Here is a 59,299-nt window from a genome sequence, read left to right on the forward strand (position 1 = left end):
AAGTACCGGAAGCAAACCCTGCTTCAGAAGTACTTAGACCATCACGGCTGTCTAGAAAGAAGACATGACTTTACGAAGGATCCGAGTAGATCCCAGAAGCACTGTTTTCTGTAAGTGCTGCAGGTTGTGATGACCTGGAATAATGTCCAGCCACCGTGCAATACCTGCGTGCACTGTGCCCAAAGCTCCCAAGACCACCGGAACCACCAGTGTTCGACAATGCCACATGCGGCTTATCTCCACTCGCAAGTCGCTGTACTTCGCCAACTTCTCAGCATGTTTCTTGCCAATGTTGCCATCAGCAGGACAGCTGATATCAATAAGAAGACAAGTGTTTGTCTTCCTATTTCTGAGACAGATGTCTGGACGATTGGCTTTGATCTTCCTGGCAGTGGGGATGGTGGTATCCCACATCATAGTAATGTCATCCGTCTCCACAAGCCTATCAGGATGATGCCGGTACCATCTGCTCTCCACTGGAACCCCAAAATGGCGACAAACGTCCCAGTGAATGATGGATGCCACCTGATTGTGTCGATCAGTGTAGTCCGTCGGTGCCAAAGCACTACAGCCTGCCACAATGTGGTCGACTGTCTCCAGGCCTACACTGCACATGCGGCAAGTAGGACTGACATCACGATGTAGAATCTTGCGCTCATAGTACCGAGTCCGAAGAGCTTGGTCTTGAGCAGCAACAACCAGTCCCTCAGTTGCAGCAGGAAGATTCGCTGCCTTTAGCCATCCGTAGGTCTCTTTCATGTCCACAGGCGGTTGCTCAGTGAGACGACGATACTGCCCGTGCATAGGCTTCCCGCTCCAGGATCGCACACGAAGAGAACTGCAACACGTGCGGTAATGTCTCGCATCTGTTTTAGGCGCTTGCTCGAAGCCACCTTCTACCGAGATGGATGCATTCCTGTGTAAGTTCTGCGACTTGTCGTCCAAAGCAAGACTCCTCCGCAGCTGTGCAGTAAACCGACAAGCCATGCGCTTGATCGAGTGTAAAGATTTTCCAGAGTCACACTCCCGTATCATCTGCATGAAAGGATCAGAACTGTCAGCAAGGTAACAGTTCAGCCTCACAATACAAGATTGATATGTCGACTCAATCTGTTGTAACCCCCTACCCCCATCACTGCAAGGAGCGTACAGTCGGTCAACGTCTGCAGCAGGATGGTGGACACCGTGCATAGAGAGAAGCTTTCTGGTCCGTCGATCGAGCTGCTGCAGGTCCGTGCACCCCCAATGAATGACGCCAAAACCGTAAGTGAGAACCGGTAGTGCAAACCCATTGATGGCTAGAATCTTGTTCCGACCATACAACTCAGTCTGGAGAACCACCTTCACTCTGCGCAAGTACTCGCGACGGAGTCTCTCCCGCATCATGCTGTGCTGAATACCGTTACTCTCATCCACACCCAAGTACTTGTAGACTTGACCCGGTTCCAGACAGTTGATGGTGTCCGTTTTTCCTACCGTCACCCCAGAGTTGTGTCCAGATAGTCTGCCGTTGACAAAGTGTGCAACAGCACATTTGTCCAGACCAAACTTCATCTGGATGTCATCAGAGAAGGTACGAACCGTGTGCAACAACCCGTCCAACTGATCAGAGTTTCTGCCATACAGCTTCAGATCATCCATGTAAAGTAGATGACTGATAAGCTGACGTTTGGCAGTCTCACCATGCCCAGTGGTCATCCGGTAGCCGTAACCGGTTCTGTTCAGCTCCTTGCTCAGAGGATTGAGAGCCATACAGAAGAGAAGTGGAGAAAGTGAGTCACCTTGGAAAATACCCCTCCTGATCTGCATAAGCCTTGTCTTGATAGTACTATTCCCGCAAGAAAGCACCATCGATGTCCTCCAACTCTTCATCACACGTGACAGGAACCCGCACAAGACTGGACTGATCTTATGCAGCTGAAGGCATTGGAGCAACCAACTGTGTGGCACGCTGTCATAGGCTTTCTGGTAGTCCACCCAAGCCATGCTCAAGCTCTTGTGCCTGGTCCTACAGTCTTCGGTAAGCAGCTTGTTGATCAACAGCTGATCCTTTGCACCAAAAGATCCCTGTCGACAACCTTTCTGCTCCGGAGCCATGAGGTTTCTCTGATCCAAATGCCCTGCAATCCTCTGCCTGATGACTGAGGTGAGGGTCTTATAGAAGACAGACAGACACGTGATAGGCCGGTAATTTTTGGCCTGGTCAGTCTTGTCATTCTTAGGAATCAGAGTAGTTATTCCTTGAGACAACCAGTCGGGTACAGAGTCTGGATTCTGAACCAGCAGGTTGTAGTTACGAGTCAGATCAGTGTGAAGACACGTGATACGCTTGACCCAGAAACCATAAACCTTGTCTGGACCAGGAGACTTCCAGTTCCCCATCCTTTTGAGACACGATGTGATCTCATTGTCTGAGATAGGTAACCACTGCTGCTCATCTTTCCGGTGCGTCTCGTCATCGGTTTGACGTCTCAGCCAGAAGGCAGACTCATTGTGATGTACCTCAGTTTCTAGGATACCACCCCAATACTGTTCGATCTCAGACTCGGATGGCGGGGAAGTGACCCGGATAGTCTGCTTATCCAGCTCTCTGTAAAACCGTCCAGCATCTCGTTGAAACAAACCATTCTGGCGAAGTCTCTTACGATTCTTCTCCAGCCTCCTGGTCCGCTCGACCTTGGACTTAAGTTCCATTTTCAATCGATTGATGGAGACCTCACAACTCTCCGAACAGGAAATGCCCAACCGATGCCGAAGACGTCGGAGTTCATGTAACATACGAATGCCCGATGAACCCTTTCTAACCTCCAGCAACAGTGAGATCGCACGTCGAAGTGTGAGAATCTCCATATCCAGCCTTCGTCTCCATGTCGGTGTTTGAGAATTGGTTGACTTTGTCGTCTTTAAGCCCCGCCTTTTGGACACTAGCGAAGCAGCAGAGTATACCAGGTAACTGATTTCACTCATATCTGGTTCATCCTTTAACGAACTGATGATTGTGTTAAGATCACCAATAAGCTTCAGGGTTCCACTGTTCACAAAGATCCTTGGAAGGCATTGTCTCTCACAGATAGGAATTTGCCTGACTTTCTGCAACTCCTCAAGAAACTCTCGACGAAGTACAGGGTCCACAGCAGCATCACAATCAAGCGAAAGACCATCCTCCGTTTGGCAGCAGTCTGGACTGAGTTGAGATGAAGAAGTTTCCATCCTTTCTAGCCGAGAAGCTATACTAGGATGTGTAGTCATCAGATCAGAGCTCACAGAGTCACAAGGGGATGGTGATTCCCCAACAGCACTACACTGAACTGAATCCAAAGTGTCATCTACGGATAGGATATCACCACTATCTCTTGCAGATGAGCAGTCCTTAGAGAGAACAGTGACTGACTGAACAAGGGAGCCATCTTCCAAGTGATTAGCAAACTCATGATCCTCTTGCATCATTGACACGACAGATTTCCCACCACGTGCAGCAGGCGCCATCCTGACTGAAGCCATGCAAGGTGACACATTGTCAAGCAAAGGCGTGACAACTGAGCTATCAGCTGATAGAGCAGAAACCACATCCAACGCCGACATCTGCACACCACGACAAACATCAGTCGTAACAGATAACAAACCTGAGACGGGCTTTCCATCCTGTGCGGCCTCGCGTTTAATCTCCTCCAACTCTGATTCAGTCAGACTTCCAGAAGTTAAGAGATATCGCTTCTGGTCTGCTAAACGCTGCTCAGAGACGTCAGTCAGAGAAGGATTTCGTTCACACCACAGCTGATGCATGGGTTTTCTGAAAGCAGAGAACTTGCATGACAACAGCACGTAGTAATAATATTATTATTATTATTATTATTATTATTATTATTAGTATACATAACAAACGAAAAGAACACAGAAACTTTATTGATATCATACTACGCATAAGCTAACCATACTATAACCAATTAAAAAATTACTATTATTATATCATCATCATAACATCAAAATATTTATCTCAACTCACTGCAGCAGAGAATCTATCAACTCCACTGCATTATTGCATCAAACAGCTCATGCCATGGCCAGCAGCTGCCCAACATAATCACTCAGTTCCGTAATGTACCTCAGTAACCTGGGTTAGTATGTAGAATTAATAATAATAATTAATAACACGTAAACTATCAAATAATCAACTAACTAGACAATTGTATATCCATTTACTCAAGTGCATTATATTGTCGATTAATTAGACCATGAAGATACATACAATGAATTTTATGCACATGCAGATCTAAACTAGCTGCCACAACAGTAAACCACAAATACCGAACTATTTAATTACTATAGGTCTATACACATTTGATTCTCCAAAAGCGTCAAAAACATGTCTAGATACCCATTTCATACCTTTCACTGTCGCAGCCTGCTGTACGTCTATTCACACTAGATATTTATCTAGTGAAATAATTATTATCTAGTGATCGGAGAGTACAAGCCACGGCTAGATCGCGACAGTTCACAGCTGCAGGTTGCATATACTGCAAGCCTGTACAAGCTATAACATCCAAAGGAACAGAAATAAATGTTTGACATGTAATACGCATGCGTTAAACAGTTTCTAGGTGTCGGCAATTCTACCCCGCCCCGGAACAAATCCATAAAACAGCGTCTGAAAATCCGAGGGACAACATGTGCGCAAGCGTATTGCACACCTTTTGGTTGCCGCGCTTGCGCATTTGATCAACCAGAACAAATCCGCTGGTACACCGGCTCTAGTTAAAGAGGACATATCCCTCTTTAATATGTACATGCCAACATTGAATCGAAATTGATTAGATCATATCTAGACGTGTAGAAGCAGTACACACCTACAAGGTGCAGGTAGCAGTTTCACTGAAGTTCCTTCTACGTTCTTGAAAAACACTCAATCTAAAAATGAAAAGAGAGTTTAATTAACGGTTATTGCTGCACATGGCGGTATCGTTGCAACGCGGTATTAGCTAGCAGCGCATACTATGACAACATAGCGGTACCGCTGCAACACCGGTATCGCTAAATTCTGCGGTATCTTCACACCACGAAAGTGTATCGCTGAAACCTCTAGTAACGGTATCGCTGTCATTCGGAAGTTTCGCTACAAGACGCTCGGTGGCATGCACAACAAGACGGCGTCTGCACCACGACATGTACAGTGACAGTATCAGTACTAACACGTCCGTATATGTGTTTTACAACCTATCTAGATATACGTGTGTGTGTGTGTGTGTGTGTGTGCGTGTGTGTGTGTGTGTGTGTTACATTTATATACACGTATGTGTTTTACGCCCTATATACGTGTTTTACATCCTATATATACGACTAACTAATAAAGTCACGTTCCTCGTGCCATACAAATGTACTAGCGCTACAAAATGATTAAATCATTGGTTTGGTTTTTACGCTCTAATAGCATGAGCTAAGGCCATAAGAATAAAATTACTTGTTTGACAGGAGTTGCGCAGTAAAAATCTGCGCCCCGTTTTATTATATATTTTATCATTAACAGTAACTCTTAATGCACAGAAATGTACAGTACCCATATATACCTCCTTAAATTAAAGTTAATACAACCAGCATTCAACTACCAAAAAGGATTAAAAATTAATTTTTGAAACTTAAAATTTAGTATAATTTGAAACACGCCCACCAGCCAAAAACTGGTGCGCGAGCTTATGTCAAACAACAACTCTATGTAAGTTTATTATTGTGCCCTTTTATGAAACAGCTGTAATAAGCTGTCAATCATTTTCAAAATTGCAGGTGCTGTTTTGTTTTCAATAGAGGGTGGGGTATGGTTCGAAGACTCTAGAGAAAATTTCGTTTGTTTACTACATGATATATAATAATTATGGATGGCCCTTTACAGCATTACTAACGTACAATCAAAAATTGTCAACAAAACGTGGTGGTTGCTACCTACCAGAACAATGCATGCACATAATATTAATGCTATTACATCTGACAGTAACTACAGTCAAGCCAATACATATAAATCTGACATAAGCCAAATTTACAAGATCCGGTTTCTTCACCTAAGTCACTAAATAAACATTGATACGCCAGAGTTGACAATTTCCTCAAAGCAATACTTGTGACTCAGAAACGAGAAACATTCAATCCAATTATTGCATCAATGAAAGCAAACTTGTCTGCATCAACAAAGTCAGATATAGCTATGTTGATATCTACAATAAGAAAGAGACTAGTTACAACCAGAAAGCCAAACTTACAACGTACTGCAAAGCTAAACTTAAAGACTTTTGTTGCATAAGTCACATATTGAAACGTTACACTATGCTTAGAGTGTAAATACTTAGAGTGTAAATATCTGTGAACATGAAGTTCATGGTGTACCCTCTAGGAGGGTTCAGTGAAAGAAGTAACTCCAGCACACAGAAACACAGGTACAGACACAGACGTACAAGTACAAACAGACAGACAGACAGACAGACAGACAGATGAAGAAGAAAGAAACAATCCCTTAGATTTTAAGACACATTGGAGAAGACGTTTGTCAGTACAACTTCAGCGTTGCAATGCCTCGGTGTTGGCTAGAAAGATGATCAGAGTAACATATGGACAGAAAGCTGGCCAAAGTCTAGATCTTGTTCAACTTTCAATTCAGTAAACTAAAGTTTGGTTTGTAGTCTCCGTAGGGGAGCTTTTTAATTAATGCTACTTGTTATTTGTGTATTGTAATTGTAGTTGTAACACTTGTTGTTCATTAGCTGTTACTTTAGTTTCACCTGTATTAGCTTTAAGGTATAAAAATATATGAAAATTTGACAGACAGACAGACAGACAGACAGACACGCACGCACGCACACACAAGCACACACGCACGCACACACACACACACACACACACACACACACTCACACACACAACCACACACGCACGCACACACACACACACACACACACACACACACACACACACACAACCATGCACACACGCGCACACAAACCTTAACCATGATCCATCATTAAACCAACACAGAACAGTACACCGCACACTAAAAATTTGTAAAAATTACAGAAAGCTATCCAAAAAATAAAGAATAAAGGCTACTCAAACATATCTAGCTCACCTTGCCTAGCCGTATCATTTTTACTTAACCATTCAAGAATAGGCTCTCTTGCCTCTTGTGCCATCTCCCGCAGATCTCTTGGTCCATGACAATGTGGGCTACAGCAGCAGCAGACAGATTTTAAAACTGTTGATGCTACTGGCGTTAAAACACATTGCGAGACGTAAAAACTGTTCTTTGGGCGGCCAGCTTTCAAATTGTCACAAAGCGACGTCACAAGTGTGTGTGGGCATGTTGTATCTATCCATGGACTCACAATAGAGTTCTCAGGCCAGAAGTCCTTGTACACATCTGTTACAGACTGTTTGTGGTAAATCAGAATAACTGTCTTTTTCATCTCCCTGATGCTAGTTGGTGTCACATCAGACAGTGGTTTCGATGCATCATATGGATAGAGATAAGGACCAACGGTTTCTTTAATCAAATCAATTAAACTATTGTCACTGTTCTGTTCCCAGTCATAAAATTTCTTAAAATCGAGAAATATAACCTCATATGGATGTTTCTCTACAAACTGGGCAACTGCTTCCAAGGCTGGAGCAAGAGGATCAGCTATTAGTGCATGACACAAGAAAAAGTTCCTGTCTGGTAGTCCATTGCTGGCATTTCCCTGAGCAACACGAAAATCAAAGAATCTAAACAGATCACATCAAACAGAGAAAGACATCCAATATTTGCAACCATCTATGCAGCATCTGCCTGCTTCTCTGCATGTCTGTCATTCAGTTCGTAAAAGTAAATGATACTTATCTCACAGCATCTAGCTCTGAGTACACTAGAAATTGAACCTCCAGTTTGAAGTGTTTCACATAATATTATATGAAACCAATAGATCTATGATGCAAAGTTATTAAACTTTACTCACTATCAATAATGTAAAGTTTCTAGTTGAAATACCATTTGCTGTGTGTCTTGATAAACATACTGTCAACCAGTCTGTCATTATAGTCTTTGTCAGTTAGCGTACGTGTTTGGCTGCTTTCTTGTTACTTGCATGTTTGTCTCTCTTAAATACCCATTATACCTCATTTAGGGGCCGGTCGTTATTAATTGTCCGGGGGGGGGGCTAGCAAGATTGCCGAGGTTCTCATAGTTTGATATGTGACCACTGCAAAATATGCCTGCTAAAGACTTCTGACCCCCACTGTCTGTCGGTTAGCTTAATTCAGATGAACCCCATATATGTGCATAGATGCATGCAGTTTATATAATCATGTAGGTATGTACAATAAAAAGTAGTCTGTTCAGGGCTCTAGGTATGATTTCTAAAGTTGGTCTTTTCTATTCAACCCGCTGACAAACAAATAAAGCAGGAATTGCTGCTTTCAGTAATGCAAGTGTGCAAAGCCCCTAGAAACAAACTGTTCTTGCATACAATTCTATAGTATACTACTTCCCTAGATACCTTACAAGTTATAAAGGACGTGTTTGTGCATTCTAAACACCGCTACAGACCTTACAAGTTACGAAGGAAGTGTTTGTGGATCCTAAACTCTGCACAATGCAAACGTACTAAAAACTAGGGATCTCCAAACTAAGCTTTTCACTATTTACTACTAATAAAGCTTACCTAATGCCGTTTTCCATTTGTTCCGCCACATTTAAGTCTTGTGTCAGCGACCACCTCGCAATGACAGGCTTGACACAACATGAGCCAATCACGGGGATGTTGGCTAGGAAGCGATACGGACTGTCACGCAGCAGTGATGACTGGCTACTTATGCTTGACGTGCCAGAGTCGTGTGATCCAGGAAAAGCAATAGAGGTGAGCGGGCGACTTGAAAACTCAGGGACTTGAGCAGTCAAACGTTCCATCCAATTTTCGCGATAACCTGGACTGGAAGTACTAGTAGGTATCGAGCTGTAAGTCATTGCAACTTGGATGTAGCGCTACAGTAGCCGATATCTAATTTAGTTAATGCAATGTAGGTTGACTCCACCCCGTGAGCCGGCGCGCGCATTGCGTTTTAGGGGAGGTACAAGATTAGTACACATGCGCTTACTATTGGAGCGTTCATTCAGGCTTTCTCGCGTCTTTTACACAAGCTCTCAAATTATTGCTTCCTTATGACCGAGCAATTCTCTTCTAGTTCATCTACTCCGCCGGCGAATCAGCAAGTGGTCATCCCACGGCACGAGCTAAATGCCATAATTAATGAAAATGGCGATTCAAGTGGAATTCGCCGCTCGGAACAGTAACGCTACAGCGTCAGGTACAAATCTGAGACTTCGTTAGCACTGTGCAGGCAGCATGGGCCGGAAAAAATTGGCGCGTACCGTTGAGATCGCTGCGCGCGCTATTGTCGCCGTGCCCGCAAAAAGTAATAATACGGCGGCCGTAACAGACTCGTGACTGGTGGCGGCCACAGATCGCATTCTCGTCCGATGCCGGCTACCCGACTTATCGCCTCCTTGCCAATCGCCATGACCGTTGTCTGCCATAGCTACCGCCTATCTCCTAGGACAGCTGTCGTTATCAGGTTTTGCTAAGATCACAGTGTCCGTTGGCTTTCCGCTAAGACCAGTGTCTTGGACATTATTTTCGCTCAGGTACACCTCTATCTGTCCACGTAATGGCTAAGAGCGCCGCCCTATGCCGCATACTGGGCTATAACCGCTGTCTATTTCGCTTACTGAGAAGACCGCTGTCATCTACAGCTTGTGTTTTTGACCGCGGATGGCCGCGAATTGTGTTTCTACTGCTGAGTTGCCAAATCCGCTGTTTTTCGTGCCCAGGATCGTCTCGGTCTGTGCTCCTTTTTGATCATTCCAATTTTTGCATTTCAATGCTGTTAAAAATTGCAAATGTCTTAAATATTTTAATGTACAATTGATTTTTTTACAAACCATAAACCAAAAATTTGCAATTTTGGTTGAGCAGTGATTCTATTGTTTGATAAGGACGTTGTTCAACTGTTGGAAATGTATCTTATTGTCAATTGTTAGATTTTAATGTTTACACAAATTGAAAATTGCAACAGTAGCAGTGGTACCATTTCATCATTCTAATTTTGTAATCTAGCATCTTGCTAAACATCTCGGCCAACATATAAAGTGCCACCGCCGCCGTGGCCTGAACTGTTTGGATGTACTATAAGTACCGGCTGTAGGTGTTATTTGTATTAGTTAATGAAGTTTGATCACCGATAATTGCACACGTCGTTTCCACGGTACAGTGTAGTCTACACACACCGTTCATGACCATGCAGCTTTATGGTAGGGCAAAGAAAGTAACGTAAGACCAATTTATGAATTTACGAAACAAAAAGTATCCTATCTAAATAAAAGAAGGCTAAACGTACCTGACAACAACGGTCAATGTTCTGTACTTTGATAGCTAAGACTACCCTGAAAACAACGTGTGAAATTATCGGCTATTGCGCATCAAACTTTATTAACGTACAACTAGCTATATTGCCCGGCTTCGTCCGGGTGCATTCAATTGTGAGGAATTATCATGAAAGTATCTTGTCTAAAATTTTAGTTACAGTCAGATGTTCTAGGTAATTAGCAGTGAGTGTTTCATTTACACTTAGATTCCGCATGCCGTCGTTAGTTTTGGATAGTGTCAATTTAATTCTAATTTAGAAAACTTTCAAGAAATGAAACGCTCCTAGAATGAACCAAAATGCCCTTATATATTAAAAAAACGCACGTCATCTCTTGAACTCTACATTAAACCATTAACTAATCCATCGTAGCGTCACATATTGTGATTTTGCATTTAATTGTGACGTCACCTACTGTGGCATCGCCTAGAATGTCCTATTAAACGCTCTATTTTGACTATGCGAAAACGAAACACCGTTTATTCCCTTGCGCGCTATGCTCTTGAATGTCGTGCTTAGCAATCTGATCGATGTCAAACGTGAAGAACGCATTGGTATTCTGCCTGCTGGCAAAGGAAACGCGACAGTTGTCACGAACAGACATGAATACTATAACAAGACAACCACACTCATCACAGATGTATCCACTTTAATACAAACAGCTGTAAAGTAACCCAAATCCCAAAATAGAAACTGCTGACAGACACCCTCAAACTCCTTGAAACAAGAAGCCTCATATCCACACACACAATCAGAAATTTCTGAGTCCCAAACCATCGTAAGTTTCACAGATATATGGTCTCCCTAAGATTCACAAAAGACGATGTACCTCTTTGGACCTATCGATTGTATCATAGGCTCGCCTGTCTACTTGCTAGCCAAAGAACTTGTTAAGATTCTGTCACAGCTCCGTGGTCTCACTCAATCTTACATCAAAAATTTATCAGACTTTGTCCAAAGAATACAATCTGTCTCACTGAATGACTCTTTCTTGTCAGTTTTCACGTTATCAGCCTTTTCACTAAACTTACATCGAACAAGCATCAGAATCATTTCTTCCCTACTGAGACAAGACAAATTAATATTGTCAGCTGAAATAAACTAACTGTACTCCGGATGTCATTTGCAAACTTACAGAAGTTTGTATACGATCATTCTGTTTTCACTATCAAAATCAGTTTTACAAATCACAGGAGCCTCTAGTATGGGTTTTCCTTTGTTCTCTATCATAGTCAACCTCTTCTTGGATCGTTCGAAATAAGAGCTATCGAAACTGCACCATACAAACCAAAGCTCTGCTATCGGTTTGCTGACGAAGTGTTCACCATCTAAGAGTCATGGCAAACAAAAACTGGAATCATTCCAAAGACATCTCAACAGTCTAAACCCTGCCATCCCATTAACATGAAAGTAGAAAATGAAAAACTACCCTCCTTACATGGACTTCCAAAATCAACTCACTCTGACTAGTATCTCACTTTCAATCTCAATCAGTTCAGCACATTCACATGAGTTGTAAAATGCCTAAAAGAGACAGCCCTCAATATCTGCCATAATTTCTACAAACAACAAGAAATGGAACACTTAGAGTTTTCAATCCAAAATTTTCCCAAGCCTCTTGTTTCCAGCATTCTTACTCAAACAAGCAAGCAAAACACTGAACTTGCCTCAACTCTAGATGACTTTCAGCAAACTCTTTATTTACCCTATGTAAAGCGTGTCAGTGAAAAATACAGAAATTTGTCGTAAATTACAAATTATAACTGCTTTTAAGTCTAACAACACTCTCAGACATCTAGTGAATGCAAGGAACAAAACAAAGAACAAAAGAAAGATATAGAGTTCCTTGTTCTGATTGCAAACAGGTCTACATCGGTGAGACAAAAAGATTGCTACACAAAAGAATCCTAGAACACAGAAGAGCCGTCAAAAGATGTAACACAAATAATAGAATAGAAAAATTCATTCTTGGACTCACAACCACCATCCCAACTGGCGAGATGCCAAACCTACAGCAACAGCTACCAACTCTGGAAACAACAAATGCTGGAAACCGTACACATTCAGAATTCAACAACGCATGAACCTAGTCTGTGGACTGAGGCTGAACGACATTTGGAGACAATTTCTAGCTAATTAGGACACATGCCTGTAATCTGGGTCTTTACTCGTTTCAGCAATCAACTGAAAAAGGTCTCCAAACCAACTATTGAACATAACATCTACTTCTGCCGGCGCTGCTCACTATTGTGTACCTTCAAAGTTATACTACACTGCCACGATAGTGTGGCAAACATAAACCCTGCAGTGCAATTCAATACAGTATAAATAATCGTGACTAGTGTAATTAACAACTTCACACAAACAACAACAATAATGACAACACATACTTCTATGAAAAGACATTGAGCTGCACATGCACAAAATTCTCCACAAATGTTTCAATATGCCTCCATAGTATCAATTGCAAAGTGTCTAGCACAAACACAAACTTGTCTCAATAACTAATGCAATGAGCACTTACACAATAACACACATAACTACTCATAAGCATTTCTCTGCTCGTGATTGTTCAATCTGCTTGCTTCTCTAAAGACTTTTGACACACTGTGTTCTCAGTCACTATTGCTTTTAAGTCTTCAATCGAGTTCTGGCAAATAGAAAAATTCTCTCTTCTTTGTAGTTCCAACGACCTAAGAAGAGCATACACTAAGATGTAGCATCTAACAACAATCCACCTTCCTTACTGATCAGTTTGCAAAGTTTGCGCTACATCTGTGCTTTCTGCTAACGCTAATGTAGAAAAATTTGTAGAAACTTTCTGCAAGCCAGAACTAGCTGAGCTCTTGCCTGCCACAATATTTGTTCTCCTAGTAAAGCGCCAAGACAGACCAGTTACAGTTTGCCATAAACTCTGCAATAACATAACTAACTCGACATCAGATAGTTGATGTTCTGATGAAGAATACTTTACACTTTCATGACTTTGCAGCTGTTGCCGTACAATTAATAAGCATAAGATACTAAAAAACAACACTTGTTCTATTCATGCAGTCACCTGCATCGATTCCGCCTGCTGCTTGTTAAGGCTATAGTCATCCACTTTCTTGCATAAATTTTCATCTTCTAATGCAGAGCCCAAGCATTTATTGAGCTGAGAAGCTGCAAGGAAGCAAACAGTCCAGAAGTAAGCAGTGGCAGCATCATAATGCATAGCATAAAGTAAAAGCTGGTTATTGGCCAATGACTGATCAAAATGATTCCCTGTTTCTGAAACATGCAGAGCATCCTAAACACTATGAGTAACACACTATTATATCAACTAACCAATTAATTAAGAGATGATTTCAATATTAATTAATAATTAGTCAATTTAATCAGAGATTTGCAAAAACAAACTTAAGCCTTGGAAATGAAACATATTCATGCACAAGCAAATGGTGATATATAACGGTGATGTACATCCAGGATTTTGTGAGTGGTAGTTCTAAAGTTTGACGTGTGCCGTTTGCTGTTTTCCTCACCTATCATAGTGTTTACTGGATATTTGAGCATTTTGCTCACGGCATTTACTTTATGTGCAAAACATTTGTCGGATGTGATGGGTATTTCAACTTTTTCAATATTTGTTACATTATTACTTTCTTGACGTCAGAATTGCAATGTGAAAATGCTGTATTTCTAGAAAGAGACAAGGATGATGACTTCTGAATCATCTCCTATGATGCCTTGCTGCGGTTCTTTGTGTCAAGTTCATACTCAAGGTGTTACTGCAACACATCACCAGAGAACATATCTCTAGTGTTTCCTAGCATTACAATCATTCAAGACAACAATCACAGAGTTTGTTCTATTTGTGGATTTCCTCATGACGGAAGCAGTAAAGTGGTAAAGCCTCAGCTGCTAGCTTAGGTTATGGAACAGCTGCTGCACGTTGGAAGACGCAAAATAACATTGAAGAGCATGAGAAAGAGCTGGACACATTGACTGTCACGTGGGATTGTCGACATGTGGCACACTAGTTAACACCAACGACAACAAATGAGTGAATTGTCCAGTCAACCATTCCTTGGTTTACAAACACACTACTGTAACCCTGGCACGTGCGCACCTAGGGTTAGGAGGTTTCAACATTGAATAATGTCACCATGGTAGTCTAACTCATCAAGTTTTCATGATTAAGCACCTAATCATCCAGTAACTAAAGCCACCCTTCTGCTTCTCCAAAAATAGTACACACTTCAGTTACAGTTGCTATTTACCAGAAGGCACAATTGAAAAGAAAGCCATTGACCAACAAACAAATGACAAAACTGCTCATTTCGCTGATACCAACAAACTGCTGACTACCACTTTGCCAATTACACAAATGACAACAATAACTAATATTAAGACCTGTCCACACTGGCAACTGGATCGAGATCCAACCACAACACTGTCCACACTTGTAACTGGATCGCGATCGCATTGGTTGAATCCAATTAGAAATAGTGGGCGTTACCTTCACGTACGCTACGCGTGTAGTCGGAACATCTACCACTCCTTACTCGTCTTTGTTCTCACTCACCTTACGTCGCTGGATCAGTGCTTTCCACAAGCAAAAAAGCCACATGTACACATCGGTCATCAGTCAGTGATATTGAAAATGAGGCAGAGGTATCGTTTTAAAAGTGCAGTATGGACGCTCGCTATCCCGATCGAACCGTGATCCATTCTGGTCTAGTGTAGACAGACCTTTAGTAAAAGTTTGATTTATAAGATTAAAGTTAAACTTGCACTGACTATGCAGAAACAAGGTTATCTTCATATAAGGGCCATCATCTGATTATGATGCAACACACACCACTCACTATTAATTTTTACTATAAATCTACAAACCTTTCATTTCCTGCAGCTGTGAGACACGCTCCCGTAGCAGATATAATTTCTGCTTTAAACTTGCTTCAATGCCTAATGAAATGCAGTTGTAAATTCTTTCAAGATTGCCAGTTGTAAATTGCATACCTTCCCTTACCAGTTCATATGGCATTTGAAATTGACTAGGTGGCACATTAGCTTCCATTAGCTCATCAACAGACTAATTGCAAACACAACAACCAAATAAATAAATAAATAAATAAATACACAAATTCAAAAATTGGCCAACACAAGTTTTACAAGCAAAGCCTTGCTAGTCTAATTGTCCACCCTACTGTGAATTGTCTAGAAGCCAATGACCAAATTTTTCTTTCGTGTTTCATTCTACCAACGGAGGCCATACTACAGTACATCACGTGACATAAAGTGCCTTCATTCTAAAGACGAACCACGCCGTATGTGTGCTTTTCGTTGCCGATTGATGGTGAGTCAGAGATGCGGCCAAATATCAAAGTTAACACGAAGCAGTAAAACAAAACCTACACGTAATGGGCGTTATTTGAAGAAAATATCTCATACGATTTTGATTTTTTTGCATTATCATAATGCTCCAGTATCAAGTTTGCTCTGAGGTAGTGCCAAACTTTCCAACTTCATTAGCTAGCCTCGTCCCCAGGTGTTTGCCTTGCTCCTCCGTGCACCACTTGCGTGTCACATGACTAAGCTGTCAGAGCAAGGAGAATGCCTGGTATCTTCCGAGCACGTAATGATGACGTGGGGCCCCCTTTTGATTCGATTATGTAAAGGTATAATCCAACCCTAATGAGGTAAAAAACATCATGTGAGGACAACACTGTAACATAATGTGTACAGACCAGAGTGAGGTGTAGACATATAGAAGATCCTAACCATGCATGTTTGCTGCAATTCCGGGAAAGTAGATTGTAAAAGTCAGGCACAAAGTAAAGTTTTGTTGATCTAACCCTTCAATGTCCTGATGTGCAATGATCATAGCACGTCTTGGCCGCTGCGAGATCGTGTTGCACAACATGTTCAATCTTGCCAAATTTACGCCGGCATTAGTCTAAAAACAAGACTTATCTCCCCGAAAGAACAACAACAGAGTTCAAGAATCTACACGCCCTTCACCGTACCATGATTCTACCAAGGCACGTCTGTCTAGATCTATGCACGTCTTCAAGTTTTAACAAAAATGGCTTCAAACGTAACAGATGCCTTCGTTTGTCAACCGTGCTCAGCTGCTGTCGGAAAAGCGACTTCATGGCAAGCCCATGGCAAAGCTGTACGTCACGCAAGTTTACTGATTTGCATGCTTCTCACGAGACTGTTGTCTAGATCACACGCATCAATTACGGGCAAAAGTCAATAGCAAATAAAAGTGTGCATCTTTTAATTACATTACATAATTGAATCAAAAGGGGGCCCGCTCAGAAGATGCGGCGTTCTCCTCGCTCCATCAGCCTAGTCATGTGACTCACGAGCGCTGCACGAAGGAGTGAGGCAAACACCTGGGGACGAGGCTAGGCATTACCCACGTTATGAATAACAGTCAAACATAATAAAATGATCAAATACAAATTCTCATAACATCTCTCACTTGCATTACTTGAAAGGTTAGTTAGTTAGCTAGTTAACTAACTAACTAGCCTTTCAAGTTAATGTTCTTCAGAAAAACTAACAGTACACGTGCCACTACAAATGCCATATAAACTATCCAACTTAGCAAGAAACCACAACAGAGCTATTTCCAAGCAACGTCAGTTTCTGACATAATAAATGAGAGCAAAGCACACTTCTAGCAACTAGCACACACAAGAACCAGCTTGTCCTTTTCATTGCAATTATGTTCATGCAATTACTACTGACTGGCTATTACCATTAAAGCTGACATAAACCCACAAAATGCTTTGCAAAAAAATGCCATCCATTTCATTTCACAAAGTTAAATAATTCATTCCAATGCTGTTAACTACACTTATCTGTAACCAGAATGTGCCTAAACCCAAGATACCAAGAGTTGACAACATACATTTTCATAGAAGCATGCAATTAGTCAATCAGTTCTAATACTCTCACCTCTAATTCCTCCTGCTGCAATGTGTTGCCATTCAAGACCAAGATGAGCTCACTTTGCATGCTGACCAGTAAGTCCTTAAGACTAGTGTTCTCCTCAACCAACTCCTATTGCAAATAAATTCAGAAGATCACCTAGTTATAAAGCAACAAATATCTCTAGTACAGTCAGACCTCGTTATTCTGACACCCGATAATCTGGCCCTCACTGTCTGACAAGGTACACGTGAAACCAATTTACATGGTCACTGCATATTTGTTACCGATAATCCAACAGTCGCATTAGTTGGACAGAACCCGTGGAACAAACGTGGTCAGAATAACGACGTCTGACTGTAGCACACTAACTACCCTATTGCACAGCTATCAGCTATTTCTATGTTTTCAATTATGTATGCAGCACATGCTACCTTTTGCCTCTCTTCCAAATTTGATATAATCACCTTGTACATATCTTCCTCATGCCTATGTGCACACAGTATCACAAAGCAATTAGACAGTATTCACTGTAGTTGTTTACTTAGATGCAGTTTTCCACATTCTTCGTTTTCCATCTCTGTGCAATGCATTGAGCATATCCATACCAAACCTTCGTTCTTGAGATCTGTCGCTCAGTGCCTGTAGCGTCATGGATACAAGTTGCATCACTTAAAGAGACTTGCAAGCTACACACTTGATGCAATTTGTCCTTTAGTTTGGTGCTTTCTCGCTCCCGCTTTCTCGTATCATGACTGAACTGTGCTGACCTTTGTGCCATCACAGATCGAATCTTCTTCAACTCATCCTTCTCACTTTGCAACTTCGATTCCACTGTGCGAAGTCGATCCTCGACATGACGACTTCTTTGAACAACAGTGTCCAATTCTCGTTCTAAAGCAGTCACATCATTCTAATAACACCAACATGTCACAAAGACACAACTCCACAAGACTATATAAATCATAAAAATGCAATGCCGACAAAATGTATAAATTGTACCATTATTTACAACTACAAAAAACTAAGGTAAAACCCAACATTCAAGGACAGATGCACAATTTCAACAGAAAAGACCAACAAATTATGTTTGACCACACCCTTATTTCTAGAACAGCAGTGCAAAAGAACAGATGAAAACATAGAATTGAACATGACAAACAGTGGTGTTGTTAATTAACTCAACTGCATGGTATAAAACCAGAAAAGTGATATCAGTTTCAAAAGATAGAAGTAAGTACATTTTGCCAAGCAAAACACTCAGTTCCTTAAATTAATAAAAAGACTGTAAGCCCTGCAAATAAAGTCAAGAGGAAAGCACACGCACGCTGTGCTTGCTCTGGATTCACACATGACGTTATAGTTGTTTGCAGTAAAATAGTCATAAATATATCTAGTAACTCTTTCAGCTTACTCTTAGAGTCTAAGACACTTCACTACTAGAGTTACAATATGCCTACAAAATCATGCTAAAAATTAGCCTTGCAAGAAACAACTTGCACCAAAGCAACTGGGTGTAATCTATTAACTAAATCAACTAAAATTTTTTTTGTTTCATCCTTATATATATTTATTACAATAACAAAAACGCTGTAGCAAGTGAGTGACAAAGACTAATTCCCGTTACATTTGTTGTTATGATAACAAGCCAACTCAAGTTTTATATGGCCGTGTTTGCACCTGCACAAACCAGTTCTAGACTAAACCTAACCCGTTTTTGTCCTAAAACAGTTTCGTAGTAAAGGTTAGCCATTGCAAACATTTTGTCCAGACACCTTGTTCGTATCCTGAATACGCAAGTCCCTAGTAATAGTCGCTTTCGGAAAATAGTTTATAAACCTGTTTAAGCAAAACTGTAAGATGGACCTAGTGAAAATACAGTCTCGAAGTGAGAGAAAGACACAGTACCCAGTGTGTACTACCATTTGCATACCAGTCAATTGTGTGTGCAAGTTTTATGTTTGTGAATTGCATAAATGAACCAGAACATCCATCTGTACATTATGCATGTGTGTATTCCATTGTCTATAACACAGTAGCGAATGCAGAGGTTAAGAGGTTCCGTGGAACAGGGATCGACGAGAAAGACTTCAAGTACAAGATAGAATATAGAAGAGTAGAGATCATAGTAAAACGTAGCTAGCTTATATACAGAAGTCTCACGATGATGTGAGCTGGGAAACTAACCAGAAAACGTTTTGTATCGCCAAAAGGGTGATTAAGTATGTCATGGCAAAAATGAAAGAAACGACAGAGTACCAAAGCAGCTTAAGACCTATCTCAGATTACAATAAGTTTTGAATGCCTTTCATCACTGGCACTCATGCTCATTCACCACTCAGCCTCTCAGATTACAATAAGATTGTTTTTCTCAACTACACACTCCCCAAATACTACTATTTGCTACAATATTTTAAAATTAAGTTATTTGCTCATTATCTACAAGTATAGTCTCCTTCTGACACTTGGAGACTTGTTATAGTCATAGATACAGTATGTATTTCAAATATAGACATGATATTTATGCAAGAATCTACATTCTGTTAGTCTGTGGAGTGCAAACAGCATATAGAACAATTCCTTTCCAGTTGTATAACTAAATTAACCTGTTACAATTTATTACAATTAACCTGAGGTGCACAGAGTCTGAGACCAAGAGACCTACCAAAGGACAGACGGACAAATTCACAGAATCAGAATGCAGGGCATCTGCTCATGGCTGGTGTCAATTAGCATGCTAGTCAATGTGATCATAACTCTGGTGGTAATTAGCAGCACACTTTACACCTGTCAGTCTAGTAGGGTGTGTTGTTGGGTGCCAGATTGAGTGTTACTTGTAGTGTCAAGGTGTTATTGCGGATGCTTGTTTGTACCTGTGCAGTAACTGTTCCATAACCAAAGCTAGCAGCCAAGGGTTTAGCACTTTAGTGCTTCATTTAACATTGTTGCCATAACCTAGAAAGGGTTCTAGACATGATCATTCTTACCCTAACATGTTGTTGTGCCACAAAGCCTTCGAAAATCCATTCACCCTTGTAACATGTAGATTTTCAAAAGCAAAACAAATGATACACAAGTTGGGAGAAGACTTCAAGTATGGCATTTACAGACCCTGTTATCAAAGTTTAAAGATGATTCCTCAGAATTCCTCCCATACCTGTCTGTGCTCTCCCAACTTTTCTACATCCTGTATGCATTTTATCTCGGTATATTTATTTAGTAAAAGTAGTAGTATTTATTACAATATTAAAACATAGAATACAAGAATCAATTATAATAATCAAAATGCACTCATACAGTAGAAATGAATTAATCAATCAACACTAAAGCGATTTTAAAACATATAATTATTGGTCTTTCTAAGTACCTTCAGTCGATCTCGAGCAGCAGAAAGGTGTTCTTTATCAGACTGACACCGTTGAAGTCTAAATGTGAAACATACATTTGCTAGTCATCTCTGCAAATGAGCTGGTCAGTCAAAACATACTGGTCTTCAACCTCCTCGCGTATTCTCATATCAGAACGCTGCTGTCGCAGCAACTTGTATGTACAGCTAACCAGCTGAAGCAAGTCTACATTGACAGAAGCACCTCGCTCCGCCTCCATTGATTCCGATTGTTTCAGAATCGATGGAAAACCGAGCGTTGTCAGCTCCTAACCAATCACCAAACAAGTATTACTTTACTCACGTCTGAAAGTAGATTGAACTCACACTGTTCAAGTATTGCGTCCAATTCTCTAGACTAGCATCGTTGCACAGCACCTCTGACATAAGAGACGGTGAATCGGGGCCACGGTCAGTCGATTTTGTATATTCAGTCGCAGCGGCAGTGTATTGCAAAAGAATATCTTCAGCCATAAACAACCACCACCTACTAGACCGTTAGCGGCACCATTCAAATAAGTCCCGGCTAAACATCCCGGATCTGGAAATCGCCGGTCAGACATTTCGCGGGAAATTAGAAATTTCATGATCAGAGTCGTGCTTTTACAAGTACGTACCATTTAGATGGAGAGAGCAGGATGAAGAAGCAGCTGCACAGTTTGAAACAGAGAAAGTGAGCTGCTAATTATTCTACCCTTTGCTACTTGGTCTAGTCGTTAGTATGATAGTTTGAGTCTTAATTAATTCTACACCGAGAATGCGTTTAATACATTCACTCCAAGCCGTGTACATTTACGGCTCGGCTCTAGTTTTCTTGATCTCGCGTATCCAGACCCTCTCCCACGCCTTTATCCTTTTTTTGACAGTTGAATCAGGCAGAAGACAGCAGGCCAAACAAAGACTACAGGACTGTGTTTTCATATAAGACACTCATGTTACCAAGAGCCAAAGTGAAAGCGCAAAAATAGGTTTGAGTCATTATATCTTGACACATTCAACATAGTGAGTACATTTTTTTATCAGATCCTGAGATGTGTGCGAGACTGACATGCAGGAAGCATTTCCTTTTTTTGATTAATAATAACTTGTTTCAGCAGACAAAAAGTACCTGCAATGTCATTGCAAGAAAACGTCCAAATTTAAAATGCCTAAATGCTAAGTTCATGTTGTGAGACTTACTCACAGCTCACCAAACACAGAAGACCGATATAATAGCAAACAAATGTCAGCCAGAGTCAAAGGTCTTTGAAATTTGCATAAGTATCAAATGAATCAAGATAATGTGAAGCAACAGTGTAGCAGAAAATGTAATGATCCTACAATATAAAAACAAGAAATTTATCATATTAGTTTTTAAGCATCTGTTATCGTGTCATTGCCTTGTCTTGAACAAAATTTGGATTTTGTGTACGAAGGCCTTTGACTGCCTGAAAGATGTCAACCACATGCTCACATTTTAGCTTTTCCAATGCAATGTCAATGGCACAGAAAGTTCCAGCTCGATCAACTCCATTGCTATTTGCAACAGGCGTAGAGATATGTATAAATATTAAATATAGTGAAGACAAAGTATTTAAGATACTTGCACATGACGACAATTGGAGTGTCTCCTGTTGTTTGCTGTGTTTTCTGTAGCTTTCCCATTACCTCAAGAAGAGTTGCCGAGCTTGATGGGCACTGGTGATGAGGCCAGTTTGTGATGTGGAATTGCACTACAGACCGACTTCCTTGCTCCTAATCACAAGATAAGGTAAGATAGGACTTATATTGAAGTATAGTATTAAATTTATCAGTAATACTTTGCAAGTCAGAGACAATGTCCGGACTGTATAGCCTTTAAACAACGTTTGACTGACAAGTTTGACAGAAAGATTGCCAACTTCTAAGACAGAACTGGTGGGCCAGTAAGTAGCTGACATCTCCTAGAATGAGACATTCATATCAGACACTCACAGTTCACTCTTTTACCAAGATCGATTGCTTTTCCGTTTTCTTCTGTCAAAGTCAGCATCACAATAGCACTGCACTGCCTCTCCCAAACCATGCGCCAAAAATCAGGAATAGTGGTCTCCATTGGTGCTTGAGTGGTAATATACATCAGACGCCTGCGATATCCCTAGAAATTAGTTAATAATAAATTACTAGTACAACAACATTCTATTGCGCGCCCGTGTGTGTATACATATGTTGTACAGTTCTTACGTCTAGCAGACAGGCATTAATGTATGAGCAATCCGGTTTCCCTGCAATTGGAGATAGCTGAACCCGGCAAATATCGGCTGCCATATACACAGATTTATGTAATTTTCCAACTTAGAGTATGAATGTTAGTGGTTATACGTGGAAGACATTCTTTGTAGCGATTCTTTTTCTTATTTGCTGCATTAGAGCCTTGCATTGTCGTGAAGTTGGACGTATCAGGAGTCACTTTCACGAGTAGCTGCAAAAGGTTAGCCAAGTATAAACAGCTAGCTTGCAATGCAATGCAACAGTGTGTGTTGAGCTCACTTTCATTTGTTGCTCATAGCCTGTAAGTCCAGTTTCTTCATCGGTACTATAGAGTTTCTTCATGCGGGCTCTTAGGTTGTATGGTGCAACGCCTGTGTTATTGCATAGAATGTACTCCAGCACAGCATCATGGCAAAAAATGTATTGATCCTGTCCAGTCAGTACACTGCGCTCATATACAACTTGTGGCGATATACTGCCTTACCTCGGTTTGGACCATTGATGGTCGATTTTCCCTCATTGCGGTAATGCAGCTAAAAATATCTGCTTGATTTTCCATTTCTAATCTCTTCAGGGAGTAATCCACAGCAATGAATGTTCCAGTTCGTCCGACTCCAGCGCTGTAGTGCAGTGTGAACAAGTCAACTGTAAGATAACAATCACTGTATCTGCAGTGTTATACCTGCAGTGAACAACAGCGGGGCTTCTTTCGTCAAATTTTTCGTGGTGTGATCTAACAAGTTTGATCAAACTCAGTAATGATGTTGGATATTTAGGAACCCCGTGATCTGGCCAGCCAGTGAAATGAAAGTGCATTACAGTTCTTCCTGTATCGCATCCATCCTAGAAAACTTTGTGACAGTTTGTCGTTTAAGTAAGGATAGACTTGTTTGCCATACCCGCTCAAGGACCAGAGTTCGAACGTCAAACTCAGATACTGACATTACTCGTGAGACGCGAACCGTAATATCTTTGAAAACACTGACGTCATCTGGCCAGTACTTTGAGCATTTTGCCTGTCAAATGTGTCACTCAGGTACAAGGCGATCAACACTTTTAGAATTTGCTACTGAAACACTGACTTCTTACCTTTCCTTTTTCTTCTAAGTTTGTCACCATGACAATACTCTTGATATTTTTCTCCCATACCATTCTCCAGAAATCGTACACAGTGTTATCAATCGGTCCCTGAGCAGCTATGTAACCCTTTGGAGCATCAGGCCCCTATAAAGGTATGACCACATTTGACATCAAATTCATTGAAGAATGTTTGTCATACTGTCAACCATACGTCCATGAAGGAAGCGTTGATGTAGTCTGTGCCAGAAGTTCCTTCAAGAACAACTCTACTGTGATCATCTAGACACACAAAGTCTAGTTACGAGCAAAATGATGTTGTATGATTGTGCCACACATACAGGGAACAATATTTCCGTATCTGTTCTTGTTTCTATTGATTTCAAGTCTTGCAGCAGTGCAGGATTGATTGCTACCTCTACCCAGCATCTGTCAAATGTTGAATTTGCTGTCAAGCAAATATTACATAGAAACTAATTCGCTTACTGAATACTGGCTGGAGAAGCCCCAGTTTGAGTTAGCATGCATCTCTGCAACATAGTTTTCAAACTCTTCACCAGAAACCGGCCTAGGACCTAAAAAGTCTTGGCATTGTAGTTTACAGTTTCTCTGCATTTGATGAATTTTTATACCGTGTAACGGCATTTGTATTTCAAGTTTTATTTGGCATCTGGCTGTGCCTGCAACGTTTGTAGCATGGCAATCATATGTGCCATAGTCCGTGCCACGAACATCTGCAATTTCTAGCCAGCCGTTTCCGAGGATCCTGTATCGCTCAGAATATGCAGGAATTTCTTGTCCCTGGAAACGCCATGTCACTCTCGGTGAAGGCGCACCATCAACGTCAACTTTCAACAGTGTCACTTCTCCCAAGATAGATGAAACTTTATCATCAGTTGCCGTCAGTGTTGGACCGTCGAACACTTAACAAATTTACATTTAGTAAATATACTATATATTCATGAATTACAGTTTATGATATAACCATCTAATTCAGTTCCTGAAAGTCCTTGCTTTGCACGCGTAACTTTTCTGCAAGCATAAATATTTGTTTTCGCTTGTTATTTTTATAACGTTGTCAGGTACCTTTTCCAGATGATAACTATAAGAATGATTACCAAGATAACAATAATTAGGACAACAATAGTAGCAACAATCGGTGCAAGAGAGCTTTTCGTTTCACTAGGTAAACCTATACAGATACCAATAGTTGCAAGTACTTACTCTTGCTATGGAATTGGATTAAGTCTTACTTATGGTTAATGCTTCGCTTGTGCTCCAAAGCTGAAACAAATGGAAACAAACGTTTATATCAGTATCGATGAGTTTATGAGTGCCTTATTACCTTGTCATCGTCTTTGGAGATTGCCCTGATACTGTAGGCGTAATCAAAACCTCGTTCTAGTGGACCATTGTAAAACCCGTTGTGTTCTTTCTCGTCTCCAATAGTAAATTCGTTTGAAAGTTGGGCATAGTTAATTCGTGCTGCAATGTAGGGTGTGTTCAGAGGTATTGGAGTGGAATAAGGAGCCATGGCATCGTTGAAATTTACAGTCGAATGTGTTGCACCAGTGCGAAGCTTAGCCACTAAAATTTCAACAAATCTACAAAAATTGTGATATTTATATTTTGAAAGACGAGGCTTGATTTATATATTGTACCCAATTTCTCCGTTGATAGTAGAAGGCTGAGTAATGTGAACTTTGATTGAGTTTCCTGCAATAGTTTCATTTGATGGGGGTAGTTGAGGTTCCACTGGCGCTAAATTTACAGAAAAGTATTATAAAATGAGATCCGGTGTCTTGCATAGGCCGGATCTAGATACACACATCAGCGCAAAAATGCACATGCAAACGCACACATTCGCAAACACACACACACACACACACACACACACACACACACACACACACACACACACACACATGTATGCATACACGCACTCACTCACTCACGCACGTATACCTTGAGAGTGCGGCGATATCTCTATTAACTTATATTATCTTGTAGTACATGGTCGGCTGGTCAACATGGCATTTATTGTCCGAAGACGGAAGGGGTTCAATTTCGAGATTATTGACGGAGCCGCAGGCAAGGTCAGTTATTGAGGTGATGAGCTCTGTTTTAGAAGGTGACATTAATGCCATGTGTGTTGACCGTCGATGACCATGCCACAAATGATTTATTGTATGGGCGTGGTTTGTAGCTGTGATCAGTAGATGCATGTCCTCCCTAGTTTGGAGCTGCATTGTCGTTAAAAACAAGCAATGCCAAGCTGTTTGTGATTCTAACATACGAAATTACCTTCGCGCTGTTTGGGGAGGGTGGTGGGTGGTGTGGTGGATGCTATAGTACTGTGTCTTGGGAGTGTTTGGTATAATAGCCAAATGCTTAATTAATCAGTTTGTGAGATTTTGTAAGGGTAACAGGCCTTTAACGCAATTTGCTAAAATATAATGTTTACTCTAAAATATATACATTCTGGTATATTCTGATATCAAAACGGTTTGGGACTTTGATGTACCTTCATTTGATCTCTAGACGAGCGATGCGACTGAATTATTTAATTTGTTAACCACGCCCATCGAATAAACACACTACATTCTTGTAAAAGGACGCATATTATGTTTTCGAAATCGTACCTGCAATTTTAGTTTTGGTTGAAAATTTGTTGCTGCTAGGTCCAGATCCCTTGATAGTGTAGGCTACAACTGACACTTCATAATCAACATCAGGTTGCAGATTTGAAATCAACTTAGCAAAGTCGCCGTTGGGAAGACTCTGAGTGACATCGAATGTTTCGTTTACTGTAACAAACTTTGTTTGCCGTTGCTCAATGTAGCTTTTACTTCCCAAAATATGTATCTAATCCAAACACACAATTTTAGCAAGTAAGTATCTTACCTCATTCAATGCCTCAACTCTTATTAATTAATCTTGGTTGTTGTCATTATCATAAAGCAAGAGATATTATCGTAAGTAATGTCACGTTCAGTAGCCAGTTTGTGATAGACTAAATCATACCTTATAACGTATGATGTTTCCTCTTTTTTCCATTGGCTCTTCCCACGATAACTGAAGAGATCTAGCTGTTATGTTTGATGCTTGTAGCGATAATGGTTTACTTGGAACTGATAAAGACAGCTAAGAATTTGCAACAGCATTCTCTAGAACAAGATACGAACTCACTTCCTTGATCCGTTACTCCAAACTGCTCCTGACTGAGATTACCAGGTCTTTTTGTAAAAGCTTGTACCTGTCAAAACAATTTTTAAGAAATTCTAATGATGCGTGGAAACTGACCGTACTTGAACTGTGTATTTAGTGAACGCAATCAATCCACTGATTTCTGCTCTCTTACTTGTAGCATTGACTGTCAGTTGTTGTAGACTTTCATTGCCTTTCCCACTACTATCTCGATAGAATATCTTGTAATTCCGTATGTTGCCATTTCTTAAGGCAGGTGGTTTCCATTTAACAGTCAGACGATATGGGTCGTTTGAGACCAGTTCTACAGAGACGTCGAGTGGTGCAGAAGGTGCTGGAAGAGCACAAACAAAGAGCAAATGCAAAGATAACAAAAATATCATTATTAGCATATTTACCATCTTCTAAAGTTTTTATCTGAATAGATTCGCTTTTTGGTCCTTCAAGTTCTTCATTGTCTACTATGTTGACGGCAGTAACAAAGAGTACGTAGCTTGTAAATTTTTGGAGATTTGTGATATTTGTAGACAGTTCGTCTCTAATTACGATCTCCTTATCAACTGATGACGAATTATAGTAGACTCGATAGAACGAAATATTTCCATTTGGATTTTCTGGCGGTTTCCATGAAATTGAAATACCCGTAGATGAAAAAACTTCAACAGATACAATAGTAGCTTGGCTGGGTGCTAAAGACATTGCAATTGTTGAAAGTTGCTAAATTGATCTTTTCTATATTTTACCAGCAGCAATAGTCGTTGCAAAATAGTTGTCACTGGAAGGACTCACACCGATATCGTTGACGGCTTGTATGTTGATGGAATAGCGAGTGAAAGGTTTGAGAGAAGACACAACTAAAATAGTAGATGAGATGTCATTCAATCGTAAAGCATAACGTTTGGTTGGGTCGTTCGTAGCATTGACATAAATGACGTAATGAGTGATATCGCTGTGTTGATCAAATGGTTTCTTCCACTTTATTGTAATATTTGTTGCAGTCCTATTTACCACAGTCACTTTTTCTACTTGAACTGGAGGACCTGAACAAGGTCACGAGTTAATTAAATGTAGAACAGCATGCTGATTTGATATTTCTTGCCTTTGACTGTAACACTTGTGGCGTTTGAGATCGTATTTCCTACTGCATTGGATGCATGACAATAATATGTTCCAGAATCGTTGACAAAACTGTGACTGAATGTAATCTCAAGATTGAATGTAGGTTCTACATACGTGTCTGTCACGTGTATTCTTTTTGTGTCTACATCAACATCACGCTTTTGTTCACTGTCGTATTTCTTCCACTGCCATTGCACGGTTGGACGGGGTTTGCTTTTACCCACACATTTTAAACTGAAAGACGTATTGTTGTTGGTCTGAAGAATAACTGACTTTGGGCTAGCTGATACTTCAGGAAGATCTGTTAACAATAGGCGATACATTTTTAGTAATTACACACAAGTACAAGGTCAACCATTAGACATACAAAACACGTCAAGCTCTGCCGTTTGCGACTTCTGTGATCCCACCTCATTAGTAGCAACACATCTGTATTTCCCGATGTACGATCGTGATACGTGTTTTAATTTTAAGAATGACATCGTAGTAACGTTTTGACTGCTGTTTGTAATGATGACTGTTTCAGTGCTCTCGATTTCCGATGAGTTGCGTAACCATCTAATAGTAGGTGGAGGTCTACCAACTGCAGAGCAGTTAAGGCTTGCCTGAGAGTTTTCAGTAAATTCAACATTTTCTGGTTCTTTAGTAAAGTGAGGTGACACTGCAACATTTAATTTGTAAATCTATTGTATCGCAAAAATATACAGGCACTTTTTACCGTTTACAGTAAGGTTTCTTTGCAGAACGTCTTTTTCGTTTGTGAGATTTGTTTGACATGAATACGAACCGGACTCATTTACTGTAACGTTTTGGATTGTAAATTCCATTAGTAGAGATGTCTTGCCATTAGCAATTTGATTTCCACTTAGCGAGGTTTCATTTCTTGATAGAAAGATAGTGTTGGCTACTTTAGTGACTTGAATAGAAGGCAGCGGGTAACCGTAAATCCAGCAACCCAAAGTTAATGATTGACCGTACATGACGTTAGGTGAATATGATCCTACTACTACTGGTCCATCAACACGAAGAGCAACTACCTCATATAAAAACAATGGCGACAAATAGATTTGTAGAATAACGTAATATGACCGTTTGGGCGCTTACCGTTAACAGTAGCGTTGACTACCCTTGTTCCAAAAGTGTTACTGGCTGTACAATAGTACGTTCCCCCATGTTTGGACGCATTAACGTTTACAATTTCAATAGAACTTTTTATCGATGTATTTCCTTTTACCTCTGGTTTGGCAGTAACCGTTTTCCGTCCTTGAAACGACCATTTAATATGCGGAATTGGATAACCGGTGGCCTTGCACGTGATGGTTACGTTCTCTCCCCACATTGCTTTAACTGGATCACTGGAAATGATTTGGGCGTCACTGCGTACTAAAGATCAACTATATAATTATAGAATATATATATATTAATAATTTTAAGGTTCGCTGTCTCACCCGAATATCGAACACTGTCTGAAACGTTTGTCAGAGGCTTTGGATATGAACGTCGAGTCGCGACATCAGATTTCGTTATGCAACGATAGTCACCAGCAGACAAGATGGAATTCTGCAATTTTACTCTGCTGCTTACCGTATGCATAGTTTCATTGAGAACCGTATCTGTCTGTTCGCTAACAAAATTGTAGGGTTGTCCATTTAGACTTTTTTGCCAAAGAATTTGAGGCGTAGGATATCCTGCAGCAATGCACTCAAGTATTTGAAAATCTTTGAACAGATTTGTATCGTCACTTGGACCTTGCTTGATAAAAGGATAAACTGTGCAATGTAAACATATATTTGATTAAGACCTTGTATATGTATTTTCTTGTAACTGTTCTTACTGTTGACAGTAGCTTGTGCCGTTGCCTCGACATTCGAGTTTTCATAATAAACTCGACATGAAACGTTTCCCGCATTTTCAAGCTTCCAGGTAAATGAAATTTTAAGTTCGGCGTTATATCTATATTGTTTAGCCTTCTTTTTCAATACTCGTGAAGGTAAAATCATTCCTTTTGCGGTTTCTATCGTAACGTTTGGTTGAGAAGTTGCCTCAAAACCGCATTTTAGTACATTTTTGTTTTTAGGTGTCGTCTGGCCAGAAAACACGCTCATTCCGTCAAAAGTTATGAGTGGATTCAAAACTACACATAAAATTGGAAAATATTACAGTGCACACGCATACAAACACGGTTATTTCGTAATATAAGAATAATATCTCTCACCTCGTATGCTGACATTTGAATAAATTCTTTCGTTACTTTCGCCGGTGTGCGCTTCGCACACGAACTGTTTTTCTGCATCCGTGAAGTGTAGTTTGTCGATAGTAAAATCAAGTGTGTTTCCGTCCGTGCGATTATGTTTTACTAGTCTATTTGACTTGTCGTCCGATATCCAGCGTAGCACGTGCTCACTTTTTCCTGAGACTGAACATGATAATTTGAGTGGTTCGCCTACCAACCCATTGTAAATTGACTTGAATGAGTCGAATTCAATGTCGCCTGTTCAGCAAACATAGTAAATCACGCGTTAGTAAACCGCGTGTTGACATCAACTTACTGCGGAGAGTTAAGGACACCGATTTCGTGTCGGAGAATATTTTGTTATCTATGGTACTGTTGGCAGTACAAAAATACTTTCCTTTGTGTGACCAATAGACTTTTCCAAGGGAAAGATCGTGTCTAGTTGTAGTTCTGTTAACGTTATAGACAGGTGATACAAATGCAGACAGGTTTTCATCTTCACGATACCAATATACATCAGGTGGAGGAAATCCAACAACGATGCAGGACACAGAGGTGACGTTGGTATGTACCGTAACATTTAGAATGTTAGGATCAATGCGTACAATTCGTGGTTTTACTATAAAAGAGCAGATTTCCGTATTGAATATAATGCCATACAAATTTCTAACAATATACTTTTACATACCGAATACCGTGACACTTTCTACAGCTGTTCCAATACTGCTGTTTGCAACGCATGTGTATTTACCTCCGTCTTGTTCCGTGAAAACCAGTGAACTAGAATTGTAGTTAGGAATTTCATTGTTTGGCCATCTGCTGCCGTTCGGAAATATCCAGGTAACTGTTGGCGTGGGTAGTCCAGTTGCTGAACATTTAATCTCATTGATTTTCTCCTTGTCGATAACATGTTCACAACAAGGTCGTATGTTGATGGAAGGTTTCACTAAAAATGGAGTCACAAGTGTAGAAATGTTACAAATATTTGGTAATCTAGTGCTCTTGCAAATGCACTTGCAAACTCCGCTATTTCAGTAAATGAGTTATGGTGTTGATTTGTACGTTTGGAAACAAGCTGTAGTCTTAAGTTTAGTGTTTTCGTTATTGGCCGTTGGGGCGTGTACTACTGATAGTTTCCAGGTACGTCTGCACATGCGCTATAGTTTCTAACACAATTCTTTTCCCCAAGCCAAATTGTTTTTTACACAGCTCAACTTCTAACAGTCTATTATATCTATACGATTCAAGTACGGTAGCTAATTTTCTACAAATCTGTTGAGCTAATTTGTTTCAAAGTAATGCAAAGTAAACTTTCTCACTTCTTGTGTAAGATTCGCTAGTACTGGAGAGGTGGTATGATCTGTTGTGGATAATGTCTTGGAAGATTGCAGTTTGGTGATTGAATTGACGATCCTGGATTGCTTGTAATACAGTCACTCATGGTCTGTTGCAAAAGTTTTCTGGAAACACCCCAAAGTAGCAAATAGTTCAGGTGTAATATTTTAGGGAATCGATAGTTTCAATAATTGAGTGTCCTGTGGTATTGGTTCATTAATCTACTAGCGTAACGGAAGGACATCACAATAAGTGGTGGTTGCTTCGCGAGAAGCTCACTTTTAACAAGCTGAATTGACTTCCGGTCTGTCTGTCCGTATGTCTGTTTCTTTCTACGTTTATTCAGCTATGAGCCTAGAAAAAAGAGACTTTGTAAAAGTCACGAGTCTTGGCGAGTAGCGTACTCCAAACGTATAAGGCTAAACCGACTTCCGGTCTGGGGACTATGTGTCTGGCTGGCTGGCTGGCTGGCTGGTTGGCTAGCTGGCTGGCTGGCTATGTCTGTCACGCTACAGGAATGTGCCACTCCTCCTTAGTGTGGCCCAATCACGAAGCATTAATTCCTTTATGTCGTACGTGGCAACCAAAGACAATAGACGAACAGCCAACCGTAGGCGCGAAACTTCCTTGAGAGAGTTTTCGTCCAGAACGGTATAATTCATGTTTGCGATTGTCAGGAATTGTCGGAAATAAACAAAAGAACTTACCTGTCTGCAACTGCTGACCCGAAATCGATCGCTTTCTTTGTTTTACGATATTTATACCGGAATCTAACATTACGTAAGAAGAGATTTATATCCCGTATATGATGACACTACTTACGACTACAGACTATTGACTACAGACTATTTACGGACTTTGCGGTTACGCGAAACGACAGTCGCTATGTAAGATATTAAATACATTTTACAAGTAGCACGTCTAGAAAGAAAATAACGTGTATATTCATAATTCTTCGCGACAATTACTCCTCCTAGCCTACGCGGTGTTCAGGACATTGAAGGCTCATAGCTGTAGAAGCGACGGTGTAAACACAGCTTCCATTACTAGTTTAACTATTAGCCTAGAAGAAAAGGGACTTTGTAAAAGTCACGAGACTTGGCGAGTAGCGTACTCTAAACGTATAGAGCTGAACCGACTTCCGGTCTGGGGACTATGTGGCTGGCTGGCTGGCTGGTTATGTCTGTCACGCTACAGGAATGTGCCACGCCTCCTTAGTGTGGCCCAATCACGAAGCATTAGTTCCTTTATGTTGTACGTGGCAACCAGAGACAATGGACGCACAGCCAATCGCACGCGCGAAACTTTCATGACAGAGTTTTATTACCAGAACGGTGTAATTTATGTTTGCGATTGCTAGGACCTGTCGGAAATATATAACAGAATTCACATGTCTGCAACTGCTGACCCAAAATCGATCGCTTTCTTGGTTTTACGATATTTATACGGGAATCTAACATTACGTAACCAGTAGAGATTTTATGTTCCATATACGATGGCTTTACTTACGACTACGGACTTTGAGGTCACACGAAACGACAGTCGCTATGTAGGATTTTAAATACATTTTTTAGGTAGCACGTCTAGAAAGAAAATAGAGTGTGTATTCGTAATTCTTTGCGACAATTACTCCTCCCAGCGTACATGCTGTTCCGGACTTTGAAGGCTCATAGCTGTAGAAGCGACGGTGTAAACACAGCTTCAATTACTAGTATGTACGCTTGTAAGGGTGTGTCACGCTTGGGGATTTTTTAAGCCAATCATCGGTCCTTTTAAGTAGTCAGCGTAAATCACTCTCGGGAATTGTTGAACTAATCAGCAGTCCTTTAGGACATCAACAATAAATGACGTAATAATCCCGCGCAGTATGATATAAATGCTGAGATAGCAAAAACATTAATAAGGTCAAACCATCATCAAACTGAAAAGCGCAGAGTAAAGTTCAGGTAATCGTTGTACGCGTCTGTTACATTTTTTACAGAAGAATCGCAGAACAAACGAATTCATTGTTCTTCAAGAAGCCAAGCGAAGGTCCCATGGGACCATGCATGCAGCGTTGCGCACGACCAGCATGCATCTTCCGCGATCTTCAAGAGAGCAATATGTTTTAGCTGTAAGTAGGACTGATGATGAACGATCGACGTCGTCTTGAAACGATGATTTGTAGGAAACGTAGCGCTGCTTTCTTCTGGATTCGGTCACTACACAGTATTTCCCATGTAACTAAGAGACGTACGAGATCAATCTCTATTATCGGAACGAAAGCAGCGGCTCAACGAAAGCATGCTAATCGAGATCACCTCAGTAGTTAACTTTAAGTGATGCAAGAGCACTTACATGCAAAATTGAGAACTAACGTGGATAAGGCAAGCCCGCTCCGTGCAAGAGTTACGCATGTGCATGTGCTGAGTTCGAAATAGTGTGGATGATATTTTAATTTAGTTAATTATCTTTAGTCACATCGACGCATTCCTGTGTTTTCAGCGAATTACTGTACATTTCTAGCAACAAGCTAATGATTAATTAATGATAATTACAATAGATAATAAAATTTACATTGATATTCACAATAAACACAAGCGCGCGCACACTCACACACACACACACACACACACACACACACACACACACAAACACACACACACGCACGCACACGCACACGCATACGGGTTCGTAGCTCTGAAGCGTCCAGTAGAACATAGCTTCATTTACTATTTGGAGGTGCTGAGTGAGGTTGAAAGATTATCTATACTAAGAATTAAGAAGGGAAGCAGTTGATTCACACGCTTTACCACGTGACAATTCCTAGTGGAATTTGAATTTTAGTAATTTTTGGACCTGAGCATTGACGGCTATTTCTAGGCTCTACTATGGCATGCGGTATTCTTTGGCAAATACGTTGTCACCTGTGGTAGAGATCGCAGGATGACTCTTGCTTTGCTGGAACGATTAACATTTCTGTGGCTTGATCACAGTGACATTTAAGGATGGGTGAATATGATCTAACCGACTGTAAAATGAGCGTCCCCTAAGAAAGTCGCAAGATTATTGCCTTGTTGTGGTCATCCTGTAACGTAGAATCCAGGCTGCTAACTGAGGAAAGGATCAATGTAAGGTGGATTTTACAATCTCGAAAGATTGAGCAGCTCTTTCTGTTTTCCTGTTAGAAACAGGATGGAAACATGACTCCTGACTTGCCGAATGCCATTAGGTTGTAAAACAGTGTCAAAGCTTTGAATGGCTGTGCATTATCTGAGACGAGCTCAGAAATAGCCTACGGATGGCTAGTGTTTATAGAGTTGATGTTGATTGCGAGCGAACGAGGCGAGCGAATTTCTCTGATGCGTCATAGAGGTACACTGAATGCCCTTCCGTACCACGTCAGTGCCACACCACCCCTACACCCTGGTTTCGGAATCGATAAATTCGAATTATTCTTTGCTAGTTTTGAAGAAGGTAAATATAAAATAGCATACGTCATAGAAGTCATCACTGGAAATTTTTCCGGCTGCGTTGCACCACTCTTCACGAAGGACATCTGTTAAAAATTGAATATTTTCAATAATTCTTTGTTTTTCTTAGTGTGTAAAAATTGACACTTTCCGTTATGTGACGTCTTTCTGTGATTATTGCTATGACAACAATATCGAATTAGGCGTAAGCAGCGTCAACTTGTCTAGCTTCTGTTCGTTGTGACAGTTAATGGTGTTCTTGTGACATTTAATGCTGTTTCTAGTCAAGAAATAGCTAATATAATGAAAGTCGACATCTGCTAATATCGCCATGGAAACATTGCTTACTTAATGTTAAGCATGGGCGCTTTTTCACCACTCCTACACCCAAGGTACAGCTGTTACAAATTGATTATTTTGAAAAATTGTTAGTTTTCCTCGATGGATGTAAAATTGACATTTTGTGATTATGGCTATGACAGCAATATTTAATTAGGCGTAAGCAGCGTTGAGCTATATAGCGTTTGAGTTTTTGTGACAGTTAAACTTACTTAATGCTGTTCGTAGCTAATAATTGGAATATCATCTAGGTTTTTTTTCTACTCTACAGTTAATCAAACAAGTAAGGTACGTGCTCGCTCGCACAGGTTAGAATGAAATGAGCACCTATTATTATTTTAGCTGTTACTGTATATTGGTCTTCTGAGGTATTTGCTTAATTGCCCTATTTGGAGTGGGCACAAGCAAGTGGTGATATAGCTCTGAAAAATCAAAGCGAAGATGGTTCCACGGTGTTTCCGGCCATCTTCAAAAATAAGAATGAGCTTTACATGGTGTTGGGATCTCTGACAAGTTGTGCAAGTTTCTTACCAGATTTTCAATAGTCTCATTAAAGTGGGACCACCTCTGGCTATGGTTTTAATACGCGTTACGTCTGAATGCATGCAATATAATTCCTGTAATACTCGTTCCTGATGCATTGAAGGAACAATTATACCTCATGCTGTTGCAAGTCAAAGACAGGTCTCTTTCTTTGACTGAGAGAGTCCAAAAATATAACTGATGAGAATAATAGCAGAAGAAATCATTTATGCCCAACGACTTTCATGCGTTTATTTTTTGGTATCGGTATTGAAAAATGGTGGTTAGAATAAGTATTGTTAAGTTTATACAAAGCAGTTTAAAGAGAACACGTCAATTACCGGTTTGTGAAGAGCTTTTCGCTAAAATTCACGAGGCAAAATATTTGAAAACTTTAGAGTCAGCCTCCGGCCTTTGGCAAGTTCCCGAGTGCTTCGAACGGACAACGGTCGGTCATCACTCCGTTTGAGCGATATCGTTTCAAATGTTTGCTTTTTGGCATAGCTCCTGGGCCAGAGATGTTACAGAGAATAACGAAAAAGATATTGAGACGGACATATGGCTGTCACTGTTTTTTTGGGATAGATCACATCGTAGTGTGAGGTTCCGCAAGAGAAGAGAATGGTCTTTGTTTGCGATAAGTTTTATCACGCTGTCGCGAACAAGTCTTACGTTTGAACCCTTCCAAGTGTGTTTTTGCGTCGGATGGGGTCAAATACTTTACCCACACACTTATACGACGAGGGTGAGAGCAGATGAAGGCAAAGTACGCGCCGTTATAGATTTTGTAGTAGTTTAGTATCTTAGTAACTATAGATGTTAATGACGGCTATTTAGCAATCCTAACGTTCACGAGAATTAGCGAGTTTGTGTTAATCCACTTTGTGTTGTCTTCCCTTTAACTGGACAATTCTCTGTGTCTCCTCGCTACAGACTGGCGCTGCGAACCGTTTGTGTTGCGCTACGGAGTAATAGCAAAGCCGCTCCTAGGATTCAAGAAACTTGAGAGACTTTGTAAATTGATTGGCTCGTTCAAAGAAGAGGCAAACGAAGACTCCCTTTGACGCTTTGACAGCTGGGTAAGATACTTCTTCAAATTTTCTATGCAGTTGACAAACATGATCATATATACTATCAATGAAGCAACTATAAACGAAACCTACTCACTAAGTGCCTTTATGAAGAGCTACGCCTTCGCTTGGAGCATTCTATTCTTTTGAAAGAGTTTAATGAATATACTACGGATAAATGGATTGAATAGGTTAGATCCTTTTTTGTCGCAAAGTAAATGTAATGCTAGAGAGAGTCCGTCTGTATCTTCGAAACAACAGCCGGATGAGTACGAGCAGTTGATTTTGATGGACTAAACAGATAACTTCCAACTGTCATTTTACTGCTGCTGAGTATCATTTTCGTCTTCGTGACATACTTTTCGCTGGCTTTAGAGAAGATCAGATGTTGCAACAGTTTTATGAAATAGATGACTTACTTAATAGGAGTCTGGAACAGGTTTTGGCACATGCTTTGGTATTTGAAGGAGCTAAGGACAATGTCTTAGCCACACGAGACAGTTATGATCAATTGGCTCAATTCGTAGATAAGAGGCACACTAAAATTGGATCAGGTAGGAAAGACTGAAACGAGAAGGGGCTTCTGTTGTATCTGTGGTGTCAAAGACCATTATAGTTTAGAGTGCTCCTTGAAAGATCATCAAAGATCATTATTCTGCCCGGAGTGTGACAGTTACGGTCTTCTAAAATCTGGATGTCACAACTTTACCAGTTTGCAGAAACCAATATTTTCAAAGCAACGTCGAGACAGTAAAAGGGAAGTGGCTGAAGCAAAACGTTCAGAATCTAATGAGAGCTGCGCAAATAATTCGGACTCGATCAGAACAAGGTATCGCGATTCTGTGTGTAAAGAGGTTGCGATGGCTGAAAACGTCCATATTGCTGGAAAAAAGTGGTCGTCGATGTTATCATTGAAAAATATAGATTCAATTTCGAGATGACACTGGTGCCGACGTTTCGTTAATGAGAAGTCTTGGGTAGCGTTGGGAAAACCGAAACTATCGAAGAATACAGAGAGACTCAGACACGCGTCCGGCAACTTGGGTATACTTCAAAGGCACCATTTCAAACACAGGACGTTTGGCAATACTCCTCCAATAACTATCTTGTTCTATTTGAAGCAAGGCAAAGGATCAAATCTTTTAGGAATGCATGGATTGCATGGGTAAGAAAAACAGGTCTTCCTCAAGTATGCATTTCTCACGTCCTTGACAAATCAACAAGCAACGCTTTCTGTTGAAAGACCGTTGCAGTTCAATGTCGGTTAGAACGAGTTCTATAGACACATTCAGCGAAGTGTTTGGTGATGATCTTGGATGTTCTAGTCAGTCAGTTAGCATCCATGTTCGACCTGATGCTGAACTCAACGTTTTTTCCTTATAGAAGACCGCCAATTCACCTTCGGATAAAAATTGAATCGGAATTAGATAGACAAAGAAACGAGGTGTTTTGGTACCTGTTGATACAGCTCTATGTGTCTTTCCGACTATCAGCGTATTCAAGTCATCTAGCTGGTACGTTAGAATTTGCTGGAACTACAAGCTTCTCAATCGTTACTCGACATTCGATGAGCACCCAATTGCGCTTTCCAGGTGACTTATTTAGTGTACTGATTGGTGGTAAATATTTTACAAAATTAGACTTAACTGATGCTTATAATCAACTTAAAGTTGATGAGGACAGTCAACGATATCTTGCGATCAATACACATAAAGGCCTTTTAGGTATCGTCGACTTCCCTTTGGGATTAGCTCTGCACCAGCGTTGTTCCAAACAATTACGGATAGAGTGTTGATTTATTATCATGTTATTTTTTAGGGAGAGAGGATATTGTGTATCTTAGAAACTGGTATCTTAGTAACGATAGATAATAATGACCGGTATTTAGCAGTCATTGTATTCATAAGAATTAGCGAGTTCTGTTAATCAATTTTATGTGTTGTCTCCCCTTTTATTGAGCAATTCTCTGAGTTTCTTTGCTACAGAGTGTTTCAGTAGTAATAATATAGGGAGCTACAATGATAGCACGTACCTCGCTCCCACATTTTCTCCATTTCTTCACGTTTTCACGTTTTGCTGCGAGGGTGGCTCTATCTATCCACCTAGATCCCGCTACCAAAATGATACCATTAGGCTTCCTTCCACCTTTTGCCAGTACCTATATTTTTAAGCGTGCTTGGAGTCAAACTGATACGACCTGCCCGCTCCCGCATTTTGATCGTGGCTAACCGAATGTGCGGCTGAACGTGGTACCCTTTATACTAGACTGCAGCGAGCACACTTACTCGGCGAATTACCATCGCAGAGTATAAGTGGATTTACCCTCTCTCGGTAGAAGGCCCTTACGATGACGCCCGCGAGATTACCTATAATAATACCATCTTGTTGAAGTGTTTGGTAGTCTATAGGTTTATCGACGGGAGATGGCATTTTGCGTGGGTCACTATACCAAGGCGGTCAGTGCACTTTCCGGCCATTTTATTTTAACGGGAGATGCTATAAATCCATGCATGCACCAAGATTTGTCATACGATTTTTCTAGTTTGGGAGTTTATCTCCATATGTTTAGTGTCGGGTCTCAGAATGAGCAGCGCCGACTCGAGCGATAAATCACTGATGCGATCATGCTTATATAATATGTTTAAGGGGACTCTGAGTTTTTCAAGTACACACGGCGTTATAACGCGCAAGGCATAGCCGAGCACGCTATTATAGACTGGTCGTACCGCGCCGAACTTGAAGAAACGCAAACAGGACAGCCACACAAGACTACTACCAAAAATGTGCTCAAATTGCAATGTTGCGCTAGTTTTTGCAACCTGCAAGGCCACGTATGTAGAGACGTTCTTCATCCAGTTGTTGGTTAGGCTAATGACCGGCCGGTTTGGCGCCAAATGTACAGTAAGGGTTTCCACGATCTCTTTTTTTGAAGGGTAAATTTGAAGGCTTTGGACGCTGATGTAAAATTTTCAGCGGAGAGTAGGCGTGAGTTGCCATGACGGCCATTAGTGTTGGTGCACAAGTCTTGTTCTTTACATCTTTGCCAAAACTATTTTCAGAACATTCACGCATTTGACATATACGTAGGCCAGTTGTTTTGTGCTGCGCTGCAAGCAGAGACTGATTCGCTGTAGCTCGCCATCTTCTTTAACATTATAGTAAAGTTGTATTATTAGTTTTCAGAATCATCGAATATTGTACATCTGTACATGCGCTAAGTTTACGACATGCCCTTATATCCTACCTGAAAAAACGCTAAGAAAAGCTATTTCAGCATTGAAGATAATCTGCAACATCTTTAACTTTAGAATAAAATTCAATCATTAATTTAATTAACTTTAATGCATGTATAATTTAATGCAGTTGATATTACTTTAGATCTACCAGAATATAACTTAATCTAGGCACTGACGAGCAGAAAACACTACAATGAAAGATGTCACTAAACGTGACTAAACTCCTGCTTATTTATGTTTCCGCCGTCTTTCATTTTAGATTCTTCGTAAGACCATTTACTAGTTAAATACGTTGCAATATAAAGAAGTAAAACGATTAATAAATATAATGACTGTAAATTTTTATTGCGGGTGGAGCAAGATGCTGCACGGGGACGAAGACTACAATCCTTTGGCTTGGTAAGTAAGTACAGAATTGTGTATATGGCAATATGAAGTGTGCAGTAAGTAGCAAGCTTCGTAAGCTAGACTTTCAAAGAAATATTATTATAAGGTCCAAAGTTTAGCCATAGCTCTTCTATGGCTTTCCTCTCTGTTGGTAATATCTTTTAGACTATGTGTTCAATGTTTAGAATAATTAGTCTTATTTAACAATCGCAGGAACTTAGAAAATCAGTACGTACAACGCATGCGATATACATCAATAGCTCAAACGTTTTCTATAAATCCATTCAACATAACCGTCAAAAATGAGCTTGAGTGACGTTTTGAAGACGTCATAAAAGGTTCTTGGTTAGTTATCACTTCGTATAAATAATTTTAATTAAATCTACCGGCCTGATTCGACACTATTATGGCATAACAATTATAGTATATGCAGCACATACGGTACACCACAATGAAACAAAACTGTTATGTATATCACTTACCGTTAACATTAATGTTTGCTTGACTCTGTTCACCTATGTTGCTGGCTGTACAGTAGTATGATCCTCCGTCATCGACTGTTACATTTGGGATTTCAAGGTAGCTTTCTATAGATGTATCGCTTTTTTTCTCTCTTGAACTTTCAATCATATTGCTTTCTTCTTTATGTGACCACCGAATTTGCGGAAGAGGATAACCTGTGGCGTTGCAGGTGATTGTTACCGTCTCTCCCGACCTTGCTACAATTGGATCGTTAGAAATGATTCGAGCGTCACTTTTTACTGCAATAGAAATTGCACATAATATACACAATTTTCTATGTGTTTCTTATTATCTCACCAATGTATTGAACAGGGTTGGAAACGTTTGGCCGATTTTCTGGATAGCTTTGTGGATTCGTTACAGAAGAGGTCGTTATGCAACGATAGTCACCAGCAGACGAGATCGACTTGTTCAATGTGAGTGTGCTAGATATCTCGTGATCAGAAACATCTGCTGCCATTAATAATACTTCGCTAACGAAATGGTAATCTTGTCCATTTAGTTTTTTCTGCCAATAAATTTTAGGTAGAGGATATCCTGCAGCAGTGCACTCAAATTGTTGTGTATCATTGAAGGATTTAATAACTTCGGTTGGATGACTCGTGATGTAAGGATAAACTATGGAATGCAAACCGAATAACACCTCGTATACGTATTTTCTTGTAACTGTTCTCACTGTTAACAGTAGCATGTCCAACTACTTGGACGGTTGAGTTTTCATAATAAATTCTGCATGAGGCTTTTCCCGCATCTCTCCATTTAATTCTTTTTTGAATTACTGCTTTATAGATGTTTTTCATTCCGTCGAGTGCGGTTACTTTTGCATCAGTATGCAATTCTCCTGAAGTCTCTATTGTCACCTTCGGTTGAGGCTTTCCCATAAAGATGCATTCTAACGTGTTCTTACCGCCAAGAAACACGCTAATATCATCAAACCTTACGGTTTCGTTTAAAACTGCAAATGAACAAAAGAAGCGAGTAAACAAGTATTACATGCACACGTACTTAACTAGACTATATATAGTAACTTGACAATGTTTGTTACCTCTTATCCGGACGCTCGAATAAATTGTTTTGTTATCTGCGATGGTGCGCGCTTCACACACATATTTTTTGCTGCCGTAGTCTAATTCTAAGTTACTAATTGTAAATTGAGTCGTCGAATTCGTTTCATTGCTTAGTGATACATTTTCAGTTGTCCAGCGTAGCTCGTGCTCACTTTTCCCCGTGACCGAACATGATAACGTTAGATTGTCGCCCACATATCCATCAGCAGTTGAATTGAATGAGGAAAATTTAATGTCACCTGCTCAGCAAACACGTCACATAACTGGTTATTGAAGCGTGTTGAAATCAACTCACTGAGTAATTTTAGAAAGATGGATTTGTTGGCAAAACTTGCTTTATTCTTCTTTATTGTATTGTTGGCAGTACAAGAATACTCTCCTTTGTGTGACCAGTCTACTTCTCCAAGAGAAAGAGTTCGTCTTTTTGTAGTTCTGTCAACATTATGGAGAGATGATACAAGTGTAGACAATTGCTTGTCTCCATGATACCAGTACACATCAGGTGGAGGAAATCCAACAGCAGTACACGGAACAGAGCTGACGTTACTATATACTGTGACTACTAGAGAATCATTATCAAAGGGTAAAATTCGCGGTTGGACTAAAATATTAAAATTTCCTGATGACTGTAAGACAATGCAAAAAATTTAAATAATTACTTACCAAATACAGTCACAGTTTGTTCAGCATTTCCATTGCGGTTGTTTGCAATGCATTTGTAGTTACCTCCATCATACGCAGTGACAACCAGTGAACTAATACCAGCGGTATCGTTGTACTCCTTGAGATCTTCAACTAGCCATTCGCTGCCGTTAGGCAAAATCCAAGTTACTGTTGGTGTGGGAAATCCAGCTGCTAAACATTTGATATTTATTGTTTCTGTTTCGTTGGCAATAACAATTTGGCAACAAGGTGATATCTCGATAGAAGGAGTAACTGCAAGCAACAGTGACAATAATTATTGTACAGAGCAATCTAAAATTGTTATCATAGCAAATTAAATGTTTTAGTTGTAAACAATTGAATTTGAAAGCAACCAACCGATTACTACTCCAGACACTTTAATTATTATAAACTTTCTTATCAAATGATGTATATACTGTGACTACTAGAGAATCATTATCAAAGGGTAAAATTCGCGGTTGGACTAAAATATTAAAATTTCCTGATGACTATAAGACAATGCAAAAATTTAAATAATTACTTACCAAATACAGTCACAGTTTGTTCAGCATTTCCATTGCGGTTGTTTGCAATGCATGTGTAGTTACCTCCATCATACTCAGTAACAACCAGTGAACTAATACCAGCGGTATCGTTGTACTCCTTGAGATCTTCAACTAGCCATTCGTTGCCGTTAGGCAAAATCCAAGTTACTGTTGGTGTGGGAAATCCAGCTGCTAAACATTTGATATTTATTGTTTCTGTTTCGTTGGCAATAACAATTTGGCAACAAGGTGATATCTCGATAGAAGGAGTAACTGCAAGCAACAGTGACAATAATTATTGTACAGAGCGATCTAAAATTGTTATCATAGCAAATTAAATGTTTTAGTTGTAAATAATTGAATTTGAAAGCAACCAACCGATTACTACTCCAGACACTTTAATTATTATAAACTTTCTTATCAAATGATCTATAAACTGTGACTACTAGAGAATCATTATCAAAGGGTAAAATTCGCGGTTGGACTAAAATATTAAAATTTCCTGATGACTATAAGACAATGCAAAAATTTAAATAATTACTTACCAAATACAGTCACAGTTTGTTCAGCATTTCCATTGCGGTTGTTTGCAATGCATTTGTAGTTACCTCCATCATACGCAGTGACAACCAGTGAACTAATACCAGCGGTATCGTTGTACTCCTTGAGATCTTCAACTAGCCATTCGCTGCCGTTAGGCAAAATCCAAGTTACTGTTGGTGTGGGAAATCCAGCTGCTAAACATTTGATATTTATTGTTTCTGTTTCGTTGGCAATAACAATTTGGCAACAAGGTGATATCTCGATAGAAGGAGTAACTGCAAGCAACAGTGACAATAATTATTGTACAGAGCGATCTAAAATTGTTATCATAGCAAATTAAATGTTTTAGTTGTAAACAATTGAATTTGAAAGCAACTAACCGATTACTACTCCAGACACTTTAATTATTATAAACTTTCTTATCAAATGATGTATATACTGTGACTACTAGAGAATCATTATCAAAGGGTAAAATTCGCGGTTGGACTAAAATATTAAAATTTCCTGATGACTATAAGACAATGCAAAAATTTAAATAATTACTTACCAAATACAGTCACAGTTTGTTCAGCATTTCCATTGCGGTTGTTTGCAATGCATGTGTAGTTACCTCCATCATACTCAGTAACAACCAGTGAACTAATACCAGCGGTATCGTTGTACTCCTTGAGATCTTCAACTAGCCATTCGCTGCCGTTAGGCAAAATCCAAGTTACTGTTGGTGTGGGAAATCCAGCTGCTAAACATTTGATATTTATTGTTTCTGTTTCGTTGGCAATAACAATTTGGCAACAAGGTGATATCTCGATAGAAGGAGTAACTGCAAGCAACAAAGACAATTATTATTGTACAGAGCAATCTAAAATTGTTATCATAGCAAATTAAATGTTTTAGTTGTAAACAATTGAATTTGAAAGCAACTAACCGATTACTACTCCAGACACTTTAATTATTATAAACTTTCCTATCAAATGATCTATTTTGTGGATAAGTTCACATACAGTACACAAGCGTGGCGATGCTATCAAAGACCGCTGGACATCGGACATAGTCCAACTCAGACTGCATGGTTTCTGTGTTTTCAATAGCAGACTGCCATGGAACTTTGTTCTTCTAAAGCTTGGTTTTTGATTAGACCCTTCAGGGTTGTCCCCAGGATTTTTGTAAGGCAGGGTGGAAATTCTCGTGACCACGCCCCCACCATAATTTTTTAACCCAACGCAATTTAACATAGAAGCCAATCAAACTTGCTTGACAGTCTTAGAGATAGTTACCATCGCCACTGACACAAACGGAAATTAACTCTGATGGAGCGTCATGGGGAAGTAGACTGGCAGCTACGTTGTCTTTCAGTAATGGAACACTCACTTTCGCCAAACTAATCGAGTGTGTGCACATTCTCACAAGGACTTACCACAATCATTGTGCTAAAAAAAGGAGGGGTTTTAGGTCAAGGATTAGTATGACTCACACATCGCAGTATATCACAACTTGGAATAACCGTCAAACTAAAAAGTCCGCTAAAGCTTGTGAGAAATTTTGAGAGCTCGAGCAATAGATATTTGATTTGCATAATCAGTCGAGGACACGTGATTGGGAGGGGCAACATATCTACAGACCGCATTAATTTGTACTCTATCTACCTACTCTGCTACAATAGATTCGCCTAGATGCTCCCAACAAAATAGCAACAAGAATCAAGCTTGTTGTGCTAGTCATTGTTATCATTTTTTCGGTCTCTATGGAGAATCTTGTCGCAGTTCTGGCAAGTCTTCCTCATTTATTTCTATTGTTAACCTGTTTATTGTTAGTTCTCTAACTAAAGTAATCTAATATTCTGCAGTAGTTACACCCCAAATTCAAAACGTTTAGCGATGCTAGAGGGGAAACTGCAGTTGCTACGGACGCAATTGTGGGCGGCGGCGCATGACAACCGCTGTTGCTTTTGGAGTACTTGTATTACAATCAAGTTCATACCATATGGCAGTCATCCTCCTAATTGGTCTTACTATCACACTAAACATCGCAGGCCCTCTAGGCAAAGAACTAAAATAGTATGCAAAGAATTAGTTGCTTGCCTCAAACAACTTTGTAAATTTTAAGAATACAAAGTTTGTTGTCTTCATAGCTACAATAGAGAACAGTAGACTCAAAGCAACTGTTACTAAGACAGCTAATTAAATCAGTGTATGGTGACTCTAAAAGAATGCAATTAAACATTTAGCTTATCTGCTTATGTCAAAACGAGGCGAGTCTAGGATGGCGCTTTACACATCACAATGCGGAACTTGTCAGTTTTGGGGTTAAATAATCGTAGCTACCCCATCTCTATTTGTTACCAGTTGTCTCCGGCTGCTTTCCGTACATGCTTGTACATACATGCTCAGAATTCCGAAATCTACAAATTTTCCCAGACCACGCAAAATGTGTGAACGGACCTTATAGTAGCCTCTGCCTACTCAGTAAAGCACGGCGGGCCTATACCAAGCGGGAGCCAAGGCATGGCGCTCCGTCGTGCCTTTTGTATGCTGTGGACAACCCTGCCCTTTCATCTACATGTCAACGAGAAACCCATTCCATCATAATGACCTACTGATGGACATCGTTTATGTCAACGGCGTTGTACTTGTGGCAGCCTTATTTGGCAATGCGAGCAACACTTTGCAGTTGAAATGGTGATTATAATATTTTTAAGTTTGATGAAGAATTTATCTTAGACGACTGAAATTTGTTGGTAACGCGGTTTCTGCTTTACTAGAATTTTAAATTTCCTGCTTTCTGCTTCAAAAAGTTATTCACACAATAAAATACCGTTGTTTTGCAAATTGCAAGTCACTATGCGAGTTGTATTTAATGTTTTTCTTAACAATGCAATGCTTGCTATCAACAACAAAATACAATCAATACACAGATTTTTTACAGCACAATACATGTGTATGAGTTAATTGATACTAACCGTGGACAACGAATATCCTATTGACGCTGAATGAGTTGTTAGTAACAAGACAGCTGTAAGTGCCTCCGCCTCCCTGACTAGTCACATCCAAGCGATATCTTTTTATATCCAGTTTATGTTTTATATCGCTCGTTGAATTCTCTTGATGTTTAAACCAAGATATCATTGTAGTGCTGTATTTTAGATCTTTGCAGAGAAGGACTATTTCCTGATTGAATCTGACCGTCACTTTCTTTTGTTGAGTAATTGACGTAGAAGTCTTGCTAGTATCGATACGAGGAGTTCTTGTTGTTGCATTCAAAGATGGAAGTGTGCCGTTTGTTGTCGTTCCTCCTGCAGACGATTCGGTGTTATCGTTAGCCCCATCTGCAATGAATTAATTTGCTGCTGCACAACGCAAAAACGTAAACGCATAAACGGAACATGCTTCATTGTTCTAGTTGCTAAAGCAGTGCATGACATGCATGAGATGCTTAAAGAGCTAGGGGTTCAGAACCATCACCATATCCAAAATAGCATCATGATGCCGACTTAAAATATTTTACTGTTCGTTGTCACGAAGGCAGGACTCGCTCGAAAAGGCTTTTTCAAATTTTAATTTATATTTGATAAGGTGAAGTCCTATTATAATCTGGGGTTCACATGCACGCGATCTATTTAATTAGCCAGTTGGCTTTCTCTACGTCTTACCAGACCAGACGAAAACAATTCTAAATTGCTACGGGTTTAGCGCACGTTGGCGGGCGTGACCATGCACATTTGCAAAACTATTGATTTGTTAGGGAAACACTACACAAGCAGCATTCTTGGGCAATAAATAATCGTTGTGCTATTGTGGGCTAGAATCACTGAGAGGCAGGTTGCATGTAGGCCCAAGCTCCATGCGCGGTAACGGCATTGTCTAACTTGAATGGAACCTTCTTCGACCGAGTGTCGTACATACATGCAGACTCCTGTTGGTCACTCTGCGCATGCGAGGCTGCAAGGAATTCCATTGACCAACTTGACGAGGAAATTGAAAGGAATACTTGGAAAACATACCAATTTAACGCTGTCAGCGTACTCAGTTTGAATTTCTTCGCATAGGGAACTTGCTTCCTATCAGCCATTTTGGAAAAGTTTGAGTTTGCGCAAGTGTAGCCTCGCGTGTATCCAGGACGTCTTCTCGCAAGTGCACTGTTGAGTGTAGCTCCTCGTCTTCTTCCACTTGTAGCTTGTTACAAGATGACCTATTTTTATATATATAATTACCATAAGCCTCTGATTGGAGTGTCCCTCATGGCCCCGGCTTCCGTGGCCCCGGACTCCGCGACCCACGCCCCCACAGTTCTTGTCACCCAGTTTGTCAACATGTCTACTACAGACGCCTCAGACTAGCTCATGCGGATATATGTATACGGTCCCGCTAGCAAGTGTTATGAAGGCTTGCATTCACCGGTTTGTCTATTTTTTTGTCAATTTTTCTAACGGACGCGCGTATACACCAGTCAGTCCTATATCGTAGTTAGATTGACAGATCCAGAGTTTCTGAAAGGAGTAGGCGCAGTACTGGCGATGCGACGCCACGAAACAAAAATTTATTAATTAACTTGCACGGGCTTGCACCCAAGCACACGGGACTGCCAGTTTGTACGTACTCATATCTAGTGTAAAAAACTGAAAAATTATACCGTGATGCTTCTCCGTGTACTATACTTCCGGCCTCAAAAGGAGTAGGCGCGCTCCTGTTGGGCCAACCTCTTAGGGTCTAGCCGCTTGTGTATAGCCAACAGTTGCTGAGTACTCCATGCTATACTGAAATTAAGTGCAGTTCTAAACGTCATCTCTATATGTTTGATCTGACTGTCACTGCACACAGCACAAAGCTCACTGCACTCAGCACACTGCACACTGCGCACTGCACACTACTCACTGCACATTGCACACTGCACACTGCACACAGCACACTACTCACTGCACACTGCACACTGTTCGCTGCACACTGCACACTGCACACACTGCACACTGCACACACTGCTCACTGAGCACTGCTTATTACATGCACACTGCACAGCACACAGCACACTGCTTACCGCACACTGCACAGCGCACTGCTTACCGCACACTGCACACAGCACACTGCTCATTGCATGCACACACTACATTGCTCACTGCTCACTGCTCACTGTACGCTGTCACAGTACACTGCACACAGCTACACAGCTCACTGAACACAGCACACTGCACTCTGCACACTGCGCAATGCTCACTGAACACAGCACATTGCACACAGCACATTGCACTCTGCACACAGCACACTGCACGCAGCTCACTGCACACAGCTCACTGCACACAGCACACAGCACACAGCACACTGCTCACTGCACACAGCTCATTGCACTCTGCACACAGCATACTGCACACAGCACACTGCACACTGCACACTGCTCACTGCACAATAAATCAGAGGCGTAACGTGGCATAGGCAAGACCGGGCTGTATAGCCCAAGATTTAGATTTGTAGGCGCGGTTTAAAATTTGTAGCTTTAAATGCGTAGTGCTTGTCTCTAGTCAAATATTGGAATACCAAGACTTTACCTTTGAATCACATGTCCGTGTAATAATTTGAATCTAGTGAATTTGTATATTTATTGGCCGAACTTACCAGTGGCGCTTAGAACAACTGCATTTCTATATGAAGAAATTAATTGGCTAAACACAAAGCGTACTGTCTATCTAGCTACCGATACAAAGGATCGAGGCTTGCATTCTCCGTTTTCCCTCGTCTTGTCTTTGGCAATTCTTCTAGAGGACTTGCATACACTAGTCAGTCTTCAACCAAATTTTGCACACTTGCAGGAACGTAGGCAAACTATGTACACTGTGGGTCTGGGTATGCATGTATGGATATGTGATGTGTGGATAAGTAAGTACAACTCAGTGACGGATCCAGGGTGGTGCTTGGTGTGCCTAGGCATCACGGTCACCCCATTTCAGGTTCCGAGTAAGGACCATGCATAGCTGTCCGTCTGTATATATATACAATTAAGGTTCTGGTAAAGACTAGAGAACTGTTGTGCTGGACAGCAAACTGAGACAACCATTATTCCTATGGAACTTATCAAACGACGTGACAAAAGTTATTTCCTGACATTCTTACTCTCTAAGGATCGTTGTAAGTTGCTCCTAGGCCTGTGCGTTAGCCTAGTATCAGTGACCTAAAATCTTAAACGTCTTACCTAAAGTCCACAATAGGCCAAGAAAAACTTGCACTATACTTGCACTTCAACCATAAAACTTTGAATACGTTTGCTCTCTGCAGAATGTCTTTCTTGAACATACTGAACACAATTTATGTATATCGTGTTCCTCATAAGTATACATATAATATACCATGATACTATGTTGTAGATAGGAAATTCATCTGTTATTAAGACATTAGCTCATGATGTAACTGTCATTGTATAATATGGTACAGGTATTCACAAACGTTTGTCCAAGCATTATTGTACGGTTGCACCGCATTTTTCCAGTCTGTATCCGCCACTGTATCATTTAATTAAAAAGTTGACGTGTCCCGTAGCATTGTAAAGTCTAGCCCCATTTCTAGAGATCACGCTACGCCCTTGTTCACACTGCACACTGCTTACTGCACACTGCAGACTGCACACTGCTAATTGCACACATTGCTCACTGCACACTGCGCACTGAGCACTGCTCCCTGCAATCTGCACACTGCACAATGCTTACTGCATGCTTCACACTGCACACTGCTCACTGCACACAGCACACTGCACTCTGCATACTACTCACTGCACACTGCACACTGCACTCTGCATACTAGGCAACTACTCACTGCACACTGCTCACTGCATATTGCTCACTGCTCACTGCTCACTGCACACTGCTCACTGCATATTGCTCACTGCTCACTGCTCACCGCACACTGCTCACTGCATATTGCTCACTGCACACTGCACACCTTCACACTGCTCACTGCTCACTGCACGCTGCTCGCTGTACACTCCACACTGCTCACTGCACTGGGCCCATTGCAGTTTAATTAATTTGCACACTGCACAATGCTCACTGCATGCTCACTGCACAATGCTCACTGCATGCACAATGCACACTGCTCACTGCTCACTGCACACTGCACACTCCACTAACCAAGTCTTATTGCAACAACTATACATGACACTGGAAACTTGCCAAATACTCTCAGCCGCTCTCTAAACACCTACAACTCTAAATATGAAAATCTCGAGAAGCTTTTTAGCTATACAGCTTCGAACATTTGTGGACGCAGTCATACGCTAATGGACAACTGAAAAAAGTGGTATGGGCTGTATGATGCTCTTCCAAAGCCCCTTGCAGAGAGAACGTATTCGGTTATAATATCCGGGAATTGCCTGGCTTCAGATGTCTGCAAGTCTCCAAGTACGTACAACTTAACCCTTACAAATTAAGAGTAAATGCAGCTGTGCTTGTTTCGTATGTACACTACAGACACTAGAAGAAGATAGGATAAGAAGATATCTTTTGTCATCAAACAGATCGAACTCTAGTTATCAATAGCTAGCTGTCTTTGTAGATCAATTTCTAACTTCCGTAGCAAACTTAGCTGTAGGGTTTGTGCAAACTCCATAGTCTCCTCTGCGTACTAGCCTGCTTGATTACTTACTTGCCACATTGTTGATGTCTGATTTACTGGAAGTATTGCCTAGCACCCTACGGCCACTCCTCATCAAGGAAATGCAGCGAACGAGCAGCCATAAAATTTCTACCGAGCAGCGGAGACAAGCGATTTGGTCTTTACTATTCAATCAAGTCCACAAAATATCGATCCGCAGAAAGACTGTACTTACTTGAATCTCTAGCAGCTCTCTCGTTGGCGGTCGACCCAGCAATGGCGCAACCAGCTAGCAGAGCGATGAGTAGGCCAAAATTTGACGTGTATTTTGACAAACCGAACAGCATCGAAGTTCACTTGTTGTTGTCTGTCTCATCCAAAGCTGCTAATTGCGAGGTGAACTGGTCATTATGGCGTGATCACAGCTAACCGGATGCTGGTCGTTGGTGGTTGTAGTAACATCAAAAGTACAGCGCGTGTTGATCAAACGTTTCTACTTAATGAACTTGATCGCCTAAAGTGTTGCGAGGTTATGCAGCTTTCCTGAACTCAAGAATCGTTGTACACGTTGACATGCATGCATTGTTGTCCTAGTAATAGCAAGTATTTTTAGGTTACAAACAGTTTGGATGGATTTCTAATTAACTGTAGGCTACAGATTTAATTACTTTGTTATTGAAAATCGAATCATTTCTTGAAATAATAAAAGATGCACAGACAGACAGAGGGTGTATACATGCCTCATACGGGATCTAAATGATTGAACCACGCGCGTTCATTATCCTTTCTCAAAATATCTCTATACAAAATGTCTAGATACCAATAATTTTTAATTGCAGTATACACGTTGCACTTTGTCGTCAATAAAGCGAAAGTCAGTTGTGCGGCTCAGCATAAATTTGAAACGATGTGTTTGACCAAATTTCAATTAATTAATTAATAGTTGCCATTTTTATACAAACGCCGCAATTTAGTTAATGAATTAGTGACATGTAAAGTCAAATATTCTATTGCATTTGCTTTAGTTTCTAATGTCCATATACGCAAAAATACATTCGTATTTTTGATGTTATACATTCGTGGAGATATTGAGGCGCAATGTTGCTTCCCGTTGCCTATATCAGGTATAGTGGGTGTACCCGCGCCGTGACGTAATTAACAGCAGAAGCTGTCTATAGCGCATGCAGGCAGTATATACAAATTTCTTACAAGATTATTGAAGATAGCTATATAGTACACCTCTCGTTGCCTGCTGGCTGCAGTAATGTGCTCAGAAAGTGTGGCTTTCAATCTTTGAGTAGTTTTTTTCAATAGTAACAAGATGTGAATGGAATGGGTAGCGCGAGTGAAACGAGCGAGAAATTGTTGGGTTGGACCAACCGTACGTTCAGTGCATATTTTTATCCTCAATGTCTCATAACGGAGAATAACGTTTAATTTGCATGGGGTTAGTTTTATGTAATGTATTTTATGTTTATTAATGAATGGAATGTATAAAAAGGTGGGATTTGGACATGCCCAACTATGGCGGTATCGGTCATAGCTACTATCGAGTTCTATTCAATAGTTATAGAGACTTTACTATGTTCATTTCCTTACAATTTTGAACGCTTTTTTGACACGACACGGTTGCATAAATTTCCACCAAGTCACTTGCAATGCCCCGGGTTGTAAAACTGTAGTAAAACATATATCTAATAAATGGTCTGAATTCTGTACAACCCGGGGCATTGCAAGTGACTTGGTGGAAATTTATGCAACCGTGTCGTGTCAAAAAAGCGTTCAAAATTGTAAGGAAATGAACATAGTAAAGTCTCTATAACTATTGAATAGAACTCGATAGTAGCTATGACCGATACCGCCATAGTTGGGCATGTCCAAATCCCACCTTTTTATACATTCCATTCATTAATAAACATAAAATACATTACATAAAACTAACCCCATGCAAATTAAACGTTATTCTCCGTTATGAGACATTGAGGATAAAAATATGCACTGAACGTACGGTTGGTCCAACCCAACAATTTCTCGCTCGTTTCACTCGCGCTACCCATTCCATTCACATCTTGTTACTATTGAAAAAAACTACTCAAAGATTGAAAGCCACACTTTCTGAGCACATTACTGCAGCCAGCAGGCAACGAGAGGTGTACTATATAGCTATCTTCAATAATCTTGTAAGAAATTTGTATATACTGCCTGCATGCGCTATAGACAGCTTCTGCTGTTAATTACGTCACGGCGCGGGTACACCCACTATACCTGATATAGGCAACGGGAAGCAACATTGCGCCTCAATATCTCCACGAATGTATAACATCAAAAATACGAATGTATTTTTGCGTATATGGACATTAGAAACTAAAGCAAATGCAATAGAATATTTGACTTTACATGTCACTAATTCATTAACTAAATTGCGGCGTTTGTATAAAAATGGCAACTATTAATTAATTAATTGAAATTTGGTCAAACACATCGTTTCAAATTTATGCTGAGCCGCACAACTGACTTTCGCTTTATTGACGACAAAGTGCAACGTGTATACTGCAATTAAAAATTATTGGTATCTAGACATTTTGTATAGAGATATTTTGAGAAAGGATAATGAACGCGCGTGGTTCAATCATTTAGATCCCGTATGAGGCATGTATACACCCTCTGTCTGTCTGTGCATCTTTTATTATTTCAAGAAATGATTCGATTTTCAATAACAAAGTAATTAAATCTGTAGCCTACAGTTAATTAGAAATCCATCCAAACTGTTTGTAACCTAAAAATACTTGCTATTACTAGGACAACAATGCATGCATGTCAACGTGTACAACGATTCTTGAGTTCAGGAAAGCTGCATAACCTCGCAACACTTTAGGCGATCAAGTTCATTAAGTAGAAACGTTTGATCAACACGCGCTGTACTTTTGATGTTACTACAACCACCAACGACCAGCATCCGGTTAGCTGTGATCACGCCATAATGACCAGTTCACCTCGCAATTAGCAGCTTTGGATGAGACAGACAACAACAAGTGAACTTCGATGCTGTTCGGTTTGTCAAAATACACGTCAAATTTTGGCCTACTCATCGCTCTGCTAGCTGGTTGCGCCATTGCTGGGTCGACCGCCAACGAGAGAGCTGCTAGAGATTCAAGTAAGTACAGTCTTTCTGCGGATCGATATTTTGTGGACTTGATTGAATAGTAAAGACCAAATCGCTTGTCTCCGCTGCTCGGTAGAAATTTTATGGCTGCTCGTTCGCTGCATTTCCTTGATGAGGAGTGGCCGTAGGGTGCTAGGCAATACTTCCAGTAAATCAGACATCAACAATGTGGCAAGTAAGTAATCAAGCAGGCTAGTACGCAGAGGAGACTATGGAGTTTGCACAAACCCTACAGCTAAGTTTGCTACGGAAGTTAGAAATTGATCTACAAAGACAGCTAGCTATTGATAACTAGAGTTCGATCTGTTTGATGACAAAAGATATCTTCTTATCCTATCTTCTTCTAGTGTCTGTAGTGTACATACGAAACAAGCACAGCTGCATTTACTCTTAATTTGTAAGGGTTAAGTTGTACGTACTTGGAGACTTGCAGACATCTGAAGCCAGGCAATTCCCGGATATTATAACCGAATACGTTCTCTCTGCAAGGGGCTTTGGAAGAGCATCATACAGCCCATACCACTTTTTTCAGTTGTCCATTAGCGTATGACTGCGTCCACAAATGTTCGAAGCTGTATAGCTAAAAAGCTTCTCGAGATTTTCATATTTAGAGTTGTAGGTGTTTAGAGAGCGGCTGAGAGTATTTGGCAAGTTTCCAGTGTCATGTATAGTTGTTGCAATAAGACTTGGTTAGTGGAGTGTGCAGTGTGCAGTGAGCAGTGAGCAGTGTGCATTGTGCATGCAGTGAGCATTGTGCAGTGAGCATGCAGTGAGCATTGTGCAGTGTGCAAATTAATTAAACTGCAATGGGCCCAGTGCAGTGAGCAGTGTGGAGTGTACAGCGAGCAGCGTGCAGTGAGCAGTGAGCAGTGTGAAGGTGTGCAGTGTGCAGTGAGCAATATGCAGTGAGCAGTGTGCGGTGAGCAGTGAGCAGTGAGCAATATGCAGTGAGCAGTGTGCAGTGAGCAGTGAGCAGTGAGCAATATGCAGTGAGCAGTGTGCAGTGAGTAGTTGCCTAGTATGCAGAGTGCAGTGTGCAGTGTGCAGTGAGTAGTATGCAGAGTGCAGTGTGCTGTGTGCAGTGAGCAGTGTGCAGTGTGAAGCATGCAGTAAGCATTGTGCAGTGTGCAGATTGCAGGGAGCAGTGCTCAGTGCGCAGTGTGCAGTGAGCAATGTGTGCAATTAGCAGTGTGCAGTCTGCAGTGTGCAGTAAGCAGTGTGCAGTGTGAACAAGGGCGTAGCGTGATCTCTAGAAATGGGGCTAGACTTTACAATGCTACGGGACACGTCAACTTTTTAATTAAATGATACAGTGGCGGATACAGACTGGAAAAATGCGGTGCAACCGTACAATAATGCTTGGACAAACGTTTGTGAATACCTGTACCATATTATACAATGACAGTTACATCATGAGCTAATGTCTTAATAACAGATGAATTTCCTATCTACAACATAGTATCATGGTATATTATATGTATACTTATGAGGAACACGATATACATAAATTGTGTTCAGTATGTTCAAGAAAGACATTCTGCAGAGAGCAAACGTATTCAAAGTTTTATGGTTGAAGTGCAAGTATAGTGCAAGTTTTTCTTGGCCTATTGTGGACTTTAGGTAAGACGTTTAAGATTTTAGGTCACTGATACTAGGCTAACGCACAGGCCTAGGAGCAACTTACAACGATCCTTAGAGAGTAAGAATGTCAGGAAATAACTTTTGTCACGTCGTTTGATAAGTTCCATAGGAATAATGGTTGTCTCAGTTTGCTGTCCAGCACAACAGTTCTCTAGTCTTTACCAGAACCTTAATTGTATATATATACAGACGGACAGCTATGCATGGTCCTTACTCGGAACCTGAAATGGGGTGACCGTGATGCCTAGGCACACCAAGCACCACCCTGGATCCGTCACTGAGTTGTACTTACTTATCCACACATCACATATCCATACATGCATACCCAGACCCACAGTGTACATAGTTTGCCTACGTTCCTGCAAGTGTGCAAAATTTGGTTGAAGACTGACTAGTGTATGCAAGTCCTCTAGAAGAATTGCCAAAGACAAGACGAGGGAAAACGGAGAATGCAAGCCTCGATCCTTTGTATCGGTAGCTAGATAGACAGTACGCTTTGTGTTTAGCCAATTAATTTCTTCATATAGAAATGCAGTTGTTCTAAGCGCCACTGGTAAGTTCGGCCAATAAATATACAAATTCACTAGATTCAAATTATTACACGGACATGTGATTCAAAGGTAAAGTCTTGGTATTCCAATATTTGACTAGAGACAAGCACTACGCATTTAAAGCTACAAATTTTAAACCGCGCCTACAAATCTAAATCTTGGGCTATACAGCCCGGTCTTGCCTATGCCACGTTACGCCTCTGATTTATTGTGCAGTGAGCAGTGTGCAGTGTGCAGTGTGCTGTGTGCAGTATGCTGTGTGCAGAGTGCAATGAGCTGTGTGCAGTGAGCAGTGTGCTGTGTGCTGTGTGCTGTGTGCAGTGAGCTGTGTGCAGTGAGCTGCGTGCAGTGTGCTGTGTGCAGAGTGCAATGTGCTGTGTGCAATGTGCTGTGTTCAGTGAGCATTGCGCAGTGTGCAGAGTGCAGTGTGCTGTGTTCAGTGAGCTGTGTAGCTGTGTGCAGTGTACTGTGACAGCGTACAGTGAGCAGTGAGCAGTGAGCAATGTAGTGTGTGCATGCAATGAGCAGTGTGCTGTGTGCAGTGTGCGGTAAGCAGTGCGCTGTGCAGTGTGCGGTAAGCAGTGTGCTGTGTGCTGTGCAGTGTGCATGTAATAAGCAGTGCTCAGTGAGCAGTGTGTGCAGTGTGCAGTGTGTGCAGTGTGCAGTGTGCAGCGAACAGTGTGCAGTGTGCAGTGAGTAGTGTGCTGTGTGCAGTGTGCAGTGTGCAATGTGCAGTGAGTAGTGTGCAGTGCGCAGTGTGCAGTGTGCTGAGTGCAGTGAGCTTTGTGCTGTGTGCAGTGACAGTCAGATCAAACATATAGAGATGACGTTTAGAACTGCACTTAATTTCAGTATAGCATGGAGTACTCAGCAACTGTTGGCTATACACAAGCGGCTAGACCCTAAGAGGTTGGCCCAACAGGAGCGCGCCTACTCCTTTTGAGGCCGGAAGTATAGTACACGGAGAAGCATCACGGTATAATTTTTCAGTTTTTTACACTAGATATGAGTACGTACAAACTGGCAGTCCCGTGTGCTTGGGTGCAAGCCCGTGCAAGTTAATTAATAAATTTTTGTTTCGTGGCGTCGCATCGCCAGTACTGCGCCTACTCCTTTCAGAAACTCTGGATCTGTCAATCTAACTACGATATAGGACTGACTGGTGTATACGCGCGTCCGTTAGAAAAATTGACAAAAAAATAGACAAACCGGTGAATGCAAGCCTTCATAACACTTGCTAGCGGGACCGTATACATATATCCGCATGAGCTAGTCTGAGGCGTCTGTAGTAGACATGTTGACAAACTGGGTGACAAGAACTGTGGGGGCGTGGGTCGCGGAGTCCGGGGCCACGGAAGCCGGGGCCATGAGGGACACTCCAATCAGAGGCTTATGGTAATTATATATATAAAAATAGGTCATCTTGTAACAAGCTACAAGTGGAAGAAGACGAGGAGCTACACTCAACAGTGCACTTGCGAGAAGACGTCCTGGATACACGCGAGGCTACACTTGCGCAAACTCAAACTTTTCCAAAATGGCTGATAGGAAGCAAGTTCCCTATGCGAAGAAATTCAAACTGAGTACGCTGACAGCGTTAAATTGGTATGTTTTCCAAGTATTCCTTTCAATTTCCTCGTCAAGTTGGTCAATGGAATTCCTTGCAGCCTCGCATGCGCAGAGTGACCAACAGGAGTCTGCATGTATGTACGACACTCGGTCGAAGAAGGTTCCATTCAAGTTAGACAATGCCGTTACCGCGCATGGAGCTTGGGCCTACATGCAACCTGCCTCTCAGTGATTCTAGCCCACAATAGCACAACGATTATTTATTGCCCAAGAATGCTGCTTGTGTAGTGTTTCCCTAACAAATCAATAGTTTTGCAAATGTGCATGGTCACGCCCGCCAACGTGCGCTAAACCCGTAGCAATTTAGAATTGTTTTCGTCTGGTCTGGTAAGACGTAGAGAAAGCCAACTGGCTAATTAAATAGATCGCGTGCATGTGAACCCCAGATTATAATAGGACTTCACCTTATCAAATATAAATTAAAATTTGAAAAAGCCTTTTCGAGCGAGTCC

At 40.8% G+C, this 59,299-nt stretch overlaps 5 protein-coding genes across 6 annotated transcripts in view; 1 reads left to right on the top strand and 4 right to left on the bottom strand.

The window, feature by feature from the left end:
• Positions 1-5,839: 5,839 nt before the first annotated feature.
• LOC134186037 (PI-PLC X domain-containing protein 3-like) lies at positions 5,840-8,980 on the bottom strand. Its single transcript, XM_062653943.1, has 3 exons — positions 8,679-8,980; positions 7,109-7,743; positions 5,840-6,203 (listed from the first exon to the last, which is right to left on the bottom strand). The coding sequence occupies exons 1-3, from the start codon at positions 8,978-8,980 to the stop codon at positions 6,115-6,117; spliced, it is 1,026 nt and encodes a 341-aa protein (XP_062509927.1). The 3' UTR covers positions 5,840-6,114.
• A 3,703-nt stretch (positions 8,981-12,683) lies between these two features.
• Positions 12,684-21,260, bottom strand: LOC134185842 (afadin- and alpha-actinin-binding protein B-like). Of its 2 annotated transcripts, XM_062653724.1 has the most exons (14): positions 21,077-21,260; positions 20,852-21,018; positions 20,732-20,789; positions 18,062-18,277; positions 17,909-18,006; positions 17,799-17,853; positions 17,392-17,496; positions 15,442-15,514; positions 15,316-15,387; positions 13,496-13,599; positions 13,371-13,429; positions 13,185-13,307; positions 12,974-13,130; positions 12,684-12,912 (listed from the first exon to the last, which is right to left on the bottom strand). In XM_062653724.1, exons 1-13 carry the CDS (start codon positions 21,221-21,223, stop codon positions 13,010-13,012), a joined length of 1,398 nt encoding a protein of 465 aa, XP_062509708.1. In that variant the 5' UTR covers positions 21,224-21,260; the 3' UTR covers positions 12,684-12,912; positions 12,974-13,009. The 2 variants fall into 2 exon arrangements, with proteins under 2 accessions (XP_062509708.1, XP_062509707.1); XM_062653723.1 differs by having other exon boundaries at positions 12,687-13,130.
• Positions 21,261-21,750: 490 nt separating this feature from the next.
• LOC134185806 (tyrosine-protein phosphatase Lar-like) lies at positions 21,751-29,691 on the bottom strand. Its single transcript, XM_062653686.1, has 31 exons — positions 29,486-29,691; positions 29,100-29,414; positions 28,749-29,042; positions 28,362-28,682; positions 28,006-28,302; positions 27,661-27,951; positions 27,364-27,596; positions 27,245-27,311; positions 27,080-27,186; positions 26,698-26,920; positions 25,717-25,816; positions 25,401-25,659; positions 25,309-25,339; positions 25,142-25,247; positions 25,041-25,087; positions 24,688-24,978; positions 24,542-24,630; positions 24,397-24,484; positions 24,270-24,337; positions 24,068-24,202; positions 23,878-23,994; positions 23,661-23,821; positions 23,463-23,598; positions 23,258-23,407; positions 23,090-23,189; positions 22,952-23,028; positions 22,731-22,865; positions 22,549-22,671; positions 22,332-22,483; positions 22,129-22,264; positions 21,751-22,065 (listed from the first exon to the last, which is right to left on the bottom strand). The coding sequence occupies exons 2-31, from the start codon at positions 29,359-29,361 to the stop codon at positions 21,985-21,987; spliced, it is 4,677 nt and encodes a 1,558-aa protein (XP_062509670.1). The 5' UTR covers positions 29,362-29,414; positions 29,486-29,691; the 3' UTR covers positions 21,751-21,984.
• A 1,287-nt stretch (positions 29,692-30,978) lies between these two features.
• On the bottom strand, positions 30,979-51,923 carry LOC134186038 (hemicentin-1-like). Its single transcript, XM_062653944.1, has 23 exons — positions 51,915-51,923; positions 51,199-51,273; positions 50,867-50,958; positions 50,470-50,571; positions 49,578-49,646; positions 49,410-49,499; positions 49,350-49,355; positions 49,290-49,296; positions 49,141-49,232; positions 49,047-49,099; positions 47,252-47,617; positions 47,107-47,175; positions 44,843-45,115; positions 44,298-44,570; positions 43,753-44,025; positions 43,208-43,480; positions 42,840-43,145; positions 42,523-42,783; positions 42,154-42,432; positions 41,775-42,095; positions 41,438-41,716; positions 31,366-31,560; positions 30,979-31,064 (listed from the first exon to the last, which is right to left on the bottom strand). The coding sequence occupies exons 1-23, from the start codon at positions 51,921-51,923 to the stop codon at positions 30,979-30,981; spliced, it is 3,849 nt and encodes a 1,282-aa protein (XP_062509928.1).
• A 3,269-nt stretch (positions 51,924-55,192) lies between these two features.
• Positions 55,193-59,299, top strand: part of LOC134186039 (hemicentin-1-like) — a 20,055-nt gene continuing 15,948 nt past the window's right edge. The window contains exons 1-10 of the mRNA XM_062653946.1: positions 55,193-55,201; positions 55,843-55,917; positions 56,158-56,249; positions 56,545-56,646; positions 57,470-57,538; positions 57,617-57,706; positions 57,761-57,766; positions 57,820-57,826; positions 57,884-57,975; positions 58,017-58,069. Of these exons, the coding sequence (XP_062509930.1) occupies positions 55,193-55,201; positions 55,843-55,917; positions 56,158-56,249; positions 56,545-56,646; positions 57,470-57,538; positions 57,617-57,706; positions 57,761-57,766; positions 57,820-57,826; positions 57,884-57,975; positions 58,017-58,069 (595 nt within the window). The remainder of the gene's footprint in view (positions 55,202-55,842; positions 55,918-56,157; positions 56,250-56,544; positions 56,647-57,469; positions 57,539-57,616; positions 57,707-57,760; positions 57,767-57,819; positions 57,827-57,883; positions 57,976-58,016; positions 58,070-59,299) is intronic.

The sequence above is a fragment of the Corticium candelabrum genome, chromosome 10 (assembly GCF_963422355.1).
Source record: "Corticium candelabrum chromosome 10, ooCorCand1.1, whole genome shotgun sequence".
NCBI lineage: Eukaryota > Metazoa > Porifera > Homoscleromorpha > Homosclerophorida > Plakinidae > Corticium > Corticium candelabrum.

Coding starts and splice junctions, on each gene's coding strand:
- LOC134185842 (XM_062653724.1), bottom strand. CDS start 21,223: ATGGCTGAAGATATTCTTTTGCAATACACTGCCGCTGCGACTGAATAT. Junction 18,007..18,061: donor TAAAGGACAAATTGCATCAA/GTGTGTAGCTTG, acceptor ATGACGCTACAG/GCACTGAGCGACAGATCTCA. Junction 13,430..13,495: donor AGCAGGCGGAATCGATGCAG/GTGACTGCATGA, acceptor GTACGGCAACAG/CTGCAAAGTCATGAAAGTGT.
- LOC134186037 (XM_062653943.1), bottom strand. CDS start 8,980: ATGACTTACAGCTCGATACCTACTAGTACTTCCAGTCCAGGTTATCGC. Junction 7,744..8,678: donor CAAATGGAAAACGGCATTAG/GTAAGCTTTATT, acceptor TGATCTGTTTAG/ATTCTTTGATTTTCGTGTTG. Junction 6,204..7,108: donor AAATGATACGGCTAGGCAAG/GTGAGCTAGATA, acceptor TTCTTATTGTAG/ATATCAACATAGCTATATCT.
- LOC134185806 (XM_062653686.1), bottom strand. CDS start 29,361: ATGTACGGTCAATCATTAACTTTGGGTTGCTGGATTTACGGTTACCCG. Junction 25,660..25,716: donor ACTATCAACGGAGAAATTGG/GTACAATATATA, acceptor CAATTTTTGTAG/ATTTGTTGAAATTTTAGTGG. Junction 23,408..23,462: donor CATCAATGGTCCAAACCGAG/GTAAGGCAGTAT, acceptor CTGACTGGACAG/GATCAATACATTTTTTGCCA.
- LOC134186038 (XM_062653944.1), bottom strand. Junction 49,100..49,140: donor AGTAGTGTGCAGTGCGCAGT/GTGCAGTGTGCT, acceptor TGCTGTGTGCAG/TGACAGTCAGATCAAACATA. Junction 31,561..41,437: donor AGCAAACATTAATGTTAACG/GTAAGTGATATA, acceptor CTCCATTTTTAG/TGAAACCTTCCATCAACATA.